This window comes from Symphalangus syndactylus, chromosome 22 (genome assembly GCF_028878055.3).
Source record: "Symphalangus syndactylus isolate Jambi chromosome 22, NHGRI_mSymSyn1-v2.1_pri, whole genome shotgun sequence".
In the NCBI taxonomy this organism is placed as follows: domain Eukaryota; kingdom Metazoa; phylum Chordata; class Mammalia; order Primates; family Hylobatidae; genus Symphalangus; species Symphalangus syndactylus.
The window spans coordinates 19,958-92,046 of record NC_072444.2 but is presented as its reverse complement, the minus strand read 5'-3'; positions in this window follow the sequence as shown (position 1 = coordinate 92,046).

Genomic DNA, 72,089 nt, shown 5'->3' with positions numbered 1-72,089 from the left:
AGATCACAGTGACCAGCAGGCATGCATTCTGTGCTCAATCCTTGGCATCACATACCAGCTTTAGTTACTGAATAGCAGTTAGCTGTGACACGCCCAACAGACAATCAATACTCTTTAATAGCAACCATTGTAGATTCCATGTCTTAAACTAAATCGTCCATAAATATGTTCGCTAGTGAGGCTTTCAAATAGCCAAACCATTAATTCCAGCACTTTGGGAGGCTGAGCTGGGCCGATCAAGAAGTCAGGAGATCGAGACCATCCTGGCCAACACGGTGAAACCCCGTTTCTACTAAAAAAAAAATACAAAAACCTAGCCAGGCGCGGTGGCGGCGCCTGTAGCTCCAGCTACTCAGGAGGCTGAGGCAGGAGAATGGCGGGAACCCGGGAGGCAGAGCTTGCAGTGAGCCCAGATCGCGCCCCTGCACTCCAGTCTGGGCGACAGAGCGAGACTGTCTCAAAAACAAAACAAAACAAAAGCCAAACCATTGACTGCCAAAAGTGATTTGCCAGGTCAGGAAAAGGCTATACAATATAGTGACTGAGGAGCTGCACACTGGTTTGAATTTATCCCTACAGTCTGTTTAAATTACATCATCTTTCTATTTCTCTACTTCTCCATCAGTAAAATGGGCATAATCCCAGTACCCACCTCTCTGAAACATCATGATATTACATTGAGTTAAAAATGCAGGAATTTTAGAATACCACTACTTTCTTAGCTGTTAATGATAGCTAAAATGATACCTCAATTTTGAGCGGTGGTAGTTTCTCTCAAACTAATTCATTCTATTAGAAAAACAAATATCCACGTAAAGCAAAACCAGACTTAGAAGAAATACTGAAAGCAGGTAGCTGACTGTTTAACTCGAATGCCTAAACATCCTTATCCCAATGCCTAAATTCAAGTCAAATTGTAGGATGCATTTCTCTTTCTACCTGTGCTTCCTGTCTCCCTTCCATCTTTCCCCATTCATGTATGATATATGTCCCCATTTTGATGAAGTAAGCATTTTGTACCTCAATTTCTCATTTTAAAAACCTAGAAATTTTTAGCTTTTTGTATAAAATTTAATATGGAGTTGAAGGTGGGCTAGTAACAACAATATTTGGGGATTATTTTCTATTATCTCATCTTTCACTTTTTAAACGAGGGCCCAGAACTAATCAGGCTCTAAGAAACTGGCACTACTGAAAATATATACAAATTTGGGAAAGATAACTTAATTAAAAGATTGTTGATTTGCATTGAGAAACAACCACCATGAGATCCAAAATGCATGAGCATTCTGTTCCCTGCCAAACTGTAATCTCTTAGCTTTGGCCACCATAATTGTCAAAGCACAAGGAATTTTAGTCTCTGTTTCTGAAAATGTCCAAGGTATTCACCTTTTCAAAAAAAAAAGTCTCAGCTCCTACTGTTGATTTAAACTCTTTCATAAATCTCTATCAAACTTTTCACGTTTACAGTTCTTATGCAATTATAAGACAAATCCAATACATGTATAACCACACAATCAATAAATTACAATTAATAATTTATATCAAATGATAAATAATGTAGTTTTGTTGGAATTAATTTGACAATGTTTGATTCAGTTACAAACAGAGATATAACTAAATGTATTTAAAATATTAAAAGATGAATTGCTATCAATTGTTTTGAATTTTAAACTAAAAATCAATAGTTCCTATAAAATTATTATTAAATGTTCTAATAATTGTACAGAATCCAGAGCAACTCTTTTCCCAATTTACCGTATACTAATGTGTGCTTAGATCAGTGTTACATTACATAGCATGCTGTAGGAAAGACAGGATGGGCATTCATTAAACTAGCTCTGATTTAACTTGTCCTCTGTCATTTTGTGAATATAATCCAGGGACTACCTACTCCTTAACTTCTCAAATCTGTTTTCTCACCTATAAATAATAATTGCTACCTGAAAAAAATGGTGGGGCATATGAGATTTAATTAACACATGTTAATCATAGCACATGTCTTAGTATTTAGTAGATATTTAGTAATTATTAGACAAAGCCAATTTATTTTCCTTTGGATTAATAAAGATTTAAATATTTGCCATAGGTTGTATTATGCAATTATATTTACCTAAAATTTTGAGGAAATATAATTTTTTACAACTTTCCAATATTTCTAGAAAAAGAAAAGGTAGCTTTTTAGAAATGGCACTAACATAATTGGTAGTTTTTCTTGATGAATATTTCTGAGAGAGATTACAGAAGTTATATATTAAAAATAAATAACTTCAAGTAAAAGCCATGATCTGCCTTGCAGTGCTCAAATAAGTTCTTTCATATATTCACAATGATTTATTTTCTCATGACAGGACTTTATAATGAAACGATCTTACTCCTGGAGATTTTAGTAGATTTCAGCCTTAGAACTGTGGACATTGATTAATAACAGCAAAACGATATTGAGTAAATAGTAATGCAAAAAGGATTAGATTGTGCATTCAGTATCATGAGAATCAGAAAGCTTATCCAATGTAAGTTCTACTAATTATTCAAAGGAAACAATTAATCATGAGACAAAGAACAAACAAAAATGGGTCCAAGACGACGAACTTAACTCTCTAGGCCTTTTCTTACGCCGTGAGGATACACCTGGCACAGATTAAAATATGAAGTTCTCCAGAACACATATGGAGTCACATCACATACACAGGAGGAACAACTTTTGGTATAAAATATAGTCATTTGTCTTCCGATAATCATGCCTCATAAATCTTTGAAATGCATGGCTGTTTCCTATTGACAAGGCTAGAAAATCAGGCATCTCTTGCCAAAAGTATTTCCAAAATAAGAACTCTCCCACCAGCAAAAATCATCAATTTGCTTGCCAGGATGACAGTCATTATTATAGTCTCCAGGTACCAAATTCTGATTAAAGGAGAAAATGTATTTTATGCTTGCTGTTTAATTATTTACTTTCTAGGATTATAAGATAAAAACAAAATTTGGCAAATAGTGGGCCCATTAACTGAATGAAGAGTGTAGTGTGAGGCTGTTGATAAATTGTGACCACTTGAATAGGGCAGAGTCAGGACCAATAACAGAGTAGAGATCAAGATACACCTGCACACAAGGCAAGTAGGCAACCAGGAATTGACATCATGCCAGAAATGGAAGTTGAGACAAAGAAGTCTATCTAATAGGCAGTAAATAAGAAAAACTAGAAGAACATAGGCATAGAAAGGAAAAAAAAATCAAAAGATTTGAAGGAGTCAGACTGTGGGTCTAGGTAGAGTCAGAAATCATTCAAGCCATTGGGGCATCGATGGCGCCATAAGCAGCCATCCGTCGCTCTATATTCTCCAAGAGCAGAGGCCAGTATCAAGCAGGTGGGAGCAGATGTGCAGTCATTGCAGCCTGGGAAGGAAGCTGTCTACGTAAAAACTGCACCTTTATGCCAAACCTTTCAACCAAATATTACACAATCAATAACCAAAAAGCTATACAATATAGTGACAATAACCAACTAAAGTGAGCTTGAGGAGCTAAAAACAAAATATTCCTGGGTTGCTTCCTCCTGCTACTTGCTCCTTGCTCTTTATTTTCTGCCTATATTTAACTCCCCAACTACTTTTTTGGTAAGCTTTTAATGTCATTCATAGAACTTTGTTCATTATTTGATGTTGGTAGTAGAGCCAACTTCTCTACTCTTCATTTTCTTTTTTTATATGGATTTTTTTATTTCCAACTTTTATTTTAAGGGTACATGTGAAGATGTGCAGGTTTATTACATAGGTACATGTGTGTCATGGGGATTTGCTGCACAGATCATCCCATCACCTAGGTATTAAGCTCAGCTTGCATTAGCTATTTTTCCTGATGCTCTCCCTCCTCCTGCCCCCCACCAGCAGATCCTAGTGTGTGCTGTTCCTCACCCCATGTGTCCATGTGTTCTCATCATTTAGCTCCCACTTATAAGTGAGAACATACGGTGTTTGGTTTTCTGTTCCTGCATTAGTTTGATAAGGATAATGGCCTCCAACTTCATCCACGTCCTTACAAAGGACATGATCTGGTTTGTTTTTACAGCTGCATAATATTTCTTGGTGTATATGTGTGACATTTTCTTCATCCAGTCTATCACTGATGGGTGTTTAAGTTAATTCTGTGTCTTTGTTGTGAATAGTGCTGCAATGATATACTTGTGCATGTATCTTTATAATAGAATAATTTATATTCCTTTGGGAATTACTCAGTAATGGGATTGCTAGGTTGAATGGTATTTTTGGCTTTATGTCTTCGAATAATCGCCACACCGTCATCCACAATGGTTGAATTAATTTACACTTCCAACAACAGTGTGAAAGAGTTCCCTTTTCTCCACAACCTCACTAGCATCTGTTATTTTTGACTTTTTAATAATTGCCATTCTGACTGGTGTTAAATGGTATCTCATTGTGGTTTTGATTTGCATTTCTCTAATGATGACTGATGAGTTTTTTTGCATATGTTTTTGGCCACATGTATGTCTTCTTTTGAGAAGTGTCTATTCATGTCCTTTGCCCACTTTTTAATGAGGTTATTTGCCTTTTCTTGTAAATTTGTTTGAGTTCTTTATAGATGCTGGATATTAGACATTTGCTAGACGGATTGATGGCAAAAATTTTCTCCCTTTCTGTAGGTTGTTTACTCTGTTGATAGTTGTTTTTTCGTGTGTGTGTGGGTGTGTGTGTGTGTGCGTGTGCACGCGCTGTGAAGAAACGCTTTAGTTTAATTGGGGTCTATTTGTCAACTTTTGCTTTTTTTGTAATTGCTTTTGGCATCTTGGTCATGAAATCTTTGTCAGTGTCTGTGTCCTGAATAATATTGCCTAGGTTTTCTTCTAGGGTTTTTATAGTTTGGCATTTCACATTTAAGTCTTATTCCATCTTGAATTGATTTTGTATATGGTGTAAAGAAGGGGTCCAGTTCCAGTTTTTTCAACTAATGCCAGCCAGTTATCCCAGCATCATTTATTAAATAGGGAATCATTTCCCCATTGCTTGTTTTTGTCAGGTTTGTCAAAGATCAGATTTTTGTAGGTGTGCAGCATTATTTCTGGGTTCTCTATCCTGTTCCATTGGTCTATCTGTCTGTTCTTGTACCAGTACCATGCTGTTTTGGTTACTGTAGCCCTGTTGTATAGTTTGAAATCGGGCAGTGTGATAAATTTCGGCCTTGTCCTTTTTGCTGAGGGTTGCCTTGGCTATTCAGGCTCTGTTTTGGGTCCATATAAATTTTAAAATAGTTTTTTTTTCTAATTATGTACAGAATATCTATGGTAGTTTAATAGGATGCATTGAATCTGTAAATTGCTTTGGGCAGTATGGCCTTTTTAATGATATTGATTCTTCCTATTCATGAGCGTGGAATGTTTTCCATTTGTTTGTGTCTTCTCTACTTTGAGCAGTGGTTTGTAGTTATCTTTGGAGATGTCCTTCACTTCCCTTGTTAGCTGTACTCCTAGCTATTTTATTCATTTTGTAGCAATTGTGAAGGGGAGTTCATTCCTGATTTGGCTCTCGGCTTGCCTGTTGTTAGCATACAGAAATGCTGGTAATTTTTGCACATTGATTTTGTATCCTGAGACTTTGATGAATTTGCTTATCAGCTTAAGAGGCTTTTGGGTAGAAATGATGGGGTTTTCTAGATATAGGATCATGTCTAAAAACAAAGATAGTTTGATTTCTCTTTCTATTTGAATATGCTTTATTTCTTTCTCTTGCCTGATTGCCCTGGCCAGGACTTCCAATGCTATGCTGAATAGGGATAGTGAGAGAGGACAACCTTGTCTTGTGCTGTTTTTCAAGGGGAATGCTTCCAGTTATTGCCGATTCCATATGATATTGGCTCTGGGTTTGCATGTATGGCTCTTATTGTTTTGAGGTATATTCCTTTAATACCTACTTTACTGAGAGTCCTACCAACCAAAAAAAGATCAGGACCAGAAGGATTCACAGCTGAATTCTACCAGAGGTATAAAGAAGAGCTGGAACAATTCCTACTTAAAGTATTCCAAGAAACTGAGGAGGAGGGACTCCTCCCTAACTCATTCTATGAGGCCACCATTATCCTGATACCAAATCCTGGCAAAGACACAACAGAAAAAGAAAACTTCAGGCCAATATCCTTGATGAACATCAATGCAAAAATCCTCAACAAAATACTGGCAAACCAAATCCAGACACACATCAAATAGCTTATCCACCATGATCAAGTAGGCTTCATCCCCAGGGTGCAAGTCTAGCTCAACATACACAAATCAATAAAAGTGATTCACCACATAAACTGGACTAAACCCAAAAACCACATGATTATCTCAATATATGCAGAAAAGGCCTTTATAAAGTTCAATATGGCTTCTGGTCTAGTCTTCATTTTCTTTGCCTTCCATGGATAGCAGTTGACATTCACCCAGAAGATTCTACTCATTCCCATCCACACTGAGCATCTATCCTATTCCACCTGATCCCAATGCTGGATTCCAATCTATAATATCAAATTGATGTCCTTTCCTCCCCAAGAAATAGGATTTTCTCAGATTCCATTGAGAAAAAAAATAGGCAGCATGAGTCAAAGTCAAGGTAGGTTTGATTTTAATTATAGCTATATAACGTCAAGTTAGCAGACCCAGATAACACATTTCAGTGATGAACAACTAAGTGCCAGATTCTAGGCTACTGTTTTTACATGAGTTATGCAGAAACACATTTTTTTCTATCTTTCATTTTAAGGAAAAAATTTCATGATGCTTTTCTTGGTTTATTAGACACAACTTCTAAGACATTTCAATTCTCTGTGAATTTTGATACTATAGGGAACCAGGACATGACACTAATTGAATAGATTCCTCAGAGACCTACAAGTTGTCAACTGTATAAAGATTTCTTTTTGTAATGCAATGTTTTGGTTCATTGCACACAACATCAAAACACTCAGATCAGAGAGAATGCAAAAGACGTTTTAACTGATACTTAAGAACAGAATACATTTGACCCCTCAAAGTGTCCCAGGAAGAGTAATTATTCAAAACATTTTTCTATATTCCTCACAAAACAATAGAGTCCCATAGTTAACTATCACTTAAAATAGTGGCTTAACAATTATCTTTGACGCCTAGGTGAACATTTATTTTTCTTGTCCCTATTATTATACAATAAAAATCCAAAAATACATAAAGTCACCTACCTACAATGACAAAAAAAATTGGCAGTGTGAGCCTGGGGTTGGCCTGGAAGCAAGTCATGAGCACTAACGCATTTGCATGCACTTGACTGTCTAGTAAAGCAGACCAATTATACAGCTGCCAAAAGGCAGCTTAGTGATGGAAAATTCTTTCAGTAGCTTTTTAGTTTATTTGATTGATTATGTATGACCCAGTGATAGCAGTTTGAATTTGATTGTAGATAGAAAAGAAAAAGAAAGCAAACCAAGCTATATTACTTAAAAGAGCAAGTACACGGAGAACTAGGCATGCAATTATTCATTCCATACTGGTGAATATTAGTTTTTGAGAAATTAAAAAATACATTTCTTTGTATTTCCAGGTATTGATTTTAATCTGTTTAAGTGAAATAACCACGTGTCAACCTGGGTGAAAGACTGCATGAAGACCATCATGATCATCTCAAAACTCAAAGGAATCTGCATCCAGAATGCCTTAAATTTGAGAATAGGTACCTGAGCAAAGAAAAGGGTTAATTCATCTGGTTGTTATAGATTTAGAAGAAAGCTATGGATTTAGAAGAAAATCCACTTGACTACCTAAACAGCTTTATGTCATTTCCAGCTTTCATATCTCTCTACTTTGGAGGAAGATTTTGAAACCCAGATTCTATTTTGAGGCTTCTCTTGCCAAAGGAATTGTCATGACTCTTCTCTTTGCTTCACAGGACCCAACTTAAACACCATTCTAATCTTTTCTAATTCAACTCCCTATGCTTTGTTTTCATCGAGGGAGCTAATCAAATAATAACCATAATCATAGTAATAGTAATAATTACGACTATAATTAAGTTGTATTTAAATACTAAGTGCTTTGCCTGTATACACACATTTTATCCTCACAACTATAGGAGGTAGCAACTAGTGTCATACTGAGGCATGTAGAGGTGAAGTAAGTCACCCAATTTTAAGTGGCAGAAGAAATTTTTGTGCCCGTATGGTGTGGCTCAAAGTCTGCACATTTGAACACTATACCAGATAACATGGACTACTAGGCAGGATTAAACAGAAGTGGCATAATTGTACCACAATTGGTATACTAAAGGAAAATTTGGTAAATATTGTTTCTAAGAGGAATACTTTGATTTTGTAGAACAGAACAATATAAGTGAACTAAATATTGTTTAGGAAGGATTTCAAGCTCATATTGATTTAGACTGCCTCACTGGGGACGTGTGCCTTAAATACCCTCTTACTCCTTTTTCATCTCAGAGACAGGTTTTCTTCCCTTTTTTGTGAGACAGTGTCTCACTTTGTCAGTCAGGCTGAGTGCAGTGGCAGTCATAGCTCACTGTAGCCCCTACCTTCTGAGCTCGAGTGAGCCTCCTGTCTCGGGCTACAGGGGTGCACCACCACCTCTTATTTTTTGGTAGAGATGGGATTTCAGCATTTTGCCCAGCCTGGTCACTTGGAGAGAGGTTTCTAGTCGCATATTCAGTATGTTACTTTTCTTTAGATCTTGCTTATTCAATATTTTAATCAAAGGCACGAATAAAGATATAGACTGCAAACATACGTTGGCTTATTTAATACCAGACTCAAAAATAATATGCCTAAGTATATAAAACCAAATGTAGTAGAAACAAGTATCAAGTTTTATCTTTAGTTTTATGAAAGGTATTTTTTAAGATCTTTAAACTTGAAACACATTCACAGTGTTATGTAAGTTTTGGTTCATTTTTCTTGCTCTGCTTCTGTATAATAGGTATAAGATGATTTTTCAGAATTCTTAGCCACTATATAGTACTTATCTCCTAGAACTTGTTCAATAATAATTGTTAGATGGATTCATGGACTAAAGAATTAATAGATATAGATATAGTTTTATTTTACAAAGATCAGAATTAATTTACTAAAATCTAAATTTCTGCTAGTAACATTAAATACGTGTGGATAAACTACAAGAATGATAAAAATATTGCATTGTAAGAGTCATTAAAAACTTGATATATTGTTAGACAACAACAGTATATTACGATTGTTTTTCAGGCCTCTCATTCCAAGAGAGATTTTAATACAATGCAAAGCATCAAAAATAACTTTAAAATGTGATGAATGCTGCGAAATTCATGAAACATGAATAAAACCTTAGGATATTCCATGTTTATTTCAAAGAAGATTAGAAATTGATTTTTACTTAAAGGCTTTCCATAGCAAGATTAGAAATGTTGTGTTTTTCCAGACTTACATATTTCAGAAAAGCCAATTTAATCTCAAACTCTGAAATTCATTTCATAAAGTATATTGGCAATCATTGCATCTGCTACTTCACAAGGTTTTGTACTCTTTGAAAGGTGTCAAGCAGATCACCTTTCAAAAATGTTCCAGTTTTCTACTGAATGAACTATAAAGGCCTTCCAATTCCATACTCAAAAGATTGTGTAATTCCATGATTTGAAAAATGATATAAAGTCCTAGTTAATTCATTCTGCAGCCTGTGGACAGTTTGAGTACTTCAGTGTGACGAGATGAAGACAGGTAGTTGGAATGGATGTAATAAGTAAGAGGATGTGGTTAAAAAGATATCGAGAAAAGTTTCATTATACAGAAGTCCTGGTTTAAAAAAATGCCTTGGGGCTGGGCCAGTGGCTCACACCTCTACTCCCAGCACTTTGGGAGGCTGAGGCGGGTGGATCACCTGAGCTCAGGAGTACGAGACCAGCCTGGCCAACACGGTGAAATCCCGTCTCTACTAAAAGTACAAAAATTAGCTGGGCATGGTTGGGGGCACCTGGAATACCAGCTACTCAGGAAGCTAAGGCAGGAGAATCACTTAAGCCCAGGAGGCAGAAGTTGCAGTGAGCTGATATCGCACCACTGTACTCCAGCCTGGACAACAAAGTGAGAATCCACCTCAAAAAAATAATAATAATAAATAAATAACAGACATTGAAATAGTGATGAGTTCAGAGCTGGTTGAATTTCTCAGATTTCTTCAACTGATGCTTTTTTGAGGGAAATACAGATAGAATTGCCACTTGGACATGGTCTTTTAAAAAATAAAAGCATGTTTAAATTTGATAGAATGGCAAGTTAATAAAATCAAGAATGATAGGTTTTTAAAATTGTAAAGTGGGAAAACTATTGTACAAACTGTGGCTGGGCAGTACTAACATGAATGAAGACTAAAAGTAACAGTTATACACTCCCTCTTGACTGAATATCTTGGATATCACACCTGGGTAACTTTATAGAGACATGTAGTTCCCATGTGGGTAATATGGATACATACTAAGATATAATATGACATTGTTAAATCTGAAATGAGGTTATAAAAATAATTATCATTTCAAACATCAGGTCTGATTTTTTTTCATAATTATATTTATATAGTACAATGTGATGTTTTGATATGTCTACAATTTAGAGTGATTAAATGGAGCTAATTAACATATCCATCACTTCACTTCGTTGATGTTTTTGTGGTGATACATTTGAAACTACTCTTAGTTATTTTGAAATATACAACATATTATTATTGATTACAGTCATCCTGCTTTGCAGTAGATCTCAAAATTTATTCCTCTTGTCTAGCTGAAACTTTGTAACTTTGGACCAGTAATTCCCCATTCCTTCACTCCTCACCTACCCACTGCCTCTGGGAACAATTATTCTTCGATGAATACAACTTTTTTTAATGCTTTAAGTTCTGGGATACATGTGAAGAACATGCAGGTTTGTTACATATACCCTTACTGCATATTTCCATCCCTTGGTTTTTTGTTTAAGAAATACTTACTTATGCCTAGACCCTATTCCAGGCCAATTAAATCAGAATTTCAGATGAGTGGCCTGTGAGCCTGTGTTTTTAAAAAGTTACCCAGATATTCTGAATATCAAGCAAAGGATGATAGCTGCTGTCTCTAAATCCTGAAGAGCCTAAATTTCCAGAAAAGAGTTTGTTTTATTCTGAAGATTTGAGTGCCATAGCAATGTCAAAAAGATGGACTGTAGAGGAATAAAAATGAAAAGGAGCAAAAGACCAGTTTAAAAAATATAATATAGTCCACGTGAGAGAAGTTTATGGTAGGGAATATGAGGCTAGATAGAGTAGAATTATATCAGAGGTAAAATTAAGTGGGTTTGGTGATGTAACAGATACAGTGGAGGAAGGGGGTGAGATGAATGGACAGGAGATAAAAAAAAAAAAGGTGGAGTGTCTGGCTTTGATAACCAGGTGTGTCGTATTCCCATAACTTGCCTGTGCAAAGCAGGAGAGGAGTAAGTTGGAAGAGGAAGCATGGGAGAAGAGAAGAGGAAGAGTTCCATAACGAGCATGTGGAGATCGTGAGTACCATGGGAGGCCCATGTGTGTCTCTAGCAGAAAAGGAATGTTGAAAACATAGGTACAGATTCAAGAGGAATAAAATGACAGGTGTTTCTGGAGACATGGCTGCAAATTAAATAACTCTTAAGAGATTATAGATCATAAGAGCAGAGGATGGAGGGCCAGCTCCTGAGAAGCACCAGAATTTAAGAGCTGATGAGAGAAGCCTAGAAAGAATAGCAATGGCAGACCTTAGAGGCATAAGTAAGCCAAGCAAACATGGCGACACAGAAGCTTATAACAGAAGGTAATTTAAAGAATGAGAGGCCAACGTCCATATACTTACTTACATAAAAAACAAAACAGAAACTGGAGCCTGCAAATGAATACAGCCAAGAATCAAAAGTTTGACCAACACTTCAAGGCTGGCACGACTGGCAACTTGATAATGTTTGTATCAGTTGGGATTATCCCATGAATTAATGAAAATTTAGCTACAGGGCACATAGGATCAACTTCAAGCAACTTGAGGTTAATAATTGTGAATTACCCATTTTTCTATCACCACTCCCCCAACATATTCCATAACACCTAGAGGATGGTGAGTGATTATTATATCTCTATACCTTTTGTTATTCCGTAGCAAGATTAGATCCAAAGTGACAGCACATGAGAAGTTAATGTCATATTCATTCATTTTTATTGCATATTTAAGTTGTTTTGATACACATATACATAGTAAAATAGTTTCAATAGTCAAGCAAATTAACATATTCATCATCTCAGTTACGTTTTTTTTTTTTATACTTTAAGTTTTCGGGTACATGTGCACAATATGCAGGTTTGTTACGTATGTATACATATGACATGTTGGTGTGCTGCACCCAATAACTCGTCATTTAACATTAGGTATATGTCTTAATGCTATCCCTGCCCCCCCACCCGACAACAGACCCCAGTGTGTGATGTTCCCCTTCCTGTGTCCATGTGTCCTCATTGTTCAATTCTCACCTATGAGTGAGAACAAGCGGTGTTTGGTTTTTTGTCCTTGAAATAGTTTGCTGAGAATGATGGTTTCCAGCTTCATCCATGTCCCTACAAAGGACATGACCTCATCATTTTTTATGGCTGCATAGTACTCCATGGTGTATATGTGCCACATTTTCTTAATCCAGTCTATCATTGTTGGATATTTCAGTTGGTTCCAAGTCTTTGCTATTGTGAATAGTGCCACAATAAACATACGTGTGCATGTGTCTTTATAGCAGCATGATTTATAATCCTTTGGGTATATACTCAGGAATGGGATGGCTGGGTCAAATGGTATTTCTAGTTCTAGATCCCTGAGGAATTGCCACACCGACTTCCACAATGGTTGAACTACTTTACAATCCCACCAACAGTGTAAAAGTGTTCCTATTGCTCCACATCTTCTCCAGCACCAGTTGTTTCCTGACTTTTTAATGATCGCCATTCTAACTGGTGTGAGATGCTATTTCATTGTGGTTTTGATTTGCATTTCTCTGATGGCTGGTGATGATGAGCATTTTTTCATGTGTCTGTTGGCTACATAAATGTCTTCTTTCGAGAAGTGTCTGTTCATATCCTTCGCCCACTTGTTGATGGGGTTGTTTTTTTCTTGTAAATTTGTTTGAGTTCATTGTAGATTCTGGATATTAGCCCTTTGTCAGATGGGTAGACTGCAAAAATTTTCTCCCATTCTGTAGGTTGCCTGTTCACTCTGATGGTAGTTTCTTTTGCTGTGCAGAAGCTCTTTAGTTTAATTAGATCCCATTTGTCAATTTTGGCTTTTGTTGCCATTGCTTTTGGTGTTTTAGACATGAAGTCCTTGCCCATGCCTATGTCCTGAATGGTATTGCCTAGATTTTCTTCTAGGGTTTTTATGGTTTTAGGTCTAACATGTAAATCTTTAATCCATCTTGAATTAATTTTTGTATAAGGTATAAGGAAGGGATCCAGTTTCAGCTTTCTACATATAGCTAGCCAGTTTTCCCAGCACCATTTATTAAATAGGGAATCCTTTCCCCATTGCTTGTTTTTGTCAGGTTTGCCAAAGATCAGATAGTTGTAGATATGCGGCATTATTTCTGAGGCCTCTGTTGGGATCCATTGATCTATGTCCCTGTTGTGGTACCAGTACCATTCTGTTTTGGTTACTGTAGCCGTGTAGCATACTTTGAAGTCAGGTAGCGTGATGCCTCCAGCTTTATTCTTTTGCGTTAGGATTGACTTGGTGATGTGGGCTCTTTTTTGGTTCCACATGAACTTTAAAGTAGTTTTTTCCAATTCTGTGAAGAAAGTCACTGGTAGCTTGATGGGGATGGCATTGAATCTATAAATTACCTTGGGCACTATGGCCATTTTCACGATATTGATTCTTCCTACCCATGGGCATGGAATGTTCTTCCATTTGTTTGTATTCTCTTATTTCATTGAGCAGTGGTTTCTAGTTCTCCTTGAAGAGGTCCTTCACATCCCCTGTAAGTTGGATTCCTAGGTATTTTATTCACTTTGAAGCAATTGTGAATGGGAGTTCACTCATGATTTGGCTCTCTGTTTGTTACTGGTGTATAAGAATGCTTGTGATTTTTGTACATTGATTTTGTATCCTGAGACTTTGCTGAAGTTGCTTATCAGCTTAAGGAGATTTTGGGCTGAGACAATGGGGTTTTCTAGATATACCATCTCGTCATCTGCAAACGGACAATGTGACTTCTTCTTTTCCTAAGTGAATACCCTTTATTTCCTTCTCCTGCCTGATTGCCCTGGCCAGAACTTCCAACACTATGTCGAATAGGAGTGGTGATAGAGAGCTTCCCTGTCTTCAAAAAATCAATGAATACAGGAGCTGGATTTTTGAAAAGATCAACAAAATTGATAGACCACTAGCAAGACTAATAAAGAAGAAGAGGGAAGAATCAAATAGATGCAATAAAAAATGATAAAGAGGATATCACCACTGATCCCACAGAAATGCAAACTACCATCAGAGAATACTATAAAAACCTCTACAAAAATAAACTAGAAAATCTAGAAGAAACGGATAAATTCCTGGACACATATACCCTCCCAAGACTAAACCAGGAAGAAGTTGAATCTCTGAATAGATCAATAACAGGCTCTGAAATTCAGGCAATAATTAATAGCTTACCAACAAAAAAAAGTCCAGGACCTGATGGATTCACAGCACAATTCTACCAGAGGTATATGGAGGAGCTGGTACCATTCCTTCTGAAACTATTCCAATCAATAGAAAAAGAGGGAATCCTCCCTAACACATTTTATGAGGCCAGTATCATCCTGATACCAAAGCCTGAGAGAGACACAACCAAAAAAGAGAATTTCAGACCAATATCCCTGATGAAGATTGATGCAAAAATCGTCAATAAAATACTGGCAAACTGAATCCAGCAGCACATCAAAAAGCTTGTCCACCATGATCAAGTAGGCTTCATCCCTGGGATGCAAGGCTGGTTCAACATACACAAATCAATAAATTTAATCCAGCATATAAACGGAACCAATGACAAAAACCATATGATTATCTCAGTAGATGCAGAAAAGGCCTTTGACAAAATTCAACAGCCCTTCATGCTAAAAACTCTCAATAAATTAGGTATTGATGGGACGTATATCAAAATAATAAGAGTTATCTATGACAAACCCACAGCCAATATCATACTGAATGGGCAAAAACTGGAAGCATTCCCTTTGAAAATCTCAGTTACTTTTTTTCTGGATATGTGTGTGAGGAAATAGTACCCACAAACTACTCTTTTAGTAAAATGCCAAATACAGTAAATATTAATACCTACAGTGCTCATGTTGTGCATCAGATCACTCAACTTGTTAATTCTACATATCTGCAACTTTGCATCCTCTGAATTCTCTGTCTCCATTTTCTCTCCTCACCCCCAGCCCCTGGTAACCACTGTTTTATACCCTGTCTCTCTGTATTTAACTTTCTGTTGTTTTTGTTCTGAGAAGTTTTGTTGGGACTTTCAGATACGAAATAATATGTTCTGAGTCTTGGGTGTCTCAAATGATAGCAGGTAAGAAGTTTTACTTGTCTGGAGAGCAGAGTGCCGGTACATAATTTTATGCAGAAGAGGGAATAAAGAGAATTCTCTAATTAAAGTTTGAATCAGAAATATGGTTCATATTTTTATGTGCAACAATCTCTAAGGCTTCTTGGAAAGGAACTAGCTGCCTGAATTTTTTTCATTTGAATCCACTAATACATGAAGAGGATGATTCTCCCATACCAATCCCAAGAATGGTATCTGTAGAATCCAAAGTTGAAATCCTATTATCCTAGAACTTTTTTCAGAAAACTTTAACATGTGTTGAAATGTCATGCTGCTCATATATTTGATAGCAATGGGGAATTTACTTATTATATACTTTAGCTTTTTAGCCCTTTCCCTGCCCACCAGAAATGTTTCTTTTGAATCTGATTTGGTCCTCAGAGTTTAAGAATGTTAAGGCATGTATAGGGGTTTCTTTTTTCTTCTTTTTTCTTTTTTGTCAAGCTATTGTATATTTTTGCTTGACGTGTTTGAATATGTAGTTACCTGTTTGACTATTTGTTTGGACTCTCATGCCAGAAAAAAAATTATAGTGAATTTTACATGTACGGAGTCTTCATTAATCTGTATAAACTGACAAGGTTAGAATATGAAAGTCAACACTGTAAGAAATAAAGTGATCTTTTATCTGGTCTATCTCCTTGCAAATAAAACAACAATAAATTTTGTACTATTATGAAATAGATGAGCTTGAAAATTTTTCAAGTGCCTTGTATAAAATGGCACTTTGAATTCAAGGTATAAACTACAACAAAACACTTTCGAGATCTAGTTTGATTGCAGAGTGCATGCTTACTCATTTATATATTCTCTGCAATTTCTGATTGAAGATATTTCACAATTCTAAAGGAAAACCAAAATAGGATAATAATTACAAAACAAAACAAAAAGTAATTGACGAAGATAATTGAGCAACTTATTCTCAACAACTAGCTTTTTAACAAACAGAAAAATGCACTAAAAATACTGCCTAGTTGTTTAAAGTAGGCTGAAATCTGACCGTATGCCCTAAGTGAGTGTCCTAAAGAAAAACATACCTTTGAGGTAGCACAGTGATTAAATTTAAAAGATTTATTGTTTAACCTCAGGAAGACTTTCAGTAACTTTTTATAAAATGTATACATTTAATGGAAGACATGCTATGCTTCTTATAAGAATTCGTTCCAAGTCACTGTGTATAATAAATGGCTTGTCTACATATTTTTTCAATAAAACTGTTCGTGCAGAATTTTAAGTAGGCACTTTGAATACCAGAATGAATGTATCTTTGTGAAGATGCCATTTATGTAGCATAACATCCAAAGCATAATGAGGAGATTGTGATACACTGCAGATTTAGAACTGAGTTGGAAAACAAAACTTCAAGATACTGTCTTGTCAGCACAAAGCAAATAAATTCATCACTGTAAGTTGAGATTTAAATTCACAAACTTATCAGCAACAAAATCAAAGTAATTTTATTATACGTTTTTTGACACCAGATTATATGGGGTGGAGTATTTACTTTCTAATTAAGCAATTGATACATATAAACCTGAAATGAGAGTTTTGTCTTTTAATTGGATACATTGTTAAGCAAAGAATGGTTGAAGCAGCAGTTGAGAACTATCTTTTTTTTATCTCTCTTTGCTGTTCTTACAAGGACAGTTTCTAGAATTGTTTTCAAAACAATAGAACAGAAAATTTCACTTACTTAATTTTTGTTAATGTACTTTGCCAAAATTAGCAAACTATGAAAGGAAAGTTTGCCTTTTCAATATATATGTAAGTGGCAAGTAAAAGTAGTTCTTAAATCACATGATCTGATAGAAATAACAGGGGATGGAAAAGAGTTCTGAAGGTGCTCAGGAAATGCCAGCCCTGAGTGGATTGCTTTGGTGCACTGATTACACCGAACTGAAAATACTTGAAAAACAACAAATGCGGGACATGCTTTCTCTGCACTCTCTTTACCTTCCTAAAGAGAAACCCCCCAAAAGGAACTTTCAATACCAGAATGAATGTATCTTTGTGAAGATACCATTTATCTACCATAACATCCAAAGCATAATGAGGAGATTTTGATACACTGCAGATTTAGAACTGAATTGGAAAATAAAGCTTCAAGATACTGTCTTATCAGCACAAAGACATTCATCTCCTTCCTAGGAGTGTCATCAGCCAGGGAAAATTGACTCCTCGTATCACAGGAGAGAAGACTAAGAGTCCAAACCACACCAAGACAGACTGTCACAAACTATCATCTATTCTGCTAAGGGTCTGGTCATCTTTCCCAAAAGTCATTTCCCCTCCCCTAAGTTTCCTACATTCTCCCTCCTGCCTTCCCTATAAGCTCCTAAATCTCACTGGGGTTTTTTCTTTGCGTTGTTTTGTTTGTTTTGTTTTGTTTTGTTTTGTTTTTGCATCCACTTTTCTTTCCTGTGATTTCCCCATGCGTGTAATAAATGTGTACACCTTTTCTTCTTTTGACATGCCCGTTATCCATTTATTTCATACACTCAGTTATCATACCTTCAGAGGGTAGAGGGAAAGTTCTGCCAGTCCTACAGTTCCAAAAGAAAATAGCTAGTAATTGAAAATGCAAAAGTCATATGAACTTTGAGACAAAGTTAGCTTCTTATACGATATGCTCAGAAAGAAGAGGTGTGTTGCAGACCAAGGGATATTGCCCTGGTCTTAGCTTCTAAGTTTCTCTGAGAAGAAGCAGTTACTACTACAGCAGTTAAACACGTGACTCCCAAATTATAAAAGCCTAAGTGTTGAGATTAAATCATTAGTTATCACCTGTGAATCATAAAGTCTGAACTCTTCAAATTGCAAACACACATAGAAAGGGGATTCTTATACAGGGATCCATGAGTGGAACTGCAAAGTTTTGTCAAAATCTGTATATATGTTTTCCTTTTAAGGGTCATAGATTTCAATATATGTTAAAAGATATCTGGAGCTAGTAAAGATTAATAATCATTTTCAGTTTTGTGCTGAAGCTGGCTTAGCCTGGCCTGTACCAGCTTTTGAGAGCTGATTATTAAATTTTCAAAAATGTTGTGAACTGGTTATCAAATTGCTGGTAGCTTGAAATTGGCCAGGGTGGGAGTATTTAAAACATGGAAATGGGCAAATTGTACAAATCATGGCTTTTCTCCCTCCAACACACCCCCTCCCGCCCCAGCACACCACTGGTTAATCTCTATTTTCAGGAGAGAAAAAGATGTTTCATACGAATAAAGGTAAATTATGCACTGGTTTGTTTTATACTTTTTCACCTCTTCAGCTTAATTGTGTTTTAATAATGTATAATTGATACATTAGCATTTAGATGTTAGTAAACTAATAACAAATGTTCATTAATTATTTTTCTTGAGTAGAGGAATACAAATTTTGCACCTGTTGTTGTATAGAATGATTTTTAAAATCTCATTCAATCCCCCAGAAATTTAAGATTTTTTTTCAAGAATGTCTATATAAAATTTTTACTTATAAGCAGATAGCTCACAGAAAGTATGTGTTTTCTTTGGATTATAAATAAACTATTCCACTCACCAAGCTGCTGAGACATTTTACTTTCTGGTATTTTGAAATGAAAACAAAACACAAGAATGTGAAGATGAAGCAAGTGAAAATTAAAAGGGTACAGACTTTAGAAGTATCATAAGCTAAAAATAATATCAAACAAATCTGTAAAGGAACCAAAAGCCCAGGCAGATATAACACAGTAACTTATGAAAAGCTAAAAAAATGAGGAGGTAACAAACAATAAAGTGAAACTCTCTGATAAAGCCAAAAATATTTGAATGGCAGTCAACAAAATAGAAGAAAAAAATGACACTCATAACAAGGCAGATCTATGGAAATGCATCCCTGGGGGCAGTACAATAGAGCTGTGAATTAGTGGAGGCGGATCACCAACACTGGGCAACTAAAGCCAGCTAACATAATTCAAAGGATGGAGAAATTCTGTAGCTGAAGATAAAAAGTCTGAAATGCATTATGGTATAGTCAAATGAGTGTCATTTCTAATATACACGCTTATTTTTCAAGAGTCGATAATATGAAGTAAAAATTTAGTATGCAGGCCAGGCGCGGTGGCTCACGCTTGTAATCCCAGCACTTTGGGAGGCCGAGGCGGGTGGATCACGAGGTCAGGAGATGAAGACCATGGTGAAACCCCGTTGCTACTAAAAAATACAAAAAAATTAGCCGGGCGTGGTGGCGGGTGCCTGTCATCCCAGCTACTCGGAGAGGCTGAGGCAGCAGAATGGCGTGAACCTGGGAGGTGGGGCTTGCAGTGAGCCGAGATCACGCCACTGCACTACAGCCTGGGCGACAGAGCAAGACTCCGTCTGAAAAAAAAAAAAACTTTAGTATGCAAAGTTCAAATTTTCCATTTGTTGACCAATTCATTTTTATGAAATATTTTCCAGCAATTAAACTAAAGGGGTACCAGGACAGAGTAGACATTCTGAGCTTTCACTTTACAAAAGCTACACATAAATCTAGATACTTTTTAAGGGTATAAACAAAGTCAGAAGCTGTGTGACAGTCCAATATACAATTAGAGAAAATTTTTCTTTAAGAATAGATTACATACATATCGACCTCTTCGAGATCCTTATTCTGAGATTCAGTTCAGAATCTGAGGTTTTGTTTTGTTTTGTTTTGAGACGGAATCTCTCTTTGTCACCAGGCTGGAGTACAGTGGCACAATCTCAGCTCACTGCAACCTCCGCCTCCCAGGTCCAAGCAATTCTCCTGCCTCAGCCTCCTGAGTAGCTGGGACTACGGGCACGTGCCACCACGCCCAGCTAATTTTTGTATGTTTCTTTAGTAGAGATGGGGTTTCACCATGTTGGCCAGGATGGCCCCGATCTGTTGACCTTGTGATTTGCCTGCCTCGGCCTCCCAAAGTGCTGGGATTACAGGCGTGAGCCACTGCGCCCAGCCCAGAATCTAGGTTTTAACCAGATTTGCCATTATAAGATGAAATGAAACCAAAACCAGCAGTCAATATCTGTAGCAGTGTTATTGTTGGGGAGCGTGCATGTTTGTTTGAGCTTATTTATATATACAGAGCTGTTTAGCTTAATATTTAAATTGAAAATTTTTAGTATTTTCAGAATGTTTTAGATACTTTGATGAACAAATTTTGTGTCAAACTATTAAAAAAACTTATAGGTTATATATTTCTGAACACATTGGCAGATGTAAATGACAAAGTTATACTCACACAATCATCAGTTTTTCTTGCACAGAACTGACATTTTGTCAAAAAGTTAAAATATTTGAAATGTATTTTCTATGTCCTCATCTTTCCCTTTTTGAGCCTTTTTTTTCCCTGGGTTGGTTATAAAATGTTCCTTAACTTCAGGCATCTGATTAAGTTTTGGGTTTTCTCCCTTCCTCCCAACTCATATTGATTGGTAATGATCTGATAGAAGACAATTGCCAAAGATCAATGAAATACATTTTAAATTAAACTTCTTCAAGATAATATTCATATTAATCCTTCTTTAATTGCTGAATGAGGAATAATTGTTCATTGACCCTTCAAACCCTAAAACTTAATCAGCTCACTGGTGTGAATGAATGGCTATTTGTCCAGATGAGAATGCTTATGGTCTACTTCAAGGGATTCATAATAGTAAAAATGGCCTTTTCTTCCATCAGGAGCTTCATCCTGGATCTTTTCATCCTTGTTTTTCTACTAGCTCTCCCTCTCCAAATACACTGACTTGGAACCCCAGTTTCAGTGGTGGACTGCATGGATTTGATTCTAAGCTAGCTATGATGAGAAAGTATCTCTAACCCTGTAATATAGAAATCATCATCAGACAATATACAGACAGGGGCCAGTTAGCTCACGATAATAATAGGTGAAAAGGAAGGGTTTGTGGATATAGACATGGGAAAGTGAGTTTAAATTGTTTCAGGAGTTTGTGGAAGTTGTCTTTGGGTGACGCAATGTTCTCAGGGAAGCACAACCAAAAAGAGAATGAGGATTTCTGGGGAAGTGTTAGGGATTAGAGACAGGATAAGATACAAAACTAAGTAAATTAGAGGGTGAATAGATTGGAACATATGTAGTATGACTGATTGATAGGCGGCACTGAAATTCTCAGTTTCAAATGGGATATTTTTCAAATTGGTCCATATAGCTAGTTGCTCAAATATATGTGAGGATTTGGTGTAAATTTGGATCTAAGCAGGGTTATTTTCCTGGTTAGATTCAGCAAAGTGAAAGAGAAACAAGGAAGTTGAAGTTTCCTGGGAATGGTTGGCCATGGAATTTAGGCAGGAGAACAGGCAATAGAGTCGACATCAAGGAGGTAAGGGTCATTGTGAATATGATAAAATAATAGTTTGGAGGTCTCAGAGAGATTGAAAAATTTTATGTCAGTGTATGAAAAGGAATGATTAAAGGAGGAGCTCAGAGAATGGGATGAATGAAATTGTGACTACAGAGAAGTTGCTATTATAAGTAATGACAATGCTTCACTCAGTCCTTCTGGAAGTGTGGTCCCTGTGCTAGCAGCATCAGCATCACCTGGGAACTTACTAGAACTGCAAATTCTCAGGTTACACCCCCAGATCTACCAAATCTGAAATTCCAATACCAGCTCTCAGCAATCTCTTATTTTAACACAACTGTAGGCAATTTTGAGGCACACAGTAGTTAGCACAACTGGTCTAGGGTATGTCCTATTCGGTCTTCCTCCCCAGTTCACTGTACAGAGCCCCTAAAACTTGAAATTTCCTGATAGAGATGAGAGGACCATCCTTTACTAGTCATAAGTCCCTTTTAGCCATACCTGAGTTTATGCTATTGACATGACATGAGTGGTGGCTGGAGACCCGTAGAGCTTCAGGGTGGGTGCTGGACACCAGAAAGATGAAGGCCTAACTAGATGGTTGAAACTGTCGGCCCTCTTTGTGCCCCTTTTCACCATACCTGGCCCTGTGTGTCTCTTCTATTTGACTGTTCCTGATTTGTATCAGACAGTAACTGTAAGCAAAGTGCTTTCTTGGGTTCTGTGAGCCGTCTTAGCAAATTATAGAACCTGGGGAAGGAATCCATGGAAGTCCTAATTTATAGCCAGTTGGTCAGGAGTATGGGAGGCCCACAACTCGTCTCTAATGGTGGGGGGGCAGTCTTGTGGGCCTGAACCCTGAACTTGTGGGATCTGATGCTATCTCCAGATAGACAGTCTCAGGATTGAATTGAATTGTAGGACACCAGTTGGTGTCCTGTGAGTTGAAGAATTGATTGGGGTGAGACTAAATCCACAAATTTGATCTCAGAAGTTTGAGTAGAAGCAATTCTATTGGAAAACATTGTCATTAGATCGAAGGTGTTCATAGAACCGAGAGATCAAGATGACAAAAAGTCATCTGTGATGACACATTGTTGACATAAACTAGAATTGAGACAAGAGTATTTCAAAGAGAGTTACATTGAGCCAGGGATAAAAATAGTCAATCAATTGATTAATTAGAATTTAGTAAATGCTATTTTTTAAAAAATTAATCTTTACTTAATTAATGGAGATACTTAATTATCTCCATTTTGACTTTAAATTTGTAACTAAAAAGTTGCTATTTTATCTATTTCTCATAAATGGAAATTGAAAAACAATAGCAAAATGCTTCGACAGAAAATCTGCACTTTTTATTCCCAAGAGGAAGAATGGCCAACTACCTTAAGCACAAAGTTAGAAAAACTTTCATAATTTTTTAAGTTGCCATATGTTATAGCTTTGAACAAGTTGAATTGTCAACTAGACTGCCCAGGGAATCGAGCCATCTAATATAATCTCCTTACTATTTAGATAAGATATTTGTTGTTGAAAATCTTAATATTTTTTAACAATCTTGTTTTCAGAGACTGATGTTAATGATTTGTGAAACTCATTAAATGCAGTTGTGCATCTGATTTGAAAATCACGAGGGAGATTTTTGGTCAGATATGCATAGCAAATCTATGTCACTAGACATATATTCCTACTACCCATGTCACAACCTTTATGTCTACTCTTGAACTGAGCTTTTGCTACATGTTTTATTTTTGAGGTTTAAGAATCATTCATTTATCTGATGGAAAATTGTGTTTCTCTTGTTAGAATAGAGCCCAATTTATCTTTTCTGTCTTTCGTGGAGATATGAAAGGATGTGAATTTGGAATCAGACAAACCTGAGTTCCACCACGCTTTCTTCTTCTTGCAAGCCATGAAATCCACAGTGGGTTAATGGACATTACAAAACCTCTGGTCCCACCTTCTTAAGATGGAAAAGATAATACTAATTGAAAGAATGAATGTGATAATGAGAAGAAATGGTATCAATAAAGTTTCTGGAACACAGTAAGTTCTAACAAATGCTAGTTCTTTTCTTTTATTTTTCAAAATCTAAATAGAAGCCAGTTGGTAATTCCAAGATAGTAGTATGAAGACAAAAAGTTTGTTAATTGACCTTCAACCACTGAGACCTTACCTTATAGGAAGCAAAATGAACAAATATTTTCTCCCTTCTAAAACTGTACACCCTCTGAGACAGAGAGACAGTGTTCCAATCAAGACAGTGACAGTATTCTGTGCACACATAGGAAGGGAAGAAGAATAAGAGTGAACCTTTAAAAAGACAATTTTAGATTGTGTTTTATTATCAGGCACTCTATTTTTATTGGCAATAATATTTTTTAGAGCTTACGGCATACAAAATAGACCTTAAATTTTCTCACTACTGAGAAATTTTTATAAGGGTGCTTCATTTTCTTCTATGGCAAATCTAGGGACCAATAAAATAGCTTTGATAATTCACTTATTACATTCTTTCCTAACTAAACTATTTACATTATAAACTTTGTCAATATGCTATGCTTTTGCATTAATAATTCTCATGTGTCTCATTTGTGAATACATGAAAACTAGTTGTACAATAAGGAAAATGTAATTTTGAAACATCTTCAAAAACAGTTGCATAATTTAACAAATGTTTATAAATTTTCATCCTTACCCTAAAAGCATAGATATCCTAAATGTGATTGAAGGTAAAATGATTTCTTTCAAGAACTGGATTTCTCACCATGAGTTATTTTATCTCCAAACAAACTGTAGTAGTGTTATACAGTGGTTAAAAAATCACTTAAAGTGAGAATAAAGATACAGCTTTTTAACTCTTCATTTTGTGGATGAGACCGGAAAAATTAGACCTTTCTTCTAGAGACAAGTTGGGGTTAGTTGTGTATATAGAGTGTGAATAGTGTCCATATTTTACTCTCATTATTTAAACAGAAACATGCAATTTGCACTTCAAAAACCTATTACAAATTAGCTGTGTCATTTGTAAGTGTTAAAATTACCTCATTAATGATCACATAGGCTTTTGGCTCATTGTAATCAGATGTTCCTATCAACCAAAGTTGAAAGACAAAGAGTTTGGAGTCTTTAATTCTTGGTAAAATCAGTAGTTCTATTTAGGGCTATATTTGCAAAATACTATTTCTACTCAAGCATATTTTTATTTACAAGGCACTTCACAAGTGTTGACCACAGAGATGTTTCTACCTAGCAGAAGTAATTATAGTTACATATAGCTGTCTAGGAATATCTTAAACATGGGGATTAAAATAACTTTCAAGAACCAGAAGAAATGCTATACCAGGCATTTTTGTACCTGGTGCTCTAGTTCGGTGCGATATTTGTGGCAATTAAAAAACATAAATGGCTTGGATATATAGCTAAGATGTCAAAGGAAAAATATGTAAAGGCATGATTATTTTATAAATATGCCACATATGTGAATTGAGGTACAAAACCTCCAAGTTTAAAATTGTCTTTGTTCGTTTGTATGTTTTGAGACGCAGTGTCACTGTAGCCCAGGTTGGAAGTGGCACGATCTCTGCTCACTGCAGGCTCCACCTCCCGGGTTCACGCCATTCTCCTGCCTGAGCCTCTCAAGTAGCTGGAACTACAGGCGACGCCACCACGCCCAGCTAATTTTTTGTATTTTTAGTGGAGACGGGGTTTCACCGTGTTAGCCAGGATGGTCTCGATCTCCTGACCTCGTGATCCGCCCGCCTGGGCCTCCCAAAGTGCTGGGATTACAGGCGTGAGCCACCGCGCCTGCCCTAAAATTGTCTTTTTAAAAAAGAAATCAAAACAGACAAGTGGGCAATGAGTTATGGATACTATTAGAGGGTACCCCGATAACCTAGTAACAAGGAGACTTTTGGTACCGAAAATTCCAATTAACCACATGCCTCCATTAAGGCCATGGTCACTGCCAATTTTTACTCGCAAAGGCTGGAGCTAGAGTTATATGGAATTCCATACGTATCTAAACCATAGATTTATCAATTATTACTTAAACACAACTTGGAGGACACTCTCCAGAATTTTAGGGCTTGGCCTTATTCTGGAGAAACATACACTGGAATAGGCAGTTGGATTTTAAATTCAATCTTAAATCTCTTGAAAATGATGCATTTTTTTCTGAGAGATGAGAAATTGTTCAACTCTCTTGGCTTATTTTAGATTTGATATTATACAGCTCGAACACCATGGAGATTTACTAATCTAAATGAACACATACCAAATTAGTCTTTGCTCCAGTCTTAAAATCTGAGATTAATTCTGGCAGCTGAAGAAATTTTCCAGGGTTAGGAGTATGCTTCAATGCTGGTGACCAGTACTACTTTCTGGTAAACTATAGATGACATGTGCCTTTTCACTGCCTAAACTCACTTTGTAGAACACCGTTAAATGAAAATCATCACCAGAACTTTGGGAGGCTACGACGGGAAGATCATCGGAGGTCAGGAGTTTGAGACCAGCCTGGCCAACACGATGAAACCCCATCTCTACTGAAAATACAAAAACTTATCCAGGCATGGTGGGATGCACCTGTAATCTCAGCTTCTTGGGAGGCTGAGGCAGGAGAATCGCCTGAACCCAGGATGTGAAGGTTGCAGTGAACAGAGATGTTGCCATTGCACTCCAGCCCTGGGCAACAGAGCAAGACTTCATCTCAAAAAAAAAGGAAAAATAAAGAGAGAGAGAAGAAAATTATCAGTGTTCAGTGACTCTTTTTTTTTTTCATGCTGATAAACTATTACGCAGAAAAAGAAATGTATCCATTATGGACAATTAAAAGGGCTATACAACCTCTCTCATTGTATGATTCTGATTTTCTTTCTTTTTCTTTTCTTTTTTTAAGACAGGATCTCACTGTGTCACCCAGGCTGGAGTGCAGTGGCACTATCTTGGCTCACTGCAACCTCAGCCTCCTGGGTTCGAGCGATTCTCCTGCCTTAGCCTCCTGAGTAGCTAGGACTAAAGGCATTAACCACCACACCCAGCTAACTTGTGTATTTTTTTATTACAGGTGGGGTTTTGCCATGTTGGCCAGGCTGGTCTCGAACTCCTGACCTCAAATGATCCTCCCGCCTCAGCCTCCCAAAGTGCTGGCATTACAGGCATAAGCCACCATGCGCGGCCTGATTCTGTTTTTTAACACAATTCTAATTACTTCTCTTTTAATTTTTCAAAATCATAGGTTTTTAATCTGGGAAACCTTTGAGAAAGCATCCAGATACATTTATAAATAGAAAAATAAATTCAGATACATAGAATTAAGTTTATGATTAACTAGTGGGTGGCAATGGAAAAATTTCCAAGTTCCATAAACTGAAGTGAAAGGATCACTTTCCTGAAAATATTACAAGGCTTGATAATTACCTAGATTGTACTAAAACCTACACAATCTAGTATATTCTATAGCAGTAATTCATAAAGACAGTTTCACTTACCATGTAGAATTTATACCTACACTGAATTCAAGGAATGCATTACTGGTTATTGGAGTAGGACAATAAACTCCCAGCAGAACTTATTTGCATGAATGCCTATTAAACTATTATCGATGTAGAAATTAAACAATATATTCAGCTATTCAGCCCCAGATGTGTGAGAGACAGAGAAAAACTTCAAAAGAGTTCAGCTACCAAATCCCTTCCTCAATAGCTCTTTGAGTCTCAAGACAGCTTCAACCACACACAACCTCAGAGTCTTATGGTCCAAACGACATTCGACTGCAGCTCTAAAGTAAGCAAACATTTGAAAAGAAACAATCAAAGATCTATGCGTGTAGTTACGGTCAAGGAGGTCCACCTGCTGGTGGGTGACCATAGCAAGGATAGGGACTAAGCCAAATGACGGCTTTACCAAAACGGAAACAAGAGAAGCCATCGGAAGCAGAGTCCAGGTTATAACAGGAGCCCAGGCACTTGATGTGGGAACCCTACTTGTCTCATTTAGCAGCTAGAGCTTTAACGTCCTATGAGGCAGAGCTAATGCCCTTCATTATTATTTATTTTTTGTAATTGACTGCATAGTTTAGAACTATGCCTTGACTTTAATATGTATCTATTGAATAAATGAATTAATAATGATGAAAATCTGTCCACAGGTTATGTGCAGTACTGAAGAGCGACTTCAGCTATTGAAGTGTCTATCAGAATTCTTACTCTCTAAAAAGCCTCTGGTTAATTACTGACATAGGTTGCGGACCATTTCACTCTCACAACGTAGGGGAAGCAGGAATATTATCTGGCCTCTTGGCTCCTCTTCCTTTGCCTTCCACAGCTCTCTCTGCTGGTTCACAGAGGCACACTTTGGTGGCTCTCAGTTCATTCTGCAATTCTGCTAGAATCTCGTTCCATCCTCGATTGTAACCAGCTTGTCCTCCACCCAATGCTTATTTATGGAGGGACAGATAGCAAGAAGAAATCGCACTCTGGAATACAAAGTGGGAAGACACACCCCTTGGCCAGAATGCCTGCCTCCTATGTTCATGATGGATATTTCTAATTGATCTCAGCACTCTTTTCCATTGAGCCCACGTCCCAAATTGGCCCTGAGTTAGGGAGAGGACTCTAGAGTGGGAAAGGTGTACCCAAAACTTCCCTAATCTGACTATCAAGCCTAAAAACTAAACATTCAATTCAAAATCCCTTGTTTCTCCAGCTCAGAGTGCCTGATGGTGTGGGAAGCCCCTACTCATAAAAATTCTTAGTTGAAGATTGTTGGTAATTTTGCCCCACCTTCTTCTTTCTTTGCCTAGTTACACCTCAAGGCAACCTCCTGGCAGGCCAGCCTTAAGCCCAGCAGTCCAACCATGCCTCTAAGCTGAGTTCGCATCAGAGCCAACTTCAATTATAAACAACTGAGATGATGCCAGAGGCCAGAATCCCTGAGAACCCAATTGCTGTCATCACCGTGGCTAAAACAAGGCACTTGGCGTCTAGAAAAGCTGATCTGTAGGAAATTTCCAATAGAGTTCAATATTTTCTAAGTTTAAAGTAAACCATATCATCAAGGTCAGACACTCGAGATAAAACTAGGCTTGCATTTAAATAGAATAAAAATAGTTGAAGAATACTAAGAGTGGTGACTACTTTTACACAGGAATGTTTTAAATAAATTGTTTTTTTCTTGTGCCTTTTAAATTTTGTGATTTGTCACTGTGATGCTGACATATTTTTAATGAAGCATGCCTTGTAAAATGACAAGTGAATGAAAAACACACAGTAATATTTACATCAACAAAACTAGAAGAAGACTGTATATCCCAAGAGGCTCCATCATCCACCCAGTGGCCACTTGACCAAATACCAAAAAGAAAAGTAAATAAAATTTGTGTTGTATGCCTTACAAGACCAAACCTATAAAATGAGGGGAAACTTCACAATTACTTGTCATTTGTTCTGTGGAGTTGTAACAGATGGATTATAAAGAGGATTCCATGATAAACATCGAAATGTGGTTACTACCTTCTGTGCTTTCTCGGTTCATATTTTTATTTTTTTCTTTATAAACAGATAATTCATTCTTATTAATGGCAATGCAAAATTTTCAGATGTATTGAATATGTCATAGTTTTTTCTATTGTAGGCGTCTCTAAAAAAGGTAGAGAAAACAAACAGAGCAAAGTCTGGTATTGGAAAGGAGAGAGAAATAAAGCTTGTAAAGGAATGAAAATTAGAGCTTTTTGGAGACAAAAATTCTTAGAAGATACGAAAGCTAGTTGCTGAATTAGATGAAGATTTTTTTTCAGTTTTTCCCACTTGTTCATCTCTTAGGCACTTCTTCACAGCAGAAAAGAAAGGTTTAAAAAGAAAATACCTCAGTGTGGTGAGACTGTAACTTCATGAAGGCATCACTGAAGACACACCTTTCCCAACATCACTCAGCATGGTATTACATATGTGTGTAATGTAAAGGAAATTGAATACGCATTCTTGGATGGGTGACCAAATCGTGATTCCAGAATGTAATCAGAAGCTGATTCATTATCCTCTCGAGATTTCATAATCTTTGCATCAGGAATTAAAATTCAGAAGAGGGTGAATGTATCTAATCTTTTGAAAGTTAAAAATTAACAGGAGCCTTTCATACAGATAAATTTGCTTTGCCTCATGATCAGCACTAAAGAGCATCATAGATTTAAACCATATTTACACAGTTAAAACAACACAGCCAAATATGAAATATGTTATGTAACATTGTACAAGATGCTTTCCAACATGCAAACTGACCTTTAAAACAATTTTTCATAAAATAACATTTTTAGGTAAGAGAAAAGACATGTGGTTAGGGCAAAATATTTCTGTTCAAATTACAAAATCCTGAATGACAAATCACAGGATAGAAAAAAATTATATTGTACCTGGAATTTGAAGTCTTCAAATTTATTTAGATATATGTATCTATATGTATTAATAGATATATATTTAACTGATTATAAGTTTAGAACATTTATATTTTGAAGATGTCAATTTTTTAAAAAATTATTAATATTTACAGGATTGCTGCAGAGATTTTAAACACATATTTTTCACTAATGTGACGAGTATTTATGTCCCATTTCATTAAAGAGACATTTCAAGATTCTTTTAGAGTGAATTTTTAAAAATTAAGTATCACAATTATTTCTGAAGTACTACCTTAAAAAAAAACAACAACACTTTCCTGGCTTTTCATATAGTTAAACATTTTCATAATGACTAAAAATATAAAAATAAATTAACAACCATAATTAAATTAGAATTCTACTTTTTATATCAGATGAAATACTATATAAAATGTCCAGAAAATCTAGTGTTAATGAGGCTGTGCAGCCTGGACATTTGATGTCCCATCTGTGGGAATGTGAATTAACCCAACCATTCTGAATAATTATTGGCTCTGTGTGTTAACAGCCTAGAGTCCTAAAACAAGGATCTTAATTCTAAAATAAAATCCTATTCTAAGAATATGCCAAGGGTTTATAATCAAGGAAGTGTCAAAGTTATAGAGAAGAAACTTCACCCTAGCATTATATTTGTAATCATCCACATAAACCAGATAGTGTTGAATGAAACTACAGAAAACTAAAGAGCCTAGCGAATATGTTTCTCTTTGTGTACAATTGTAAATGCACACATCTATCCATGTAAAGTTTTACATCTCAGGAGGATAGGTACCAACATGTTAACATGCTGTATCTATAAGATACGAAATTTTACTTTCCTACAATTTCATACATACACACACACTGTCTCTCTCACACACACACACACACACACACACATAGGATATATATACACACAAATATATATATAAACATACATATTTATATAGATACACACACACATATATATACACAGATGGTCACCAACTTATAATGGTTCAATTTATGATGTTTTTTAACTTTATGATGAAGCAAAAGTGATAGCTTTGAATAGAATATAACTATTCTGCTTTTCACTTTCAGTACAATATTCAATAAATTACATAAAATATCCAATACTTTATTATAAAGTGGGTTTTGTATTCAATGATTTTGCCCAACTGTCAGCTGATGTAAGTGTTCTGAGCACATTAAAGGTATGCCAGGCTAAGTTGTGATGTTCAGTATGTTAGGCATATTGAATACATTTTAACTACAGTATTTTCAATTTATGATCATCTTATCAAGACAACCCCATTGTACATTGAAAAGCATTTGTATTGCATTAAGCATGTTATATAATATTTTTTATTGAAATTACTGGCAACTTTTGAAAAAATGAAGTAATGTGCTTTGCTATTGGTTAAAATGCTTTTGGCCAGGGGCAGTGGCTCATGCCTGTAATCCAGCACTTTGGGATGCAAAGGCGGGTGCATCACTTGAGGTCAAGAGTTTGAGACCAGCCTGGCAAACATAGTGGAACTCCATCTCTACTAAAAATACAAAAATTATCCAAGTGTGGTGGTTTGCACCTGTAATCCCAGCTACTTGGGAGGCTGAGGTGGGAGAATTGCTTGAATCAGGCAAGCAGAAGTTGCAGTGAGCCAAGATCATGCCATTGCACTCCAGCCTAGGCAACAGAGTAAGATTCTGCCAAAAAAAAAAAAGGAAGAAAGAAAAGAAAAAAAGTTTTTAGCTTCGAGTAACAGAATAGTCAACTAATTGTAGAAAAAAACAAGGAGCAACTTTTACGAAATCGCACAATAAGTAGATGGTATCAATGGTTAGTTAATTCAACATGATCCACGTCTTTGTGATTCTCTTATCTTTCTACCTGTTTTCAAGACGGCTATGGCATTCCCAGCCTTACAGCTTAATGGGACAAAATCCAATGGCAGGAAAGAATAAGTGAGGGCATTTTTGAACTTTAAGGATTGGAAAACAGGGATGCCAAATGTCCAGTAACGTGGGATAACCGCTCCTAATCAAGGATTGCTATATGTCCTGAATGACTTTCTAACGTAATGAAGGTGAATAACCTGCTTCGTTTAATTATACAAACCGAAATGTAACTGCCTAAGCGCCAAGTACTTTTGCATGGTTTTAATGTGCCATGAATTTTGCAGGAATGAAACTACTATGTACATGAGAAAAGATGGTAGAGTTTCTCATTTAGATACTTATTTCAGAGTCTCAATAGGAAAAAGAGAACACACTCAAACTAAGATAATTTAACATGGGTTTATTTCCAAAGAGACTACTTATTAAAATGTCAGGGGAGAAGGGTGAAGGAATCACAGAGATCACACCCCACGATAACTCTGGGTTAGTAGCAGCGGGCAGATTTCCGGGGAGCAAACTGCCCTGACCACACAAGGAAACACTGATTTTCTTATGAAAAAGAGAAGTCAAAGAGACCCAGCAGAGAGGGAGTTTAGGCAATAATCCCCAATCCCACTTCCTCCTTCCCTTTAATCTCATGAACATGCATAGAAGGCAATGAGCATGGAAACCTACTGAGATATTCAATATGGACCATTCCACTTGGACAAAAGCCAGTAAATAGGGGAGTATAACAGGGGATAAGGATCAAGCAGAAAGTATCTATCACATTTACCAGCGCAGATCAATCATGTCAACAATAGAAAAGGCAGTTTTGGCATTTGGTTATTCAATGAAACAATATCTGTAGCTTTTTATTTACAATGTTTCAAGGTATGGGTGAAGATATGAAAATTTCATTATGTTCTATTGCATTTGATATGTAAATGTTCTGGCACAATTATATACATTTTGGATTATATATTGACAGTAAATTATTTCTCCTTTGTTAGCTGCAGCATAACATTAATATTTTCAACAACTTGAACGCATACATTGTGTTGTCAGTAATAGTTTAGAATAGTGAAGGGGTCTTTGAAGAATTTCTTATGAAGTAGAGGCATTGGGTCAGACAGAGCTGAAAACCATTGGCTTAGATTAATCACTATTTATCCTAGGGCTGAAGAGGGCCAACTGAAGACACAAATGTCCAATCCCTCTATGACCTGGGAGTTCTATGAACCAGAGAAATAGAGACTGGTTCTTAAGGAGGTAATAAGTGTGCCTTCTATGCTTTATAATAATATGCATTGTCTTAAAAATCGAATATTTAAAGTTAATGCCCTCATAATATGCAAAATTTTTAATAAGTCCCTGTGTTCAAGTAGTTGGCAATCAAATTGGTGAAGTATGGTAAGTCTTTTGAAGAGCATTAAACAGCAGAGAATGTAAGAAATTTGTCTCTATAATAGTGTGGGCCTCCTGTGTTTCCTAAGGGCACATTCATATGATCTCATAACTGAGCAGAGAGAAGCCTAAAGGATAGGTTATGGCTTCATTTGTTTGTTTTTGCCAATTAACATACATTTCTGGATTAAAAGTCAACTATCTTTTTCTTGGGAGTCGACTATAGGAGAAGATAGCAAAGAGGCAAGGAAAGTTATAGCAGCTCGACAGCGTTACCCTGGAAATATCCGTATTCTGCGCCGTTATGGCCTACCTTTATCAGTCAGATAACAATGTCCAAGAGGCAAGCTTGGCACCATTGCTCTTAGTGAATCTCTGCTGCCAGCCTTTTATCCTAATGCTCTCAAAAGACCCATTTAATGGACCTTCCTGAAACTGTGCTCTGGATCAATATGAGGCTCATTGATACGGCATTTTTGGAATTCACCATTTGCTTATTTATTAAACCTGGGATAGTTGCCCAACTTCAATCATCTGAAATCCTCTCCATGACTTTCAAAATTACCAACATTGGTTCCAACATCATTCCTAGAGGACATTTCAGTGGAGTATATTCATCTGACATTTGACTGTATTTATAACAGTAAGAATCTATGATGATTCCTCCCAAAATAATCCCACAATGACCCAATTTGGGTCACCTTTGAGGGTCTTATCCTTAATATCAGAGATCTGTTCTATACATTTGAGTCTTAAAAACAATTACTAGCTTCTCTCTGAATTTAACTGAAGTTCCTTACTTTTCTTCAGCCTATTACCCAAATTACATAATGTATTGAAGGATAAAAACTGTCCAAATTTCTGACTACATTTAGTTAAAAATGGGAATATGACTTTTTCGAACTTGGCAAAGATTATGTTTTTTTCATGAAGAAATATAGGCATATTTAAACACTCAGGATCTGAGAGTTTGAAATACATGAAACTTAGCAAGGGGTCTTTAAGTAGTTTTCGTTTCTAAATTATAGTACATACCATTGGATGCTACAGAAGAAAAGACAATGATTACTCATAACCATTGCCTTTATGATATCCTTCCAAAGGAAACCAAGTGTCCCTGTGCTTGGACTCACACAGCAGGAATGTTTACCTTGTTTTGATGTCACTAACAAACACTTGGGCCTAGTCATTGAATTCTAATGCATTTAAGCCATCTTGAGGGTAGAGCCCCAGAGAAAAGTACAAATGGAAAATTCATTGATTTTTGGTTTTGCTTTCCTATGGATTAAATTTAACACTTTCTTATAAATCTCTTCCTTTGCAGATCATATGTGATAAATAGTTATCCAACTTTCTAGACGTCCACCCAGAGCTACTTCCATATGAAGAGGTGGAAACGGATTCTGTGCATGACACTGGTTAGGCTCGGGCACTGTTTTTTTAAAGGAGATTTTTTAAAATTTGTTTGTTTTCCTTGTACACATAGCCATAATATTGTGTTGCTGACTGCCCTCTGGGAACGAAGTCATACCAATCACAAATACATTGCCTAAAGCGGGAGGCTTATTACTCTGCTGTGAATTCCATCTCCTATTATGTTTTAAAGATGCTACAAACTTGAGACATGACTATGTAGATGACATTCCCAGCAAATCCCCAAATAACACTTCACGAGATTTCAAATACCAGGATTATGAAACAGTGAGAGATATAAAGAAATAAAGAAAAGCACAGTATAGGTGTAGAAGGCATTAAAACATAAATTTTATAATTATGAAAGCATATAAGGAACAAGTTTTATTCTAAATAGCAATTAAATCAGAACTACCATACAGGGAATAAAAGTGAATATTAAACCATTGCACCGACAATCACAGAGCCCTTTTTCTGCTGCGTGATAGAATTTAGTGTTTACTAAGGAAGAAAAAAATGCAAGATATCTTAAATTTGGTACCTTCCAACAAATTTAAGAAATGTGTACACTCTCGAGGAGGCTTAAGAAGTATCTGACTAAAGCACTGGAAAAGAAAAGCAGTGAAAAGCAAAATAACTATTACTCAACAATAACAACATTTATTACTATTATACTAATATAAACACACTATTAAGCATCAACATTTCAGTTACTCACTGAGCCCAAAGTCGTTTTTCATGAACCATTCACAACACTGATAACCTATTGAAAAATGATTGAAAACAAAATAGCTTATTGCTTTCCAAGTCCTTTTAAAGCCTTCTCATGTGTCATTTCATATAATCCTTACAACGAATCTAAGAGGTATATACTGACTTTATCTCTGCACAGAAAAGAAAACTGAGTCATATTCAGAATAAGTTGCAAAGTTCCCCAGATAATCAGTGTCATAGGTGAAATTTGATGTCACAGTGTAGTCGAGTGTAATTTAGGGAAGCAGTACAAATGATGGTTGAAAGCACAGGCTCTGGGGTAAGTAGCCTGAAGTCAAAATCTAGTTCATATCCTTAGTGGCTGTGTGATCTTGGGAAATTTCCCTTAACTCTCTGTGTCTTGGTTTTATCGTTTCATCCATTTTTGCCTCTCATATAAGCTGGTGAGCATCACACTAGTTTATGCTTCTAGGACACTTAAAACTACCTGGCTCTTGATATATTTTAACCATTTTGTATCATTTTCTTCACCTTGAGTATTTCATGGCCAGATGGAAATCAATGTCAATATGAAAAAATGTTCGTAATTCAACAGGAAGAAATACAAAACCTTATAAACAACTTTGTTTTCCTGGCAAGTATATTTGGAAGCTATGTTCAATTGAGAAGGGGAAGGGAAAGCCTCTAAGGGCATCGATTAATCAATGACCGGAAGCTGATGAGACTTGTCTGGAATTTTCTGGAGACTCTGAGACTTAAAATTGTGACAAAGATAAGGAGATGAATTGAGTATCGTGGAAGAGACATTTTCTGAATTCAGCAGAGAAAGGACAGACAAATATGGTAAGGGGAAAATGGTATTAAGTAATAATATCTATGAAGTGCTTTCGAAAGTATGACACATGTAAATTGTGTTAAATGTAAACTATCATGATTATATCATTACTGTCTGACGGATACAACTATTCCCACTTCAGTTAGCCACATAAGATCAATTTTCCTATACCTTAGAGAATACCAGTAACCTCCAGTTCAGAGACAGCATAAATATCTATCCACAGCTGAGCAGACACATACAGCTAGCTACCAGATGAAATGGGCTTTATCTTCAAATACTATTGTTTTCCATTTTTTAGTTGTGGCAAAATACGCTCAACAATTTGCATCTTAACCACTGTTAAGTATACAATTCAGGGTTATTAAATGTATTCACAATGTTGTGCAAGCATCACCACCACCCATCTCCATAATTCTTTTTGTCTTGTAAAATTGAAATCCTGTACCCATTAAACAGTGACTCCCCATTCCCCGCCCTCCCAGGGCAACTACAGCTTTACTTTCTGTCTTGATGAATCATACAATATCAAATGCAATTTTTAAGATATTTAAAATCTTTTCTCTGGAAGCAAAGTGGAAGCTAACATCAATGGCTATGCCTTCAGTGAGTTCTCAGACCACAGTACAATGTAGTTACCTATTTATCTTTTATTACATTCTAGACCTATTCTTTCTTCCTGGCAAAAACATATCTTCTTTGTAGATTATGGCATTTACCTCCATCTCCACACCTTTTGGCATCTCTCAGGTACAGATCATCAGCCTCTTGCTTAGTCTTCCATTTAATGACAATTTCTGTTTAGTATACAACAGCCCTTCTCCCTGCAATGCAATTTCTTCACTCTGAAAAGCTCTGACTCTGGCTACTGGTCTCTGTTATGTACTCATTCCTAGAGCCATGTCTTCAAATATTTCTCAGAACTTCTTCACATCTAAAAATCTAGGATTGAATTATTGCTGTCTGACTATATTCTTCTGGTATTTCAAGTGTCCTGTATAACTTCTTCATCTGCCCTTGCTTTTCTTCTACATCAAGATATCAAGTTCATGGACTTCCCAATTCATCATTTTAAAAATTTATTTCAAGCCTTTATGAGTCACTTCAATACACATATGTTCTCAAGAATTATGGCCCTAAAATTTGTATGTGGGAACAGTTCCTGTGTCAGGCATTATGGACATAAGAGTAAATAAATTCTAGCCCCTGCCTACAAGAAGCTAATTCCCAGCCTAAGACAGACTGCAAGCAACTAATACGCAGAGTGGTGAGTCTAAGGAAACTGATTAGGATGAACCTAATTCAAGCTGGGAATATCAGAAGAAAAACTTTTTGAAAGTCATGAAACATGAGCTATGCCTAAAAGAATAAAAAGTATAGAGAGAAATAAGAAGAAATAAATTAGGGAATGAGATGAGTACAATAGTAGAAAAAGGAAATCTCTTTAGATCAAGGGAGCTTAGAGATGAAACAGGGTGTGAGAGTACATAGGGAAGCTCATAACCTCAGTGTGGTTGGAGAAAACAGGCTGAAAGGAGAAACGGGAGAAAGTTACAAAGGGAATCAAATGTGTTAGTAGTTGAGGGAAAAGCAAATATTGAATACGACCCACAGATCTTGGATAACCCAGTGTTTGGTAGTAACTTACATGAAAGGTTTTGACAAAATAGCGGGAGAGATGGAGAAAATAATAAGTAAGTTTTATATTTCCTCAGTAGAAACAAACAAAAAAAAAAGTGTAATCACAACCTGATCTTTTAACTGGCCTCCACTTATCTTGCTGCCTGGATTGGCATACATATTCCGCTGCCTGAAAACTGCCCAACACGTTTGAAAGGTTGTTTCTCACTATTACACCCGGGCATTCCTGCTTCACCAGCTGAGTTGTAAGGGGCCTCCAGGAGGCCTAGATTGTTCTCCTTATCATATACATTATTTTCATTTATCGATTTGCCCAGAACATCTAATGAAATATTATGGACACCGATAACATGAATACAAACATAGTTATAGACACTAAAAAGTAAATTGATGTCTTTTGAAAGGCTGTCATGTCTTAGATGCTAAATTTGGAGTATTTGCTTCTAATAAATAAATAGCTTGCTTTAATCATGCTGGTTTATGAATATAATATAGGAGAGCAGCTTTGATTTTGCCCTTAATCTTAAAAAACAATTAGCCAGGCATGGTGGCAGCACCTGTAGTCCCAGCTACTCAGGAGGCTGAGGCAGGAGAATGGTGTGAATCCGGGAGGTGGAGTTGCTGTGAGCCAAAATCATGCCACTGCACTCCAGCCTCGGCGACAGTGTGAGACTCCATCTCAAAAAAAAAAAAAAAGATCATACAAGGAGTAAATGATGATTTAGCATAAAACACAGTTCATAGGACTCAAACTTTGTTATTTTATGGGATTATACTAACCTGTTACTATTCAAAATTTACCATTTCAAAAGAAGAAATATTGGTCTGGGAAAATTGCCATTGCTTATACAGAAGAATGGAGGAATCATTTTGAGCACAACAATTCTAATGATATTCCTCATCACTGGTTCCAAAACCAAGCCCAAGGAAGGCCTGCATAGGGATAACGTGTAGAACACGCAAAAGAAACACACATCACCAGCTCCTCAACCCAGAGCTCCAAGGGAATGGCCAAGGAAGCTGTATTGTCCTAAGAAATTTGAGAATGTTTTGACTTACATTAAATCCTGCTCAATCATATGTATGTACACAGACACACACACACACACAAACACACACACACACAGACGGTGTCATCAGTGAAGCCTCTAACAATGCATCTTGACTGGATAGATTCGACAATTAAAATGACTGGAAGAAAATAGGGCTTCATAAGTGGCACTTACTATTCACATAACACATTAAAAGGACATCTCCTAAATTAAATCTTGTCTATGATAAAAAGGCAGACAATCATGACCCAAGGCTAATTTATAACCGCAGAAATGTTCAAGACAGACCAATGCTTGCTATGTTTAGGAACTGACAAGAAAGTACAGGTCTTTATAATCTACCATTTTGCTTCATTTGATACCAGGTGACCTTCATAATGCAGGCAATAGAGAATTGCAAGATTTGTCGGAGATTTCAGGTCTTTGGAAAGCTATGCCCTTTCACAAGAACAACCGTGGAAACAGGAAGAAAGTCAACTCCCACTTAAGGCAATCAGAATTTACAAATATTCCATCCTTCATTGAAATTTCAATAGGCACTTCAATATTATCTTTAATTAATTCTTTTGTTACAATCATACATCACATAACATTTTGGTCAAGGATGGTGCACACACATGACAGTGGTGCAATAAAATCATAACACTGTATTTTTACTGTACCTCTTCTATGTTTAGACATGTATAGATACACTTACTGTATAGATATAAGTAAGCATATAGATATACTTAACTGTTGTGTTACAATTGCCTACAGTATTCAGTGCAGTAACATGCTGCACAGGTTTGTAGCTTAGGAGGAATAGGCTATACCATATAGCCTAGGTATGTAATCAGCTATAGTATCTAGGTTTGTGTAAGTAAACTCTGTGATGTTCATACAATAATAAAATTGTCCAGCAATGCATTTCTCAGACATATCCCTGTCATTAAGTGACACATGACTATGTTAGTTAACACTGAAGGAACTTCATGGGAAATGCACTCTGCAGCTCCATCATAAAGAGAAACCGTTTATGTCAAAAAACACATAAAAGCATAGTTGCAAGATTACAATTCCTTCCAGATATTTCATTTAGTATCTCCACAGATCACTAACTGCCTGAATAGCATTCTTGAGTCTCCACTGCCTCACATTTGATTTCAGGTCATTCCATCAATTGTCAAAGACGCATCCAACATTAACTTTCCAATTACTGGTTTGGATTGTGTCAACATTGTCATCCTGGGCCACAACAACACAAAAGGCTAACTCGGTGAGGTAACATAGACACTCATCAGTGAGATTTTGCTGACGGGTGGTACCATTTTTTACCAAGATCAAGGGTATTCATACCTTCAGGCATATAGATAACATTGAAAAGGGCAGGTTCGTAGATAAAAAGGCGATGAGGAAGGGTTATTGCAGGATACATGAGCTACGGTGTCTCCTGTTTAACCTGAGTCTGAAGAGATTCAAAGTGCAGGTGCCATGCATGCCTCTTCAATAGTTCCATGTCGATTGATTTTCTGGGCCACACTTCCCAGCATTCAAATTGCTAAATGCATATAAACGACAACTGAATATTTATAACTTGGATTTGTGCTTTTGAGTGACCTTATCTATAGTTATGTGCTTCAGTGATCTAACTTGGGGTTGACTCCAAACTTTGATAAAGTAAAGACCCTGCTTATTCCTTGAGTATTGCTGCACTGACAACTGATTTAGTGAATGCCACTGTGAAAATAATAAACCTCTTGGTGAATATATTGAGACATGTCTTGTAACCTGTACACATCTTAACCAGGGATGTTACTTGATCTTTCTATGTACAGGAGTGTGTGGAGATAGAACAACATACAGGATTGTAATTGTTGCCTGTGAGACTAATAGAAAATTCAAGCTAGTGACGTATGTTTATGCATGGCACACTTCTCAGCAGCAATTTTAGGAAGTTCTACCCACAACCCATATGTCTTTTGATATGTGGGTTACCTTGGAGAGAGAAAAAGAAACTCTGAACACAGGCACGAAATCCTTTAGAATTTTATCTAGAGTTGGACTTGTCCCAAAGCTTTTGTATAAACTTGCTTGATGAGCAACTGTTGTCCACTGGTACCTTCACTGTACAATCCACACACAAACAAACTTCACAACTGGAGTCCTAAATTTGCACTTTGTTTGGTAAAGTTGAATGAAAAAAGGTCTTTTAAGCTTATGCTCTCTTATGAGAGCTGTTATTAGATTAATTTTACCCCAAGATATGCCAGTTAGGAAATAACTTCCAATTTAATTTCACCAGCCCCCTGTGGGTGGACTAATTAGTCATACATCACACTTACTCTGGTGGTGAAATGCCTCAAAAGAAGGTCTGCAGAGTGTTGCTCTACCTAGAAGGACATGAATAAAGAGACATAAAAATCATTCATTAAGAAGGAAGAAGACTTTCCTTGCCTAGATTTTCACTTGTAGGATCCAATTAATTTTATCACCTAATATTTTGTCCTGGTGGGCATTCATTTTACAAATTTGTAAGATCAGTAGAAATGGAAACTTTCAGAAATCAAACTGTAAATGTTCGGTAGACGTTGACAGAAATAGCTATTAGGAGCTGTGCTTTTGCCAACTAGACACTCTGAGAAAATCTGTGAAAGGATATTTTCAGGAAGTCATTGAATCCCCTAAAAATCAAGTTTATTGCTCTTACCATAAATATAAATAATTTATTATCAACCACTTTCAATATTCTAATAAGTAACCTTTATTGTTTATTTCATTGGCATGATCTACGTAGACACGTGATTTATCTTCTTTTGCAACAAATTCAGAAAATTTGCTGCCTGGAAAAGCCATGTTTTAAAATTACCACCTGTTTGATGATTTTCTTATAAAAACATTTCTACTTAAGTATCTATCCCTATTTGTCCTTTATTTTCCCTTCCATTCTAGCTCTACCCCTTGTCTCCTTTGTGTGTCTCAGGATAAGTGCCCTATAACATTATGTATTTCTGGAAACCCTTCGATACAAAGTTATTACACGTAAAAAAAAAAAAGTATGCTTTAGCAAACTCTTTGTTCACAGATTATCTTTGACTACTTGCCTATTAGACAATTTTTGTAGGCTCCATATGCTATTAATTTATATTCACTTTTAGAAGAATTTTCATCAAAAGCAAAAGTCTTATGTAAATTGATTATATGCTACTTGTACTTCTGTGTATATATATACACAGAGCCACATACATATATGTAACTCGGGAGGCCTGCCTGGACTGTTTAATAACTGTCCTGAACAAGAGCAAGAAAAAGCTGGTCAAATTTCAAACAACAGGTTGAACTGGGGAGCTCACATCTTTGCATAAAATAGACACTAGCGGCCTTTAAAAATTAAACATTTCTACTGTTTTAAAAAATTATAGCCATCATAGTATGAGGAAAAAATGTAATAATCCTTTTTAATTCTTGCCATTTTATTAACCACAGAGTCCTTACGCCCTAACTTCATTGGTATCCCTTTGAGATTAAACAGAACACTGAATTTTAAATTCTGAGAAATAAATAATTACACCATTTACTTGAGGCACTCTTTCACCTCTCAAGAACTATTTTGAGAATTCATTAGCTAAATATTGCTACAATGCAGGCTAGTAATAAATGGAAATAACGAGCTCATTGTAAAGTTTAAACTAACGACGGTATGATCTGGAATTTTTTTTAACCTCGAATACATAACTAGCTCTAGAAGTGAAATGAAAGACAAAATCACTTCACATATTAGTAAAAAACAAACAATGTAACTTTATAAGCTACTGCTGTTCTTTTGCTCTTGAGAACCAGTGACATCTCTAATTACGGAACATTATGGAAAGGTTAAAGATGAGAATACATGCAGTCTGTCTACAGGAAACCTCAACTGCTCAGGTTAATGAAATGTCTGCAGAAGTCATATTGATTACCAGGTTCACAGGAAACTAACATTTATTGTATAAATTCCATGGTAAAATGTATTAGGGCTCCAGGCACACAACTGTGCGCCATCTACGTTACCACACAGTGACTACTTCTTTCCGTCTTTATTCATTTCTCTCCTAATGGTCTGTATGTTATTGTTACATAGTTCTAAAAATCTTCCATGAGGCAGAAATTTCATTTAATGATATAGCTTTGAAAATAAAGAAAACCAGTAGAAACTTTCTATTTTCTTATAAAGCAGAATTGTTGAATTTTCGAAGTTTCATTTATGTAGTGTCACAAGGTGACAAACGTATTTCTTTAATGCCCTCTTGTTGTTATTTTTGTGTAACATCAAACAAAGCTGTTTCTTTCATTTGAAGGTGAAAACTGCTCATCAAAATCCAGTTTAAGCTGAGAAACAAAGAACTAAATTTTGCATGAGAGATTATACACTGCATAAGTATAAAACAGGACCAGAAACAATGGTGGGTCAGCAATTTTAAAAAAGAAGAACGCAGGTTATCATCAAATCAATTGTTACCAACACACCAATTCCACCTCTAGGCCAGAAAATTAGCCACTTCCCACAGGAAAACAAGAATTGAAGACAAAGTTCACCAGTGAAAGTTGGTTATTTTTTTTTTCCATCCTTGCATCAACTAAAATGATATCTATAGTTCCTTTTAACACTTTTCTTACTTTCAAATATGTGGGTATGCTTAATTAGCTGAGGCCATGTTCCATACGCACATCTGGCTACAAGGGAAACTGGGAATTTGAGCCCCAATCCTAATGTTTGTAGAGTATTTAGAAATTTGAGAATTCCCTCCAAAGAAAGAGTTTTTTAAAACACTGTTAGACAAAAACTTGAATTACAAAATGTGGTAGTAGCTCATGTGTAACTCAAATGCAGGGAAAAAAAAAACTATAAACTCTAAAAAAAAAAATACATATTTGATGGTAATAAGAAACAGAAAATAGGCAGAAATAGTAGAATATTTGACCACTGATGAAGTTTTTAACCATTGAATAAAGAAAAATTGCAATGATTTAAATTTGCATCAATGCAGCTTCACACCTGATGACACTCCCTGGTCTGTGCAAAATTGCATGTCTACGAGTAAAGCAGTGAGTTTTACTAGCTTGAGGAATAAGAGCACAGAGTTCCAGGCTGACAGAAAAGAAGAACTTGGAAATTTGAGTGACATGGGAGGAAATCTCACACAAGTGAAAGTCACAAAGGAGAATGTCACAGAGTAAAAATCTAAAATCAGCACTTAAACTTCATTCAGATATATGACGGCTGCTACATTTCACATTGATAAAAAGAGACTCCATAGAATCCAGCAGAAAACAACAGCTAAATTGCTAGTACAGAGCAGATATTTCAACCATTGCATATAGCTCAGGAGTAAAAGTTTGGTGTTTGACTACACAAAGAAGACTAATATTAGAAAAGAGTCGCTCTTCAAAGGAAAATAAAAGAACGTATCTCTACAAAATATCATCCACATAATCTAACATATAATTTAACCTGTCTAGACATAGAACCAGGAAAATATGACGCATAAGAAAAAAGTAAACAATGGATTAAGACATTGAAATGGCCCACACGCTGGGATTAGAAGATAAGAAATTTAAAATAAGCTATTGTAAGCATATTCAAGGATTTAAGGAATAGAAGGTCATAAGAGTGAATATATGGAGAATCTCAACAGAGAAGTAAAAACGATAAAGAAATAATGGCACAAATTTTAGAACTGAGGGACAGAATATCTTATATAAAAATGACATCGTACGCACATACCAGTAAATTAAAGATGGCAGAAAAAAACTATCAGTGAACTTAAAAAGAGATCAAGAACAATTTCCCAATACAGTTAAGAACACAGAGGAAGAAAAATAATAAAAATAGGGCCAGTCTAGAACTAATATAATTGGAGTCCTAGAAAGAGTAGAGAAGGAGAAAATGAGACAGAAAAAGCTGTTTGAAAAAGTAAAGACCAAAAGTTTTCCTAATTGTCAGCATATATCAACTTACAGGTTTAAGAAACTCAAAGAACAGAATAAAAACAAAGAACCAAATGCACACATATCATAGTCAAACCGCTGGGCAAAAAAGAGTAAATCTTGGAAGTAGCTAAAGTGAGGGAGAAAAATAATGTACATACATGGAAACAAATAGACAGATGACCTGTCATCAGAAATGACAGTTTAAAAAGCAATGAAACCATATCTTCAAAATAAAAAAAAAAACCTGTCAACTCCAAATTCTATAACTAGAGAAAGTAATTCTTGAGAAAATAAAGATTTTTTCAACTTTTGCTTAAATTAAGCAACTTAATTGAATTTCTCTAAAATTACAGCTTGTATCAACTCTAGAATTTATTGGGCACCTCCTAGGACATAAACACTGGAATTTGGTGAGAGACATCAGGTAGGAAACAGCCTGGCTCTGACATAAATTCAACACACAGAGGGGGACACATGTTATGAGACTGACCTGCCTTCTCCATCTCATAAAAGGGGTTCTTGTTGCTGGTAACACAGATTAAACTATTTCAATTACATTCAAGATAAAAGGATTAGCAATTGTATGGAAGATGAAAAAATCACCCCACAGGAAGACAAAAGTCTCACAAAAGGATATTTAAACTAGCCAACACTTTGAAATTTAGGCAGAGATCGCGCTTTCTGGGTGAACTAAAGTAGCAAGAACAAAGTAGAGGCTCCAATTCTAGGAAAAAGGGGCCCTAATAAGGTTTACGATCCAGAAACTCAAGAAATCCAGACAGAAGGATGCAGTCTCCGCATTCAAGGCAGTAGCAATACCTGGATTACGAAGCCAATCCCCAAAGCAGGAACTCATAAACACAAATTGGATTGAGGAAGAAGCTTGCCCACCAGAAGATTTAGGTTATTACAAGGTAGAATGTGATAGAGAAAACGAGCATGGGGCTGGAAACAAAAGGAGGAAGCCCCATGATTACAACTAGAATATAACTGTCAGAGATGGTGCGGAAACAAGACTGAAGAGAGAACTCCTTAAACCCCACGTGCCTTACGTCAGGACTGATCCTGGACACAGGCTGGACAGCATAGCCTGCAAGTGCTGAGGGAGGAGGCGTGGGCTCAGCTGTGACATACAGCTGAAAATTAGATACGGGTCTGGAAATCGCGCAGAGGGTTTGGGCCTTTGTTGCTCTCTGCCAGCAGCTGCCAGTAGTTCTCACACTTTGGCTGGCATCAAAATCACCTGGGGCAGTGGTGGGGCGGGGGAGAGTGTTGTAAAACCACAAGTGACCAGGCAGAAAACACCTGTATGTTTTCCAATTCAGTAAGTACAGAAATCTTAATTGGAACAAGGTGGAGGTCAGACATTGAGAGTGCTGTGAACTGCTCCAGGGACATAAGCATGATCTTTAGAGAAGTGGCTCTAACCAGTTGAGGGCAACCACTGGACAGAGAGAACTCCAGACCAACCGTACACAGAGACACCATGCAATTACACTTTAGCAACCTCTCCAAATAACATGTCTCTTAGTGAAACTTGGGAGGTTGAAAATTAAAAACATAAAATCCAGTGGCATTTATGTATCCTAGGCACTTACATTTGTCTGGTTCTTCCACTTTGCTTTGCTTGGTTAGAATTTTGGGTAGATAAGAGGTGGATTTACATGTGCTAGTGTGAGAACTTTTATACACTCATTTAGACATTGACCTACTATCTTGATGTTTGAAAGCTACAACCCAAAGAAATTTGTCTTTTTACATAAAACAAATTCAGCCCTTGCCTTCCTTATAGATTATATCTTCCACTAGCAGTAATAAAAAAGTAACAATATGCATAAGTCAAAGTATCTTCTTAGATCCTCTGTAGTGTTTTATTATTTAGTTGTGTGAATTAAAGTAACTCTCAAAATTTCAAGGATGCCTGAGAAGCAATTCATGTTCAAAGGCTGCCCTCTTGTGACAATGTGTTGTATGTTTTACTGTAAAAGTAATCTTATTTCACCTTATAACCTCTACAATCCAATTCATAACAGCATAAAAAGGAAATAAAACCTTACATAATTTTGAATTTTAGAAAGTACCTTGTTTATATGGCTCCTTTAGAGAATGAATAGTCAATATGGTAAATATTCCAGTGAGTTGAAGGTTTGAATCCATCTCACTTAACTAGCTTGATGGATGTATTTCTAAACCTATACAACCCACTCCTCTGCTTCTAAAAAATTAAAGTTAGCTGTAGATTGAGATGTCAGTGACACAGTTTATAGAACATAACTTAGATTGTCATCTATATTACTGTAACTACAAATACCACCCTCAGATGGAAGAATCAGTTTTATCAGTAAACATCTCTAATTGAACTACAAATGGTGTATGTCTTCTGGCTTTTACAAGCTCTTTGTCTAACGCAGGGGATATATGATGTAAAAATTACAAAACAACGCCACGCGCGGTGGCTCACGCCCGTAATCCCAGCACCTTGGGAGGCCGAGGCGGGTGGATCACAAGGTCAGGAGATCGAGACCATCCTGGCTAACACGGTGAAACCCATCTCTACTAAAAATACAAAAATTAGCTGGGTGTGGTGGCGGCGCCTGTAGTCCCAGCTACTCAGCAGGCTGAGGCAGGAGAATCGCTTGAACCCAAGACGCGGAGGTTGCAGTGAGCTGAGATTGCACCACTGCACTCCAGCCTGGTGGCAGAACAAGATTCCATCTCAAAAATAAATAAATAAATAAATAAATAAATAAATAAATAAATAAATAAATAAATATAAAATAACACTGACTATAATGTTTTGTGATGTTAAACTTTGAGAGCTTTTTTTTTTCTTTCTTTTCCCAAGTCCCTTTCCCAGTTCCAGGAGCAGTTATTCTAAGCTCATTGACGTAAAGGAATAGAAAGAAAAGGTTTGGTGGAAAAAATAATAACCTGCTATCATTTCTGTCTTTTGTTTTTTAAAAGTTTGAGCATTTGGGAGAATTCGGAAAGACTGTGGAGTAAGTGCAAAGAAGGAATTCGCTAACAAAAATTATATAGGGTAAAATGAGTTTTTTCCAGGTTAGAAAATACTCACTCCCTACACTCCTACCTTCCTTTCTCATAGTTAAGAAGAGGAGAAAGCAAAGGCTTCTTGGTAGCAGTGGTGACTTAGGCAGTTTCTTAGAAATATTCTAGAAGGCATAGTCATCTTTAAAAAAAATAGCTACAAGGATATGTCTAAGCAGAAGGGACAATGGGCCAAATTACGAGTAGATTTTTGCATTCCAGATATAGTAAGGAAGAAGCAGGAAGCCGGTGGGCCTAAACAGGCCACACAGAAATGGACAAGGAATAGGCCAGCAGCAGCTTGTGGGGACAAGATGTCAAGCCCCAAATGTTAAACCCACCATCCATCCTCCAAATTCTGGCTCTGTTTAACAAGGCTGTGGTCTGGCACTAGGTGCCACCTGCTCTGTTTAACAAGGCTGTGGTCTGGCACTAGGTGCCACCTCAGTGACTAAAGCATAATTCCCCGTCTCCTGGGAGTGTTGACAGCTGACTCCTGGCAACAACACTCACAGCAAAGTTCCTTCATCCAAGTTCATGTCCCTTCTCAAGGCATCCCACATCCGAGAACTGCTTGGTACAGAAATATAACGGCCTGGCTTGCTTGCTCCAATTTGAGCTCATTAGGTAAACTCACCAAGATCCCTGTAGAGCGGGCTGCGGCCATGATAGTGATTGCATTCCAGCCAGCTTCCTGCTCTGCCCAATCCTATTGCTTTCACTCTTCGCAGGTGTTGGGAATATCCATTTCAACTTCCTTGCATGCAAATCTCCAACTCCGAGTCGGTTTCCTAGGACACCTGACTGGTGACATCTCTATCACTATCACAGTACTTAGAGGGGAGCATCTTAAAATGATTTAAGGCTAACTGCCCTAAGAGCACAGACAGATGGTGGCTTAAAATAGAATTTAAGTGGCTTTAAAAAAAACATGAAAAAAGTTGACATTGCACGCTCATATGAGCTTATGGATCAAACCATGCATATGATTTCTAAGATCCCTTGTGCAGTATATATTTGCACTGTTTATAAATGACATCCCCTTGAATTGAATTCAGTGCAATTCAAAACAGTAATTTGTGGGAAAAATTAGGTATGCAGATAGGCTAGACTCTACTGAGGCTCACATCATTTGGAGAATAATAGTGAACTGGCTGGTCTATGAGGGAAGAAAACAGTGAATATAGACTACTAGTGAACAAGGTTATTTTCCCATATATATTCAAATTAAGGTGAATTTCTTTACAGAATTATGCCTCAGAAAAAGTATTTCCCTATATATGAATCCTCACAAGTTTTCCCACGATGAGTGCTTTTGTGATTATTTTGAATAACGAAGTAATATTTAAGGAAACTCTCTTGCCCTGAATGTACTTTATGTCAATTGATGTTGCATATAGAGATCATCAGAGTGAAGCTACAAGAAAAGGAGGAATATTACTTAGCAAAGACTTAGAGAATTAGTCCTAATAGTGTGAGATCAAAATTTCAAGTGAGGGAATAAATGCAGCTTTTAATGATTACTTAAATGAAGTTTAACTGTAGCAGAATCTACAAGAAATTGGCAACCTTTGGCTCCGGTAACAGAAACTCAGGATATACGCCTTTCAGGGCTTTTGGATTCTGCATCATATTGAGAGAGACTCCTTTAAACAAGCAATAGGAAACTTCCTGTGACAACATAATAAATTCAAAAATTCTGTAACTCAGACAATGTAGATAGAAGTGAGGACTTTGGCCTAGACAGCCCTGTTCATTCTAAAGATGGATTAAACAATGAAAAAGATATTGATATCAAAAATTCAATCTGGAATTTGATTAAAGCATTTCATTAAATGTGATAATTTCTTAGTATATTATCTCACATATGCAATATTCATGTGAAACAAATTAAATACAAGTAAACAATTGACTATATTTTCTGCAGCATAATTTACATATCAATTTACATATTCAGTTTTGCTCACGTGAAAACTTGGATCTTCTCAAGAAGAAAATTTGTGAAATCTTTAATTCCTCATCCCCAGAAATGTAAATAAGTCAATATCAATACTGTAAGTCAATGATTTGTTCCTAGGAAGACAGTAAAAGTTTTACAAAAATGCTTTAGAGCCCTTCTCATTGTAAACCTAGAAAACAGAGAAAGGCTCTCTGATGGAAAAAGACAGACCTTAGGGAGGAGGACATTGCAATGGGAACATGCCTGAGAAAAGAAACTATGTAGATTCAAATGGTGAAGGAAGACAAGGTCTTTAACAGAAAAACGATCAACCTGGAAGCATGGGGGAGTAGAAACAAATAAAGGAAAAATGAAGAGGCTTATGTAATTGTTTCGATATAGTTATCTTCAACTATACAGATCAACAACAAGGTCGATGTCAGTTGAAGGTTGGGCAGGTGGTTGCTGGATAGATGTCCTCACAGAAGTGTATTTTGTGTAAGATTGCTATGGCCTTTGTGCAAGGTTGTGGTTTTTGTGGTATTTTGTGATAGTTTTTGTTATCAGGCCTAGAAGCATGAGAACCCTCTCTTCAAGGCCTTCTCTGAATCTATTTGTCCAGGTGTTTTCTTTTCCTTTTAAACATTAGTGACAGTTTTGATTCTGATAACTTTCATATCATGATCCCTAATTTCAAAAAAAAATTAAACATGTAATTTGTTAGTGATGTATTTGATAGGCTTGGATTTGTGAGTCACCTCTACTATCTATAGTGGTAGATATATCTGAGCCTGCTTACACCAGACTTCCATCAGATTTTCTCTTCAGTGGAATTGGAAGAGGGGGTTTTGGAGAAGGGGATGAAGGAATTGTGCTGCATCAGAGGTCTCCATCTAACACCACAGGGACGTTTCCTGTGCTCTTGCCAGGCCGTTGTATTAGGCTGATGCAAAAGCAATTTTGCTTTCGTCATTGAAAGTAATGAGACCATGTGACTTACAATGTCTGTGCCATGACCAGCTTCTAATAGCCTCCGAGGACCCCTCTGCCCTGACACATACTGTCCTGGAACCACGTCTGCTCTGTAACACCTGAGGTAGTTGCCACCATGACCAATCCCTTCTCATCTTTACTCTACATGCAGGTAACAGTTATAATTACATCTCTGTGTATTCACAGAACAGTTAGTACATCTAGGACTTCTACAAAATTTCCCTAGCTGATTTTGGTGTTCTGGTGTCCTGGCAGCTCTAGCCATGGAGGGATGATGCTTTATGAGCATTTCTGTTGAGTTTTTTGCTTTTCCTCAGAAACTGATTCCAATTTTCCCACATATGTTTGACAATTTGTTTGAACTCATTTATTCTAAACCCATTATTTTTTGTCTATTATGTAATAGGGAGGGGGGTGAGGGATAAAAGATTACAAATAGGGTGCATACAGCAGGAGGTGTACAGCCACCCTGGGATATGACTCCGAACATCCACGGAGAGGAGAGGCTGCTATTACTCCCAATATCGCAGGGGGTGTACATCCATTCTGTGACATTGTTCTTAATATTCCAAGGCAGAGAGGTTGATATTACTCCCAATATCAGAGAAAGTGTACAAACCCGTGTGATATTGTTCCTATTATCCAAAAGAAGACAAGATGATATTACCCCCCATATCACAGGAGGTGTACACCCACTCTGTGATATTTTTCGTAATATGCAGGGCGGGAGAGGCAGGGGGGCGAGGCGCCCCCCGCGAGGTGGGGCCTGAGAGCCAGCCCCTCTGCCCCCCTGGCTCTTAGGACCCGCGGTGGACTCACAGCCTGTTTACCATATTGTGACTAATATCATCTTCCCCTCTGGAAATTATCAACTATTGCACAGACGGGTGTACACCGGCTTTCTACAGAGGACGTACACCCGTCTGTATTCGAGTAACCTCATCCTCTTCCTCCCTGAAGATTATTAACAGTATCACAGGGGTGTTTCTACTCCCTGCGATATTAATAACAATATCACAGAGTGGGTGAACACAGCCTGCGATGCTGGAATTATTATCATCCTCTCCCCCTCGGGATACTAGGAACAATATCACAAAAGGGGTGGACACTCCCTGCGATATTGGGAGTAACGTCATACGCTTCTTCCGTGAATGTTAGGAGCAATATCACCGGGTGGCTGTACATTCATTGCTATGTTGCAGTCATGTCATACTCTACCCGCTGGATATTAGGATCAGTGTCACAGGGTGAGTGTACACCTACTGCGATATTAAAACTAATATCATGCTCTCCATCCCTGGATATTAGGAACAATATCACAGGCAGGTGTACACCTCCTGCCGTATTAGGAGTCATAATATTGTGAATTATTAAACATCAGTCTCATTAATAACTATCAATGGTAATATTAATTCATAGTATAACGTTATTAATCATTAATGATTATTTTAAAGAGAGGATTATGCATGATTAGAATTATTACTATTAGTGCCATTTTTAATATTAGTTATTAATCTTAATATTTATAATTGTTTTATTACCAACATCGGGAATGAAATCACCCTGTGATATTGTTCTTCATATTATAGGGAGATATTGCTTCTAATATCACAGTGGGTGTACCCCTCGTGTGTATACTCTGTGACAGTGTTTTTTATATCCTAAGGAGGTATTACTCCTAATGTCACAGTGGGTGTTCACCCTGTGTTATCATTCTTATTTGACCTGACTGCCTTTTTTAACCCACACTACAAAAGGAATGGAACAGATACAAAGATATGGAGATTGGACCGTGCTGCCGTGTGGCCGCTGCAGGACACCTTTAATATCCCTGTTTCTCAGGCTGTCGACGAAGGGGTTCAGCATGGGGGTGACCACCGTGTACATCACTGAGGCCACTGCAACCTTTCTGGGGGAAGAGGACACATCTGAACTGAGGTACCCTCCAGCGCCTCTTCCATAAACTCAGCAAACAACTGACAGGTGAGACCCACAGGTGGAGAAGGCTTTATACTTCCCACCTGACGATGAAAGCCTCAGAATGGAGGAAACCATTTTATAGTAAGAGGAAAGGGTCCCCGAGATGGGAAGGAACCCAAATACGGCAGCAGGAAAATACATGATTATGTTATTGGTGAAGGTGTCACAACATGCAAGATGGGGGAGTTGAGAAGGGTCACAGAAGAAATTAGGAATTTCCGCACCCTTGAAGCAGGTCCTTACCAAGGCAATCAAGTTGTGCAGCTGGGAGACTGGGAGACTAGAAGACTGAGAAGAAAAAAAAAAAAAAAGAAAAGACAACCAAACTAGGAAGCCACAGAAACACGGGTTCATGATGGCCGAATGATATAGAGGGTGACAGATGGCTACAAACCGGTCATAGGCCATCACACTCAGGAGCGTGTCTCTCTTCCATGCTTCGAAAAATGGCAAACAGAGACATCTGAGTCAGGCGGCCTGCCTAGGAGATGACTCTGCTGTGAGATTGGATGTCCACAATCGTCTCGGGGACCGTGGTGGAGGTGAAACCCATGTCAGGCGAGGACAGGTTGGAGAGGAAGAAGTACATGGGGGTGTGGAGGTGGGAGTCAGGGCTGATGGCCAGGATGATGAGCAGGTTCCCCAGGACCGTGACCAGGCACATGGACAGCAACAGCCCGGCGAGGGTTGGCTGCAGTTCTGGATCCCCTGAGAGTTCTAGGAGGAGGAATCTAGAGACATCGGTTCGATTCTGTGGGTCTGCATGGTTTGGACACCTTTTGCCTAGAAAAGGGGGTTGAAAAATGGGAAACAAGTAAACCAACACCCGGCATTGTGTCCGCATTTTGGATAGAAGCAATTCACAAATAATGTTTTCAGATTTCAGAGCAATCCACGCTCAGCAATATTTTGCAGTTCTGACAAACTCACTTGTCTTCTAATGCTTTCATCATTGATTTCTGTGTTCTTCACTTCTTGCTGTACACACCTGCCTTAGAGACACTAGATTCAAGCATGTTCCAAGAACCAGATCATCATATATAACAAATGCATAACTGCTAGAAAATACAGCCTATCTTGTCCGAAGAAAAATACGTAACAAAGCCGTTCTCTTCACTTGAAGAAAAAGGTTATCCTAATTAAAGGAAATTAAGAACTCAAATATTTTATTTTATTCTACTAGATTGATACAAATTCCCTTGATTAAGAACATTTATAGCCGGGCGCGGTGGCTCACGCTTGTAATCCCCAGCACTTTGGGAGGCCGAGGAGGGCGGATCACGAGGTCAGGAGATCGAGACCACGGTGAAACCCCGTCTCTACTAAAAAATACAAAAAAATTAGCCGGGCGCGGTGGCGGGCGCCTGTAGTCCCAGCTACTCGGAGGCTGAGGCAGGAGAATGGCGTGAACCCGGGAGGTGGAGCTTGCAGTGAGCCGAGATTGCGCCACTGCACTCCAGCCGGGGCAACAGAGTGAGACTCTGTCTCAAAAAAAAAAAAAAAAAAGAACATTTATAAACACTGTATAGCAGCTGAGACCGGGCGGGGCGTGGTGGCTCACGCCTGTAATTGCAGCACTTTGGGAGGCTGAGGAGGACGGATCACCTGAGGTCAGGAGTTCGAGACCAGCCTCAACGTGGGGAAACCCCGTCTCTACTAAAATTACAAAATTAGCCGGGCGTAGTGGTGCATGCCTGTAATCTCAGCTACTCGGGAGGTTGAGGCAGGAGAATTGCTTGTACCTGGGAGGCGGAGGTTGCGGTGAGCCGAGATCAAGCCATTGCACACCATCCTGGGCAACAAGAGCTGAGACCATATCAGCTGGAAATGAAATGAAAGCTGATAGTTCATAAGCAGAAAATAGTTCCACATGCCGGTTAGGTCCTAGTGATTTCATCGTTCCGTTTTCTGACTTTTCACCTTCAGCAGGAGAGTAATTGCTTCCTCAAATCGGTGGGTCTTTTTTGAAAATTCACATCAGCTACAACTCCTGTCTTTAGCTTAGGTGGACTTAGAGTTTTCATCAGAAAGTTCGGCCGGACGCGGTGGCTCATGCCTGTAATCCCAGCACTTTGGAAGGCCGAGGAGGGCGGATCACGGAGTCAGGAGATCCAGACCATCCTGGCCAACATGGTGAAACCCCGCCTCTACTAAAAATACAAAAACGTCTCCCGGTATGGCGGCGGATGCCTGTAGCCCCAACTACTCGGGAGGCTGAGGCAGGAGAATGGCTTGAACCTGGGAGGCAGAGGCTATGGTGAGCCGAGATCACACCACTGCACTCCAGCCTGGGCAACGGGAGCAAAACTCCGTCTCAAAACACAAAAAACCAAAAGAATCAAGTAAGTCAAAGTCGCACTGATGACAGCCAATTGTTGTGAACCAAGGAAGTGTCAATTCAAGAATTAACATAGATTTTGACTTTTGCTACCTCTTCTGTGCCAAGCAAGATACAGGCTCTGGGGAATCAGAAACAAAAGAGACTCACTTGTTCCTCTCACAATACTCAGTACTTACTGAGATAAGGACAGAAGAAAATGTCCTGTCTGGAATGCAGGGAAACCGGAACTTCAGGTCAGGGGATATTTCCGTTGAACTGTATGGAGTTGAAGCTTAAAATAGTAACGAGTGTATGGGAGATTCACTTTGCCTTGACTTTCCGCATCCATCACAGAGAGATCACGCAGCGGGCACCCACGATCGGTTTCATCATCGCTCGCTTCCACTAGATCACCTAGAAATCAGCTCAGATGAGAGTGCTGAGTCTCAGAGGATGGACATCTCACCGCCTGCCATACAGAGAAGTAGAAAGGGTGGTATTCCAAATTCATGGCCAGACTCTAAGTCCCGGGTACTCTACTTCATGGTCTTCCAACTCTCAAAAAGTTGTGGTTTGGGTTTTGTTTTTGTTTTTGCTTTTTTGAGACGGAGTCTCGTTCTGTGGCCCAGGCTGGAGTGCAGTGGAGTGATCTCGGCTCACTGCAGCCTCCGCATCCCAGGTTCAAGCTATTCTCCTGCCTCAGCCTGCCGAGCAGCTGAGAGGACAGGCGCCCACCACTACGCCCGGCTACTTTTTTTCTATTTTTAGTAGAGACAGGGTTTCCCCGTGTGGTCCAGGCTGGTCTCGAACACCTGATCTTGTGATTCGCCTGCCTCAGCCTCCCAAAGTGCTGGGATTAGAGGGGTGAGCCACCGCGCCCAGCTTCCAAAAGTTGTAAGCAGAGCTCAGAGGTCTTAACCACGGGCACGTCTGAGGAGCATTTTTTGAAACGCTTTCCAGCTTCCTCAGTAGGAATGGAAGCCAAACTCCGAATCGATGACTCCTTTGAGGCAGCCGAGAGCTGTAAGGAAAGCCAGGAACAGGGGCAAGGGAGAGATGCGTCCCGAATGATCCTGTGCCCATTCTTTCTGGAACCTTTGATGTGATCTCAGCTGCCCTTTCTCTACTTGACACAGTGATTGTGGCACCCACTGGTCTAGCTGTGGTCTACAAGCAACCCCCAAAGGGAAGGGCACAGTGAGCAGGGGCATCGGCCTGAGTGACAAGGATTTGAGAGGGCAGGATGGATGAAGGGAGAGGATCGGCCAAATGCCATGTGTCCGGACTTAGACTGCCTGGTTCAAATTGGACTTCACCCTTTTTGACTTCATGATCTGGTACAAGTCCTATGAAAATGCGTTGCTCCTTCTCTAGTCCATAAAATCATCATGAAATGTGCACTCGTAACTGGGAAACTACGCAGATGAAATGAAACAAGCTGCATAGAGCACAGAGCTCAGAGCCTGGCCTTTAGGAAGCCCTCAGTGAGGGTTCATGATGCCCTGGTGTCTGTCTTCATCCTCTTTATCCTCATCATCACCTTCATCATCTTTGTTGTTCTTAGGGAATAGTTTAGAGGGACTCATTCCCTGCTATCTTGGGTGAGGTGTCTATGAAAAGGACAACTCAGTGGGGGAGGAAGGCAAAAGTTTGAATAAGATTTCTGAGGCCCCCTCACCACAAGCAAGAACAGAAACTCCACAGTCTGCTGAGCTGACAGGTTGCAGCTTGGTCTCCTCCCATCTGCCCACCGCACTGTCCTGTTTGTCCTGAGGATGAGGAAACAAAGCGAGGCTCCCGAACGTCCCTCAGCTGAACTGCCCTTCCCCCCTGCCGGGCCATGACCGCGGAGAACAGGTCCACTGCCCTCCCTGCGTGGTGCATGATGGAGGCTCAGACTCCGTCCTCAAGGCTGGCAAGAAGACAGGGTGAGACATGAGCCTCCTGATACAGGTGATGGGTGTGGAGCCCCCAGGACTGGAACCTCAGACTGCAGGGCTGGAGGCACAGACTGAGTATTGACTATTCTATGGCCTGGGGGGCTCAAGGCACAGAGCTCCTCATTAGCCAAAGTCGCCCAAGCTCCCCAATCTCTAAAGATTTCCTCATAAGAATGAAGGAAGAAGAAGGGAAAAGGGAGTGTCCATAGAAGCTTTGGGCTCTTCCTGTAATCAGGAGGAAGCTTGTGTGTATTCTTCGCTTCTTTCTTTTCTTTCTAAAGATCCAACTGCTTTCATTTTCATCTTTTATTATGGGAAAATATACCACGTATCGATACTAAAAGTTGTAAATAGATATGATTGCATCTAGAATGGCCGGTATAAACATTGACAATTTCCACTATTTTTCAGTTGACAGTTGAATGACATTAAGTACATTCACATTGTTTAGCAACCATCACTGCCGTCATCTCCAGAACAGTTTTATCTTTCAAAATGGAAATGGCACCCATTCACCAAACTCTCCATTCCTCTCTCTCGCCCACCCCGGGGGCCACCATTCTGATTTGCAACTCTATGAGTTTAACTACTCTAGGCACTTGATAGAAGTGGAATCATACCGTGTTGAATTTGTTTTTCTGTTTTGTTTTTCTTTTTTTGGAGACAGTCTTTCTCTGTCGCCCAGGCTGTAGTGCAGTGGCGTGATCTCGGCTCACTGCAAACTCCACATCGTGGGTTCGAGCGATTCTTGTGCCCCAGTCTCCCGAGTAGCTGGGATTACAAGCGTGCGCACCCACGCCCAGCTAATTTTTGTATTTTTAACAGAGACGAGCTTTCAGCATATTGGCCAGGCTGCTCTCGAAATCCTGACCTTAAGGGATCCGCCTGCCTCAGCCTCCCGAAGCGCTGGGGTTACAGGTGTGAGCCACTGAGCCTGGTCGTGTTTATCCTTTTGGGATTTCTTTATTTCACTGACGATAATGTCTTCAAAGTTCATCCATGTTGCAGCCTGTGTCAAAAGTGCCTGTCTGGTTTTGTTTTTTGGTTTTGTTTCATTTAGTTTTGTTTTGTGTTTACATGGAGTGTCACTGTCGCACAGGCTGGAGTGCAGTGGCACAATCTGGGCTCACTGCAACCTCCGCTTCCCGGGTTCAAGCGATTCTTGTGCCTCAGCCTCCCGAGTAGCTGGGACTATAGGCACACGCCACCACGCTGGGCTAATTTTTTGCATTGTCTTTTTTTATTTTTTTTGAGACGGAGTCTTGCTCTGTCCCCCAGGCTGGAGTGCAGTGGCGCGATCTCGGCTCACCGCAAGCTCCGCCTCCTGGGTTCAGGCCATTCTCCTGCCTCAGCCTCTCCGAGTAGCTGGGACTACAGGCGCCTACCACCATGCCCGGCTAGTTTTTTGTATTTTTAGTAGCGACGGGGTTTCATCGTGTTAGCCAGGATGGTCTCGATCTCCTGACCTCATGATCTGTCTGCCTCTGCCTCCCAAAGTGCTAGGATTACAGGCATGAGCCACCGCGCCCGGCCAGTAATATTTTGGGTAAGAATGTAGCACAAGGAAAAGGAAAGTCAGTGACAGAGTAGTGACAGCTTATCTCTAAATGCTAATTACTTATATTGATCCTCTTTGTTTTCTCAACTTAAACAAAATAAAGTGCATGCGAACCTTCAAAACAACACATGATAGAAGGGAATGGATTCACAAATGACAATAGCTTTGTTTACCTGGACACCTAGTTAATTCACTAGTTTAACAATATTGGCCAGTCTGTAATGTACATCCCAATAAACTGGCCAACAAAAGGATTGCCTTAGCATTATGCAAATATAACTAAAGTATAAGTTTAAGGGCTTCCATAAATGAATCAGATAGGCATTTATGTATTATCAGGTATAAAAGGAATTTGTTCAAGCTAGGAGATATTCAAACAATGATAAAAATCATCTATGACCAGCCACCTGGGAACTATACTTCTGTAGTTTAAGGCCATAAGATGCCTCATTGCTTTGACCTTGCTAAGTATAAACAGGACTGTGGAATAAGTTGCTGGTGATAAAAATGTCTGTGGTCACATTGCTGTTTTATTTATTATGCAGTGTAAGATATCTACTGTGGATTTCTAAGAGACTCAAGTCCACAAATATATTTCTCCTGACAGTTCCTGACATTGCACAGAATGGCACAGGTAACACAGACCAACACAAAAAAAGAATAAGTCTCCGAAAACATTTTCTTCACATGTAGTTTAGGACAAAAGTATTGCAGAATAAAATTTATGGTTTTAGAAAAAACAGCAACAAAAATTTGAATGAAAGACAAACTTTTGCTTTTTTGAACTTTTGGAAGACAAAATTATGACTCTAGTGTTTCATTCCTTCTTTCCTTGCCATTCAAATTTCTACTAAAGTGTAAGATATATCATAAGATTTGATAATATACACTGCAATGCCCATTGAGCAGATGGCCATCCCACAAATAAGACAAAGGCCATTAGTATAGCAAGGAAGACGTATGTTTAATATCTTTAGTCTGACATTCACTCATCCTTCATTTACATATGCTTACTCTCTTAATTTTCTACAAGTTGTAGCTTATACTCACAGAGTTTTAAAAAAATCATGAGAGCCCTCTTATTTTCTGTATCTACAATTCTAGGTTATATATAAACCTAAGTATACGGTCCATAGGGCTATATAAAGAATTTACTTGAATTTGAAATCTTGATTTTGTGAAAGAAACAAACGTCTTGAGATTTTGTTAAAATAATTCTGGCAAGTCTTGGCGCAAAGTTACACTGAGAGAGAATCTGTTTCCTTTGAAAACAAAAGTATAGTCAATATTTCTATAAAATGTGAGTATGAAATAGAATATAGTGTTATTAAACCATATTAACATTTCATTGGCAGAGATTTCACTTTGTTAAAGGCTGTATAAGAACAGCTTAATCTCACAACCCAGAAGTTTTTACTGCCATTGTTGTTTCTTTATTTTTGGCTAAATTGTAATTTTTAAATGAGTATACAGAAACACAATGCTATATATTGAATGACTTTAAGTGAGTAAATATCCGTGCTATTCATCAGGGTAAGTGATCTAGTGACCAGAATGAAAAGGACATATGTTGCTAGCCCCTAGCACAGTATGCCTCAGCACAGAGGTTTCTTGGGTTACTGCTAGAGAGTGATTCCAATTCTTGGCAGTCTGGTCCCATACATTATATACATTCCAACTCCTGCATCTGTTTAGGTGAGCTGTTGGCTAAATGGATGTGTAATGAAATTAAACAATATTTTTAAAGGTGATTTTTAGGATGGGTTATCCCCCCTCTTTTTCTCCTCGTTTCCTTGCAATCCGCCCTTTACTCATTCTTTTTATGCATATTTTAGAGAGCCTGAATATGCTAGGAACAGGGTTTCAGTCTGTTAAGAATTCACAACCTTGTGGAGTTGAGATACAATTAATAAAAAATTCTAGTATAATGAGGTAAGTATTATGATACCATCAAGGCACAGAGGAGAAACACCTACTCTGTTTTGTGAGGTTTAGGGAAAGCAATTTAGAGATTATACCTAACACAAACACACAGATATTTGCATAGTATGTGAGCACACATAAAAAAAAAGTTATTTACATCCCAGAAATAAGACAGTAGGGACTCAGTGTGAGCTGATATGCCTGTCTCCACTATAATGAAAGAAATATAATGTCTCAAGGGTGAGTTGACATTTGCAAACTACATGATTTTTCTAGAAGAATGATGCCACATAATTTAAAAATATTAAGGCTTTTCTAATCTCCAATGTATTTTCAATGGCTAACATAGTTAAAACCAAAGGGAAACTTTTATTATGTACATAATCGAATGCAAAATGTGTCAGGCTAGTTTAAAAAATATGAATGTCAGTCCTGGCTTGGCAGTTTAATACCTATTTGGTTTTTGACCAAGTCATTTAACTTAATTAAACCTCAGTTTCTTCTCTGGAAACAAGAGAAGGTCAAGCAAGATAGTTTTAACATTTCTTTCCAAATTTATATATCTGACTTTTCTAAAAATCTGATTTACACTAACAGTTAAAATAAATTGTCTTAAGACATAGTTTTTAAGTTCCCACTCCTAGGAAGTGCTTATAAATTAGTTTTTGCTCTTGCTCCCTGAAAAATTTGTCCTTGTCCTGCTCGTCACATATAGTCCCCACTACACCAGCGAAGACTCGTCAGACTGGTTCTGTTGAGATCATCAGTGACTTATTTCCTCACTTCAATTCAGCCCACAAAGTCACTGATAGAGCTGGATGCACACACTTGGATGTAGACCTCAATCTTCGCAGGACTCTTCATTGCTGGTCAGCAATGATGTATCGGTGAGTTTCTTTTTCTTTCTAGAAGTCTTAAGGTAACTTTTAGTTTAAAACAGCATGAGCCACACCAAGGAATGTGTAGATCTACAGTTTATTATTTTTTTAAATATAGAAACATATTTTTGAGATTTTACATAGAATTATGTCAAGAAAAAGACTTCTATTCTTTCTGCATTAGTGTTTCCTGTCCTCTCGTGTTGTATCCCAGTGTTTTCCTGTTACTTTTAGAAGGTTTCTACACAATGTAAAGGTACATGGTGTTTGACAGCTGTCTTTTAGTTCATTTGCCCATATGTTTCAAGAAAGATATAACATATTTTTAGCTTGGGCTTTGTTTGTCTTATTGAGAAATACTTTTATTTTAGAAGGAGTACATGAAAAAAAGTCTGAAATAATGCAGATAAAATATGTTTGTTTCTGTAAGTAGTTAAAAATTAAAAAATTTTAGATGTCTTGAAAGAATCAGAAACAACTGAAGAAAATAATAAGACTAAATTATTATAGCCTGACTTAAAAAATAAATCCACTGATACGCCTGGTCATAGTCAACTTCTCCAAAGATAAGTCATGATCCTTATGAGATTTTCTTTCAAAGTTAGGAACTAATCAGTAACAAGGTTTTGGGGTACTAGTTTTGTCTTTGAAAATAATTTTATCTTCTGATGGAAGTTTCTTTTCTCTGATTCACATATTGACCTATCATTTTTTATTAGTTTTTACTTTCAGAACAGTTTGAAAATGTTAAACTTTGAATGAAATCTGTGGTCTTCATTTAACATGGAAAAACAGGTTCTGTCATCAGTTGAAAGTTCTACATACTTGTTATTAGAAGTTTAATACTCTTCTGTACATATCCATGAAGCAACTGAAAGCTACGGATACTAAAAATTTTGTCAGGCTTATCAAGGCTCCCTGCCTTTCGCAAGTATTTCTTTACGACCAGTGATGGTTTTGTACCCTATTCTCTTTTTCTCATTAACTTTACTATAGAAAACAGTGCTTGAAGAAAGCTTCCAATAAACTTAACATACTAAATAGATTCCAAGCCTTACCTATGGTATATGTCAGATATTTGGAATTTGGTTATAAATGTGTAGAAGAGGTATAATGTGGGAATACTGGAGTCAACTTTTCTGAGTGTAGTGTCTAATTTGAAGCAAAAGATGTGCCTATTTTTAAAATTCCTGCTGCAGAATAGATGCAAGTAATCTCTCAAGGAAAAAAACAAAATCCAAAACTAAACATCCAACAAACAAATACATCTTCCTGATCTGAAGATTGTATAACAGATGAAGCACATCTATGTTTGAGTGGGTCTAGATGAGATAAAATGTTAAGAGGATGTACTAGAGCAAAAAGGGATTAAGTTTATTATTCAAATTTGCTGTCGTAAATGTTCCAACAGGAGTGTTTTCGAGGAAGAGGGATAATTGAAATCCTAGGATATAAGCAGACAATTTCTTTTTAAGGTCATTTGTTTTAAGTCAGAAAGAATATAAGAAACAGGTGGGGAATTTTATTAAATAGTCAGATTTTGGATCGCCTTCTCCCTGACTCTACCTGAATAAGAATCAATTTTTTTTTTTTTTTTAGAATTTAAGGGTAGGAAAAAATTTAAACTGGGTAAACATTATTCTTCTTGTACTGCCATTTTCTCCAAACTCTTATTTTGGACTATTCTTTGAGCATGAAGAGATCAACACATGAATTTTATAAACACACAACAGAAAGTTAAAGAAAACTTTATCAGGCATAAACTTATAGAAAACAGATTTGGGAAGAGAAGAACGTATCCATTAAATATACTTATTGGTGATAGGGGTGTATACTAACTATATTTATCAGCAACCACTGAGAAGTAAAAATAAGCAGACTGAATTTATAGGCATTGACATTCACACATATTGAGATGGCTGAAGGTGAAATGAGTAATATTCAAATGAGACAAAATGGACAACTTTAATTTTTACTTAATAGGGTAAGCACTGTCTCTAAAAGTGTGGTCCATAGACCCGTGCATTACAGAGCTTATTAAAAATAGGAAAGTCCATCTCTCATCCCAGAAATTCTAATGAATCTCTGGTTGAGACATGGAAATCATATTTAAAACATTTACACAATGTAATTCTTATTTACCCTAAAGTTTGACAAGCACTAATAGTGTAAAGACATAGAAAAAGCAAAAGAAATGTGTAAGTCTGAAAGAAATTAAACCATAAATGAAATAGGCCAGTTGTTAAAAGTATTCTTTGTTTTATTTAAATTGGTGTAATTACATCTTAATGGGAGGTGCTCTTTCCCAGTCACCTTTCCCTTCAAGGGAGAAAAGTACTCATTTATGCAACATGGTGATGATTAAGAAAGAGAGGATAATTTCAGGAAGGATGGGAAACTGAGAGGGGAGAACATAGACATTTTTTGGTTAATTTGTGTCTGATAAGGAGGATGACTTTATTTGGATCATAAAAATCTATTTGTTTACAGGAAAAACCATGGTATAAAATCAATCTAGCAGTGTTACCCTGTGACAGTCAGTAGGGATACTGAAGGGAAACTCCTTTGAGGCTTAGGCCCAGAGGTGCTATGTGATTGTTCTGTAAGTATTTAACATGTGCTCATACTTCTCCTTCAACTAGGATCAGCCCTGATCCATATAACAACTTCTAGTGTGTTCCCATTGCATACTGAGTCCTGTGTGGAAGAGACTATCTGTTGAGCATCTACTATATATTGTGTATTTTATAAAATGCAATTTCATTAAATTTTGATAATGCTTTGATAAGTGGTTATTGCTTTCATTCCTTTTAAAAGATGAAATACCTGTGGCTCAGATTGTCTAGGCGGTTAGTAAGTGTTGAATCTAGAATCTAACCCTGATCTTTCTGATTTTAAAATCTATACTTTTTTCCCTATAACATATTGTCTACCATGTGTAGGAAGCTAAAAGTAGAATCTTTGGAAAGTTTACAGAGAAAATAGATGGCAACAGAGAAATAGAAAATAAACCCACACATATCCACACATGGAGAAAATGTCGGTGCATAGATTTAAAAAACCAGAAGATGTAAAGACTAATATGAAATCATGCCCATTTATGCTGAGGAAAGAAGTGTGGAGGTATAATTTTACTTTCATTTATAAGTTTTAAAAACATTTTGAAAAATGCACTGCCTGCCCTAATGCAACCGACTTTGTATTTAAACTAATTAAGCAGTGATTTATCTTTTCTGCACTGTTTCAAAGGTGATCAGCCTATAGCACTTTAACTACATCATCTCTGTTTTCTAAAAAGGATTACATTTGCTATATTGTGAAAATCATGTGTATCTTAGGGCAACATTTCATGGAACTAATTCACTGGTCTGCAGTAGCTGTCTGCTTAATGAATCTTTGTTGTTCTGTCATTGTCTGCTTTCCTCCAAAAATATGTCATTGCTTCAACTTAAAGAGAAAATAAATAGAAACAATCCAGAAAAATATGAAAAATAGCAATATCGTGTGTTTCTGTATTAGCACTGAGATTTACAAGTATGCCTGATGGTTTTAGTGCTTGTGAATAAGGTAGATTGAACAGTCGTGAAGCAGGTCTTATGGAAGGGTAAGAGGTGAAATGGGTTCTCTGGCTTGTTTTATGGCTCTCCCACAGTTAGAGTTTAGAGAAACTGCACAGAGAAGTTCTTCAAGTGCACTCCTTTGGATCTGCTCTCATTGAAGACAATAGATAAGAACTGTGAAGAATACTTTCACATTTTCGGGTTTTAATAGGTTTAAAATGACTGGATTAGAGAGAAGGAAGGTTTTAAGAGGTTGAGAAAGAAAAATGGGCTGCAGAAACACTGAGTCATTCCGGAACCTGTGAGCCCAACCTTCTTCTCCCATGTACACACATGGCCTGTGTGGTAGGGCAATTTCTGAGATTTTTAGAATTGTAATTCTAAGATGATAGAACTAATCTTAGGGGGATCCAAAGTACCATACAGGCATATTTAAATTCTATTTTGCAACCTTTTATCTGAAGATGTCAGATGATATCTCTATTTTGAAGCTGCAAAAGCAGACACAGAGGGATTTAGCAATTTGTTTAAAGTTGAACTGTGAGTCAGTGCAGGACAAAATAATAATTGCTGTCTTTAGTTTCACATGTACTATCTGCCAACTACTGTCTTAAAACATCGTATGCATTTAAACTTTATATCAACCTATGGTTATATTATCATACTCATTTCACAGATGAGAAACATGAGGCTCAGACAGGTAATTATTTTTTTTTGCCCAGGGGTAATAATAAAAGGCAGAACTGATGGTTAACCAGGGTCAATCTGACTTCAAAGCCTATGCTCTTAATCAAAATGCTATACCACCCTCACAATGTCTCCTTTGTCTGCCTAAGTGGTTCTTTTACTACTTTGATTGAACTGACTTACTGTCTTAAAAGATGAAAAATTTACATTTTCAAGAAACATTGTTATGGATGATCTTTGAAGTAGACCTCTAAGGCCAGCGGATAGGAAGCATTGCTCTCTGCATTCTCTAAAGGAAGGGAACAAAATGCTCAAAGATGAGATAATTTGCTTGTGGCCACAGGAATGGGTGAGTCAGTCAAGACAGAGATAGAGTCCGTCCTCCCACTTCACCTGTATACTGATGTCAATACAGTCAAATAGAAGAGTTAAATTAACACTGGTGACTACGTGACCCAAGACGTATTATTGTTATTTTTATTACTATTCCCATTTAAGCTTGTATGAAAATATATGGCCCATTTAAAAGTAGTTACTTCACATTAAATCTTGTCAGGTCACTGTTAGTAAAATTTAGGGAGGGTACATAATGTAAAAATAAAAATATTATTTGACATAAATATGCTACATATATAATTTCAACATATGTTTTCTCATTTAGTACTTTACAACCCTGAGAATCAGATAATTTTAATATTACCATGACTTTACCTCTAGGGAAACCAAAAATTAGGAAGACTGAGACTTCCAAGTGTCTGCTAAATGACTGGTAGAGCTGGAATCCGAGCACACCTGTTCTCACATCAGCCCTGTGCTTTCTAGTCCTGTCTTCTGCCAGGTCATGATTCTGGGATCAGAAGTGCTTCTTTGGTGAAGCACAGATAACTTACCTTGGCTTTCAAAAAATTACTTTATCTTAGTGTTTCAACTTTCCTAATTCAGAAAATACCAAAGATAATAAATGAACACTTTAAAAATATTTCAAACCAATCTTTTAATTATACAGTACATTCAAGTCATTATTAGGCATTTGGGGATACATTATTTGATTCAACAATAAAGCTATATTTGGCCTTTTAAAAACAGGGCACTGAATTCTTGTACTAAACTGTAGGACAATTGGCAGCTGCCTGACTCAAGTCTCTGAATTGTATGGGTCCGAAGAGGAATGCTTCTTAAAGTTTTCTTTACTAGTTGAATCCCTTTTTGCACTGGAAGCTTAATGCAGACCCTTGATGTTTGGAGCAGAATTTCTGTGGGTGGAGTGGTATAGAGGCTAGAAGCTTCCTCTATCTTCCTTTTATTCCCTTAGGCATATCTGAGGCATCTGGGTAGATTTTTCAACCCACCTTAAAACTAATTTTTCATTATGAAAGAGGAAGTAATGAAAATGGCCAACTTTTTTGGTGTATTTACTGTGTGCCTGGCATGGTGCCATCTGCCTTGTGTTACTTTATTTAATCTTCAGAAGAATCTTCTGAGTTAGGTCCTATCATTATCTCCATTTGTGGGTGGGGAAATGTAGATTTAGAGAGGGTCAGTAACTTTCCTACTGCCACCTAGCTAGTAACAGGCAGTTAGGACTAATCCCAAGCTGTTGGATGCCTAAGCCCAAGTCTTTATCCACTAAACAAGAAAATGGAAGTCATTTGCTTGAAGTCATAGAGCTTGTTACAAGGAGGCTCTTGACTAGAACCTTGGTCTTCTGATATATTAATATTATAATTAATTGTATCTCAAAATTATGCTGCTAGAGAAAATTAAGTTAAAATAGTTTACCATCTTTCATATATACAGAATTCGCAAGAGAATTAGTAAATATGTGTCTTCATGTCCTCTTTTCCCAAAGATCATTATGTGAAAATGGCAATTTCCCTTGATTGCAACAATCTGTTTTGCATATTATAATAGTATTGGATTTAGCTATGAGTGACAGGAAACCCAGAGTAACAGGGGATTACATAAAATGGAATTTTGTTCTGTTTAATGCGAAACAATTCTGGAGATAGGCAGGGAAGAGCTAGTAGGGAGGTTCACAAAATAATCAGGAGTCTAGGCTCCCATTATTGTGCTGTTCTACCAGCTTGATTATGTGTCTTCCAAATCCTGGTCTACTGTGGCAACCTGTGCTTCCACCAGCACATATGTATTCTAACTGTGAAATGCACATTAGAATTCTAGCTGACAAAATAGAGACTCCATGGGAAAGAAAGTATTCACATGCTGACTCTTACAGACAAGGGGCATTATTTGATTTTTCTGGTGGCTGTGTGCCTAACCAAAAATCAAGGTTTCTGTTATTAGGAAAAAAAGAATAAATATTTGGGATAGGCGTCTAGGAGTTTCTAGTACAGCTGTATTAAGTTTGAACGGTAAGAGGTATAGCCCATTGTGATGAACATAGGCTGGTCAATATATAGTTCTGAAGTGTAGGCAAGTGAGCTGAGCTGCAGTTGTGGATTTTGTAGTCATCAGTATATAGATATGAATTGAACACATGGACATTGGTAACTAAAAGTATTTGTTCTTTTGGGTACAATAATGCATTTCTTATAATTTTTATGGTATTAATTTGCACAGAAATCCTACTTTATTCTAATATGAACCTGAGCTTATTTTACTATGTTATTATTAAATACCAATATATTAGAACATAATTGTCAAGGTGAGTATATAATAAAAAATTTCATAAATTTTGTGTACCATCCAAAAATTAAAACTGAATTCTTACATATATTTCAGGTCGGTAACTCAGGCAGAAAATTCTTTAATCAAGAAAACTCACTTTTCATTTTGGAAGAATTATTTAAACATTGACAAGGTCTATACATTTTTCAATTTCTCTTCATTGCTGAATTAATTCAGGTAGAATTTTGTTACATGTAGAAATTTCTAGATTTTCTAAAGAATTCTTAGTGTATGGTTTAGAGTGCTTTCTAAGGAAACAGCAAGCCAGAGGACACAACAGGGTGTTAGCATGTGGCCCAACTGTCACATTCAGGCACAATTTAATCAGGGTCTAGAGATTTTAAAAAATTGATGTAGAGTAGTTATACATATTTTGGGGGTATCTGTGATGTTTTGATGCTTGTATGCAATGTGTAATGATCAAATCAAGGTAACTGGGATGTCTATCACCATCTTGTCTTGGAAATATTACAGTTCTCTTCTAGCTGTTTTGAAATTCACAACAAGATATTGTTAACTAAAAGTTCCCTACTGTACTGAATAGTAGAACTTATTTCTTCTATCCATACTTTTGTACCCCTTAACCAACTTCTCAATGCAAGCAGTAAAGTATGATTTTCAAAGTCTGGCTTTCTCAGGTATGGTACTTAGATCGTTTCAAATAACTTGTAGTCTCTTAGTTTGACTGCAAATTATTTCAAATTATCTGACATTGTAGTCAACAGAAAAATGAGGCATTTGAAAAATTACCGGAAGTCTGATTGTTTAATAAATGCTGAATGTTTTTTTTTTTTTTGAGACGGAGACTTGCTCTGTGGCCCAGGCTGGAGTGCAGTGGCGCAATCTCGGCTCACTGCCAGCTCTGCCTCCCAGGTTCCCGCCATTCTCCTGCCTCAGCCTCCCTGAGTAGCTGGGACTACAGGTGCCCGCCACCACGCCTGGCTAATTTTTTGTATTTTTAGTAGAGACGGGGTTTCACCATGGTCTCGATCTCCTGATCTCGTGATCCGCCCGCTTCAGCCTCCCAAAGTGCTGGGATTACAGGCATGAGCCACCGCACCTGGCAATAAATGCTGAATTTTAATTAGGATATTTAATATTTTTGTGTTATATGAGGCATGGAACATTAGCTTGGTTGGCAATTGAAGAACATTTAGATCAATTTAAATTTCCACTGATTTTTTAACATGTGAAGAAAAGGAGAGCTCTCAACATCATACAAGTTGGGGCTCAGGGGATGCTAGAACTCGTGTGATGTGGAATATGCTCTCAGATTTCTCATCTGTTTGAACTAACACTAAGACATAGGTTACTGGTTTTCCAGTTTAGATCTACTTCCATTGTATCATGCAAACTTTCTTGGAGTCATCTAGACAATGTCAACAGGAAGATTCGGTAGTTTCTGAAAGTCTCAAGCTATCTATCAGCAGCCACAAGAGTGTCTCTATCTCAGGTTTCCCAATCATTTTCTTCTGATACACTTGCCATGATATCAGCACACTGCTTGTCAATTCTTATTTTTCTTTCACAGTTTGAAGTGTGTAGAATTCCCTATGATTGTCTGCAATGGCATCCCTCATTAACTTTGCTGTGGGATATTGTTGCGTATAAAGTTGCTGACTCAGATAAGGCCAATTTATTATCTTGAACTAAAAAGGGTTTGAGGAGAAGAAAGCAATTATATCAGTAGAATTCAAACTTCAGTAGCTTAATTTAAGTCTATAAACCCATAACTAATTACTTAATAATATCTTTAATTTTTTTGCAACTCACCTATCTGTACGTAGCTGCAAATTTCTAGAGATTAGGCCAAGTGTCAACTGAAATATCAGTTTGTAGTCACCTGTGCTGTACCATATCTAGCTGTGAACTTAATAAAGACCTTGATGATAATCACAGTGGAGGTCAGAGACATTCCTTACTGTAGAGTTGCCACTAATATTTATGTAGTACACCTATCTAACAAAGTCTGTTGATATCATATGCAATCTTCACAACCTCCTTTTAAAGGTAGGGGAAAGATACTGCCACTTAAGTTTTATGGTTCGTTAAATAGAAATAGTTAAACTCTGGGTTTTGTAACTTCTCTATGAGAACCAGCCATAATTATTATGGTAGGGGATGCAAACATTGTAATTCAGCCCAAGGACCTGGATGATGCTATTAGATACTTATAGATGTGTTTTGTCTTCCAGTGGATAAGGCAGAAATATGTTATTTGTAATTTTATATGGAATAATTTGCTTGTATTTATTCTTTAAAAAAACAGCAATGAAAATATATAATCCATGTACATATATATAATATTCTTTTTTAATTCTACTGTGCATATTTTTATAGTCTTGTTCTAGAAAGTGTGAGAAGGATGAATTGACAAATGGGATCTAATTAAACTAAAGAGCCTCTGCACAGCAAAAGAAACTATCATCAGAGTGAACAGGCAACCGGAAGAATGGGAGAAAATTTTTGCAATCTGTTTATCTGAGAAAGGGCTAATATGCAGAATCTACAAAGAACTTAAATTTACAAGAAAAAAACAAGCCCATAAAAAAGTAGGCAAAGGATATGAACAGACACTTCTCAAAAGAAGACATTTATGCAGCCAACAAACATGAAAAAAAGCTCATCATCACTGGTCATTAGAGAAATGCAAATCAAAACCACAATGAGATACCATCTCATGCCAGTTAGAATGGCGATCATTAAAAAGTCAGGAAACAACAGATGCTGGAGAGGATGTGGAGAAATAGGAACATTTTTACACTGTTGGTGGGAGTGTAAATTAGTTCAACCATTGTGGAAGACAGTGTGGCGATTCCTCAGGGATCTAGAACCAGAAATACTGTTTGACCCAGCGATCCCATTACTGGGTATATACCCGAAGGAATATAAATCATGCTGCTATAAAGACACACGCACACGTATGTTTATTGCGGCACTATTCACAATAGCAAAGACTTGGAACCAACCTAAATGCCCATCAGTGATGTCTGTTATACGCATCTCCTTTCTTCTTCAATGATAGACTGGATAAAGAAAATGTGGCATATATACACCAGGGAATACTATGCAGCCATAAAAAAGGATGAGTTCATGTTCTTTGCAGGGACACGAATGAAGCTGGAAACCATCATTCTCAGCAAACTAACACAAGAACAGAAAACCAAGCACTGCATGTTCTCACTCATAAGTGGCAGTTAAACAATGAGAACACATGGACACAAGGAATGGAACATCATACACTGGGGCCTGTCAGTGGGTGGGGGGCTACGGGAGGAATAGCATTAGGAGAAATACGTAATGTAGATGACGGGTTGATGGGTGCAGCAAACCACCATGGCACGTGTATACCTATGTAACAAACC